This window comes from Mya arenaria, chromosome 1, assembly GCF_026914265.1.
Source record: "Mya arenaria isolate MELC-2E11 chromosome 1, ASM2691426v1".
Classification (NCBI taxonomy): domain Eukaryota; kingdom Metazoa; phylum Mollusca; class Bivalvia; order Myida; family Myidae; genus Mya; species Mya arenaria.
The window spans coordinates 32,380,817-32,452,905 of NC_069122.1; the positions used below are offsets into that span (position 1 = coordinate 32,380,817).

Below are 72,089 nucleotides of genomic sequence, written 5' to 3' on the forward strand. Positions count from 1 at the left end.
TAAGTCACATAATCAATTATTGCCCATTTTGGGAGCAAACGATCGACTTCAGCCAACACTCTAGCTTCTCTTAAAACTTAGTGTGTACCCTAGTCTACATGTTGTTTGCAAGTACATGTATCACGTTTTCTCACACATGAGACTTAAATCCAAAGTGAACAGGAGGAAAGTCTTCGATGATTGAATTTATAAAAAATAGTAGCAAAAATGAGCCCGTTGTAAAAATAGTGCGAAATTGTGAATGTTTTATTGATGAACAAAGCCATTCACACAATAGATAACTCATCAATGCATCTGTATGATCTCACTGAAAGAAATTTAGTCCCCTGTTTTAATCTTAAAACTAAAAACGCATTGTTTATCGTATTTTGTTAACTAAATCCTAAGAAATGTAACATACTTAATACCTCAAACAATTTGTCAGATAAAAAGGATTCTATAAAAGAAAAAGAAGAATAGTTGCGTGCTGACAAAATGTTTAAGTGTTTGTCAAGCATTAAAAGTGGATCAATTTAACGAATGACGAATTATGTGTACACATCACATCTTGGTCCTATATCTAAAGGACAGTTCAAGAAATATAATTTACACACTATAATACCGTGTTACTACTAATGTCATCAAACTAATGGAAATATTTCTGAAATGGTATACGGTAGTCCAACTAAAACATTACGTATCATGCAAGTTTCATGGGAGTGCATCAACCATTATGTAATAAATCGTACGTCATTATGTCGGCAGTTTTGTTTTCTTAATTCGTTTACACCTCTGAGATCAGAAGTCCTAAGATCAGAGTTAGCATTGACGTGCATCTAAATTATAACGATATTTCAATTTAAGCAGGCTACTTATTACACGGTGACATTGCATATCAAGCTTCGCTTCCTTGATGTCATTCTGGTATGAGAATTAATGTTGAAAATTTATATGGGTCATAACCCATCATACGCATACCTAACAGCTGTTTTATACCTGACCACATAAATCTACGGTATACAATAAGAAGTTAAAAATATTGTTTTCATATAATTTAATTGGTAAGAATCGAGGGTATACACACAATGTATTTTTTCTTCTTTTTCGAATAAAGAAAATCCAGTAGGTTCATGAATAAAATTTCAAACTGTACATGTTTGCCTCGTTATTCTTATTATACGAGTTTTGCACAATCGAATTGTATCTAACAATCAGAAAATATTAGTTTTTGTCCAGTAACATTCATGATGTTTTTTGACGAATACAGATCTAAATGAATTAAAACTCGTCAAAATGTTTAAGTATATAAATAAGAATCAATTTCTATACAAATCTTTGTACAGATCAGAATAAAGAATCTGAATATTATATTCGCATTGCAAGTACTAATCAAATATCGCTTATTTTGGATCATCCTTACCCCTTGTTGTTAACATCTTATAAATGCAAAGTAACAATACGAAGAATATAGGGTCAACATAATTCATAGTGTATTGCTTTTAAATGCAATTATTCTTCCAAACCGGGCAATTATCAATTTAAAGCCATGGTAAAACATGTATGATTCTATATATAAACGCTTATTGTTAACAGCAAAATCACCATCAGATAAATATTCATTTATGTTAGGTATTCATCCCCTTAGTTGTTATTGTAATGTTAAACTAATGCATATTATTTCGAGAGGTATATGATACGCCATGACAAGACAAGAAAATCACATTGATTCAATTGATAACATTGTAAAATAAAGAAGGATTTACATAGGGGGTTCGTAATCTGATATGACCGCCATATCAATTCATATGGAAATGGCCTGCATGTTTAGAAACCTAATTACTTGAACTGGAAGTCAGCTGGGAATACATATAACTATGTAAATCAACTCTCTTCAAATCATACCAGAAGGAATATAATAAGAGCGTGTTATGCATCAGTACATTAAACTATTAACACATTCCCTGATCTAAAAGATGACTTCGAATGTTTGAATACTAAAACGCTGAAGAGGTTGAATGGCTGTTGGTGCGATTTTGCTCTTCTTATAATTCTGTTCATCAGCAACAACGATCGAATCAAAACATATTTGCAGTGCCCCAAGACTGTAACCGATAAGTACCCTTTAATGCCTGTGCGAAAGGATGTCTAAGATGATGAATTTTGAACACAATTTGCTAATTTCATAACACTAGCTGATAAACCAATACTGTACTAGGATAAATGTACGCAGCTTTCATCTTGCATGTTTAATGCTAGAGTAAATTACATTATTATGAATTAAATGAAACCCAATATGGCTGAGGACGTTCGGACTATTTGATGAAGATAACGAAAGGCAGAGCTCAACACATTTTTGTTTTCTGCGTAATAATCTATTCCTCTTGCGTTCTAACCAACACTTATTGAAGAGTATTTAGCTTGCTTTCAAATTCATGACTACGATGCAATCTTAAGAAAATATTGAAATAAAGTGATCTTTCGATTTGCACTATTTAAAATCGCATAACACCATGCGTCCCATTTTGTAACCATGGCGCGATAATAACTTAACATTCCATGTCAAATAATAATTCAGAGAATGCCTGAATTCGGTTTATGATACTAAAAGCATGAGAACATATAGAGAGAGTGAATAAATCATATGGAAGGTCCATAGGACACACTTGAAATGCGGATTTTGTAAGCGACAATCCTCAACCAAATCTCTACAAAGTACCAACATACATTACGTTAAATAGTATGACGTTCGTGCAATTCTATAAAGAGACATCGGAATGTGTCCCAATATATTTCATTACAGCCAAATAGCACAAACACGCATGTAAGTACCAACTTACTTTAAAGTTATTATATAATATGACCGATGACATACTTTACTTAGGAATGATTTAAAATAATTCATAAATACCAGACCAATAATTTGAGAATATAGCGTTGAAGTTGGTAAGCCGAGCACAGAAATTAATTCATGGCACACGAACAAAAGCCACCGTAAATCTATTGACACTAATTTTAGCAAAGGGGTGACTGATTTCATCCATAATCAAAGCTACACATAACAACCATGACCTATTGCTTCTTTGGGCGTGATAAACACTTGATTAAATCACGGATTATAGTTCGAGATGACAAATATAATGATACTCAATTGTTTATACACAGATGCCTGTATAGTACTTAACATCAATTAAAACTATGGTAGCTTTCGAAGAAACATATGTTGAATATCAACTTGGCACGTCGTCTTGCTTTGATAAGCATGTGTACGAAGTACAATGTAAAATCGAAGTTCATCAATCCGTCAAGTATACGGAATAAGATATGTTTGGAAACAAATTGTATTAATGTCTAATAAATCATAACACTTTTACAACAGGGTGACGTCATATGCAAATGTGGACACAAAATTTCATAATCGGTACATTTACTATACACTTGTTTGTTAGAGTAGGAAATAAAATAGAAGGCGTTTTAAACTTGATCGATATTATGTTATAAGTGTTTGCATGATAGCTTGCACTTCCCAAATATATTTTAACTGCTGCCCTATGACAAAAGATTCTAGACGCAAATCATGGTCTGAATTACTAATACTGCGAATGAATAATTTCTCTCCGACAAGCTTCAAATACATCGGTTGACGTGAAATGTTGCTCCGACGTTTTAAAAACCCCAAACAGTACCCTCCTCTATACTTACTTTTTAAATGTACGAGTAAAACGCGATTTATATGCATCCCTATATAATGTAATAAGGTCAGTTGTCTAATTTGAGGTCAGTATACACGCTATGAAGGCATTTACTAGTACATCTTTTAGTTTGCTCTTCTTTGTTCGCCCATATAATCGATGTATTGCGTTTGAAAATTATTTCTCATAAAATGCCCAGATATATTCAATGAAATTAAAAATATGAACGATAACTAGCACATATCCAATCTAACTTCTAGTAATAATAAACGTCATTTTAATGTAAAGTGGTAGAAGGTGTCTTACTGCACCAACTAAATTCCTCGAATTTCTGACCATTTGTTAAAATGAGAGAATACTGGATTTTAACTGTACTGCATCTTTTTGTAACGCAAACGCAACTGGTAACTTGAAAAAGTGGCTGTTAGGCGATAAACTTGTGCATTTGAACAGGGTCGTCGCTGTTTTTGATCGACAGGGCATGTTGTGTTTTTTTCCATATCGTATTATTAAACAAACGAGACTCTATTGTTACTATACAATGTGTATTAACATAAGAGTAGTAGTAGGAGTAGTAGCAGAGGTAGTAGTAGTACTAGTAGCTGTAGAAGTAGCAGTAGTAGTAATAGTAGTAGTTGAAGTTGTAGTAGAAGTAGCATTACCAGTATCAGCAGAAGTAGCAGTAGCAGAAGCAGCAGAAGCAGCAGTAGCAGTAGCGGTAGTAGTAGTAGCAGCAGAAGATTCAGTTGTAGTAGTAGCAGCAACAGCTGCAACAGCAATAGTTGTAGTAGCAGTAGCAGCAGAGCAGTAGCATCAGCAGTAGTACTAGTAGAAGTAACAGTAGTATTAGTGGTAAGTAGTAGTAGTAGTAGTAGTAGTAGTAGTAGTAGTAGTAGTAGTAGTAGTAGTAGTAGTAGTAGTAGTAGTAGTAGTAGTAGTAGTAGTAGTAGTAGTAGTAGTAGTAGTAGTAGTAGTAGTAGTAGTAGTAGTAGTAGTAGTATTAGTAGTAGTAGTAGTAGTAGTAGTAGTAGTAGTAGTAGTAGTAGTAGTAGTAGTAGTAGTAGTAGTAGTAGTAGTAGTAGTAGTAGTAGTAGTAGTAGTAGTAGTAGTAGTAGTAGTAGTAGTAGTAGTAGTAGTAGTAGTAGTAGTAGTAGTAGTAGTAGTAGTAGTAGTAGTAGTAGTAGTAGTAGTAGTAGTAGTAGTAGTAGTAGTAGTAGTAGTAGTAGTAGTAGTAGTAGTAGTAGTAGTAGTAGTAGTAGTAGTAGTAGTAGTAGTAGTAGTAGTAGTAGTAGTAGTAGTAGTAGTAGTAGTAGTAGTAGTAGTAGTAGTAGTAGTAGTAGTAGTAGTAGTAGTAGTAGTAGTAGTAGTAGTAGTAGTAGTAGTAGTAGTAGTAGTAGTAGTAGTAGTAGTAGTAGTAGTAGTAGTAGTAGTAGTAGTAGTAGTAGTAGTAGTAGTAGTAGTAGTAGTAGTAGTAGTAGTAGTAGTAGTAGTAGTAGTAGTAGTAGTAGTAGTAGTAGTAGTAGTAGTAGTAGTAGTAGTAGTAGTAGTAGTAGTAGTAGTAGTAGTAGTAGTAGTAGTAGTAGTAGTAGTAGTAGTAGTAGTAGTAGTAGTAGTAGTAGTAGTAGTAGTAGTAGTAGTAGTAGTAGTAGTAGTAGTAGTAGTAGTAGTAGTAGTAGTAGTAGTAGTAGTAGTAGTAGTAGTAGTAGTAGTAGTAGTAGTAGTAGTAGTAGTAGTAGTAGTAGTAGTAGTAGTAGTAGTAGTAGTAGTAGTAGTAGTAGTAGTAGTAGTAGTAGTAGTAGTAGTAGTAGTAGTAGTAGTAGTAGTAGTAGTAGTAGTAGTAGTAGTAGTAGTAGTAGTAGTAGTAGTAGTAGTAGTAGTAGTAGTAGTAGTCAGTAGTAGTAGTAGTAGTAGTAGTAGTAGTAGTAGTAGTAGTAGTAGTAGTAGTAGTAGTAGTAGTAGTAGTAGTAGTAGTAGTAGTAGTAGTAGTAGTAGTAGTAGTAGTAGTAGTAGTAGTAGTAGTAGTAGTAGTAGTAGTAAGTAGTAGTAGTAGTAGTAGTAGTAGTAGTAGTAGTAGTAGTAGTAGTAGTAGTAGTAGTAGTAGTAGTAGTAGTAGTAGTAGTAGTAGTAGTAGTAGTAGTAGTAGTAGTAGTAGTAGTAGTAGTAGTAGTAGTAGTAGTAGTAGTAGTAGTAGTAGTAGTAGTAGTAGTAGTAGTAGTAGTAGTAGTAGTAGTAGTAGTAGTAGTAGTAGTAGTAGTAGTAGTAGTAGTAGTAGTAGTAGTAGTAGTAGTAGTAGTAGTAGTAGTAGTAGTAGTAGTAGTAGTAGTAGTAGTAGTAAAAGTAGAAGCCTTAGTAATAGCAATAGCAGCAGTATCAGCAGCGGCAGTAATAGTAGCAGTAACAGACGCAGTAGCAGTAGTAGCAGTAGTAGAAGTAGCAGTAGTTGTATTGATTCACCCACACCGTGTAAAAGTAATTGTATATTATTATAGAGGAATATTGAATCCGCCTCACAATATGTATGTTATCAGTAAACAGTCTTAAACGAAAATTAAGTAGGTTTTAAAAAACAACAATAATATATGCTAGATTAATTATGTGCTAGAAGCGTAAATTACTCAGATATCTTTTCGACTTTTTTTAAATTCATCGCAAACTAAAATAGGTTCTATTGTTACACAATTGTTTCATATGTTTGCGATTTTTACAACGACTTAGGATGAAATCAGATCATGTTATTGTTGCAACTGTATTTTAACATTCCTATGTTGATTCAAAGTTTATAAACACTTCAAAACATGATTAAATCCTTGATAATAAGTATGACTTATCTCACCTATGGATAATATAAAATTATAAATCCTACGTGTTGTGTAAGCAATATACTAAGTGTATTTATCAAGACATAATGGAATGCACTACTTCGTTCGGAATTCGTGGGAAGTGGTCCGCCCGTAATAAAGATTACATCAAAACAATAAAATACAGTTACACTATCAAGACGACGTTTCTTGATACTGCCAATAAAAGCAGACAGTGCACAGACATGATTCTTTACTGTTATGAAGTTAAACAATGAATGACAATCAAACGGTCCGGGAACTATCTATGGAAGAAACAGAAAACTTTATACGTCCATATGTTTGTCAATATTTTGCTAAGCAATGCCATTTGATGAAACATTGTTTGACGTGTTTGACATTGTGGATAATAAATAAAGCAGTATAAAAACACGGCCCATTTCCCCCGTTATCCTCTGTGAACCTCTGGACCTGCTGGCCGTGGTTATGACTGGTGCATTAGAATGTTGCGTAAGCTTGTTGAGGCCTCACACTCACCTACTCTGTCATCAGAATTTATTACTACTATAAATACCCATCTGGAATAGTGTCGTTTATTAAGCAATCTTGTTATAAAAAACCCGAAAACAAAGAAAAATCGTTGTGACTGTTTTACTCAGTGTATTGTATCATTCTATATCCAATATAGTGTTTGGTTATAACATAAAATGAAAACAGTTTGTTTAATCTAATTTCATCATAGAAATTATATTTGCCCAACTCTGATACAGAACATCGAATACGATTTGTAAATATTATCTATTAATTCGTATTTGATTATTTGTAATTCCAAGAACGTTTATAAAAAAATAAGTGAACGTACACACTTAAGCGGCAATGGATGAAGATTTCATGGACAACATTTAGTGTGAAACAAAGTTGCATAAAATCATGCTGAACGACATATACTTTAATTCCTCAAGGCCCATAAAGAAGATCACTGGCTGGCGGCATGAACTATCTGAAAGTCAGGCAAATTTCCATTGATTTTGTTTCTTAAGTTAATGGCCATTTTATTGTTATATTTTTAAAACAGAAATTCGCTTTTCACTTAAAATGTAATCAAATGGACATTTAGTACCTACCTAGACATGTTTTGTATTACAATGCACTGGTTTGTAGTGGCAGATACAGAGAAACATCTTTTTGTATCTAGATAATTATCAAGATCCTGCTTCACAAATAGAACGCCTTTATAACAAAAAGTACTGAATAAACGCATTTAGTTCAAGTACAGTTTATAAAACTAAGTACAAATAATGTTGTACAGAATGTTGCGATACAATTTTGAGAAGAATCGTGAGTTCGAAATCCTAAAATGGAAAATGTTCAAATTCGATAGGCCTTTAAATTTTAAAAGTATGTTATGAAATGTTTATTCACGTTTAATCAAACCCTGGTTTTCTTCTCTGCAGTTTTTAAAAACTGTATTCAGTACTTGAAGAAAAACAACACTCAGAGGAGTGCTCAATATAAGTATGACTTTTTATAACATTTTGAAGTTACAAATGGTCTGAAATCATATGATTAGTATTCGACCTTGAACTCAGCGAGTTCATGTGATATGATATGATATGACGTGTTTTGTATCAGATGTTGGCCTAGACTAAAACATGCTTATTCAGAGGTGAATGGATATATCAACTGATGTTTTCCTTCTTCGTTATGTCTCTCTTGGTGATCACGTGCGCCGAACAAGTTCCAACAATGCAAGGTAATTTAAATATAGCCTGTCTGAAGAAGACATAAAATAACTAATGATGCTACTTATAACCAATTTGCAATCATTGAGAAGTTGCATAACAACCGGGTCCCGTGAAACCTAGAATTAAAACGAGGTATACACAAAAGGGGAAATGCTTCGTTTTCTAAAGTAAGAAGAATTATTGCGAACAGAAAAAGTGCAAGACCGTTAACTTATTTATACTCCGGTCTTTCGAAATCACTACAAATTATATATAGGGATAACTAATCAGAACTCTAATGAAGTTAGCATTGTTGTTAACGTCATCGTGGTAACTCTGAAAAGTTCATGAACAAATTTGCGATACACAGTAAGTCTTCAAGATTTGAGACAGCTCTTTCCAATGTGCATGCATTATGTATGTAAAGGAAATCATAATGAAAGAGTCCTCTTTTAAGAGATGATAACCATGACGTTAACATCGTTACTGCCTTAAGCGAAGTTTTAAACAATTTGGCCGATCGATACGTAAGAAGCTGCAAACAGTGTTGTAGTCCTCATTACTATGAATTAACTTAACCTGTCATTGTTGACAACGACACAGTAACCATAAAAATAACAACAACATTTTGACAATGACATAATGGCTAATATGACAATGGCACCAAATGGTTTGAGAACGATAATGCAACTTTGACCATAGCACCAATACTATACTAATGACACCGATAATATAACAATGTCACCGATATTATAACACTGGCACAAAGGGCCGATTTCAGAACAACCACTCTCACTCACACTCAATGAGTTCATCCTCTGTAATCACATAACGGTCCAAATATTTTCGAGTGAAAAGTATATCCGTATTCACAGGTGTGAGTGAGACTCAAGTGTTTTGCGTGAGTGGGACATTTGTGAGTGCTCGGCTAGGCCACATGAACATGAACAGCCCTCGAGGATCTGTTGGGAATACGAATTGAATGAGTGTGAGTGATAAATGTACATGACAAGTAGAAAATGTGAAATTTATCAGATTGTGGAACAAATAAGGGACATCCTCGTTCCCAGAACATATTTATGAGACCGGGATAATCCATTAAAGTACGTGTGCTTCAAAAACGTTGCCTGCTATAAATATCAAATTTTCGAAAAGATGCCCCAATCATATATTTGTTTTGTTTCGTAATGATCTTGAACGCCCAGCAAACTTGAATGTTGCGTTTCACCGATGGTTGCAAGAACATGCAGCTAAATGTACGCGAAGTTAGCAGCCTAGCGCATGAAGTTAGCGGCCTAGCGGCGTGAACTTGGCGAACTAGCGGCCTAAATTTGATCTCTATTTCTATTTTAGTTATTGTTCATGCGTTTATTGGGGAAATTTGATAAATCAATGTTTTTTATTCGTACATAATCATAGCGGTCTTAAATTGTTTTCCACATCAAAGCATGTTTATATGAGTTTTCCACTAAAACAATGCTCAAATAAAATATTTTTCTATGCAAAATTCATCACGCTGGAGTGATTTCTTTTTCAAAAAGTCGATCAAGCATTCCAGCGACATACTGTGGCGTGTAGTTAGCGGCCTAGTGGCCTACAATTCCTAAAAACCCAATCCAGCAGCCCTCCAAAATGGGTAAATGCTGATATTCGCTAAAGGATGTGGATTTATGAATATAACATTTAATTTATCATTGTTTTGGAAAAGAACTCATATAAAATGCTTTGAGATATGCAACAATTTTAGGCCGCTAGGCACTTGAAGCAGCAAGGCCGCCAGGCCGCTAACTATACGCCGTTAGGCCGCAGGACATTATGTACACAGTGTTCATGATATTTCAGAGCGTGTTCAGAGAATTGATATGTATTTTCCAGCCTATTTTCAGTTGGATCATCATCATCATCATCACCATCACCATCACCACCACCACCACCACCACCATCACCACCAACATCATCATTATTATTATTATTATTATTATTATTATTATTATTATTATTATTATTATTATTATATTGTTATTATTATTATTATTATTATTATTATTATTATTATTATTATTATTATTATTATTATTATTATCGTCATATTCATCCAGTTTCCCCAACATTTCTGAAGTTGTTTTTCACTCCGAGGTGTAATTTTCCCCATAAGAGGTAGATTCATTCGCTAATTTTATCCATGTGCTATTTTTAATCATTAAAAAGTGTTTTCAACTTTCATATTTTTTTGAAAAGTCAAAGACCGCTTATTGCAGACTACAAAAGCAAGATTATATACCACTATATATTTAAATCATCTGATACAATGGAAAAAACGGCTACATATTTAAAACAACAACAACATCATAAACATTCATTTAAACGCATTTTGCAACAGTTATCTACAATTTTATTTTTATTAACCAAATGTTTTAATATGTTTAGTTTCAAAATAACAATTATTGTCATTTGTTTATCGCCATATCTACCAATAAGGTACAGAAATTGCAAATAAAGATATGTTTACTGTAAACATCACCATAGTCAAACAGATAATCCGCTATGATCATGAAAACATACATGTATATTTGTACTGTATTGGTCACTTGATGAAGTGGAGTGTAAGCGAGGCGTGTGAATACGAACAGATCACTTGAGTGTCACTCCCCTTATTCCACTCAAGTGGTGACTTGAGTGTCCCTTACGGGAATGTGGTTGGAGTGTGAGTGAGAGTGGATGTTCTGAATTCGGCCCAAAGACTATAACGCTGACACAAAGACTATAACAATGACACAAAAACTATGAAAATGATACCAGCACTACGACAATGACAATATTATGACCATGGCAAAAAGCATGATGACAAAGATATTGTATCTGTATCAATGACATTCACACTATGACAATGACACAAATGCTATGACAATATTATCAATAATGCCACACTAATATCAATATTTTGACAATGATAATAAGACTATGTTAATGACACAAATACTATGTTTATGATAAGAAGACTATAATAATGATATCCAACTTTAGATTATGCCTATCAAATTCCATTTCTAATCCAACAGTGAAAATACATAAAGCACGCAGTATCATGATACTGTCGTTCTCTGATTCCATATTATGCGAGTACCGTGTGTGATCTCGGAACTACTTTTGCGTTGCAAAAAATAGCGAGACCAAATAAAACTTGTAAAACCTGTCAACTTTTAAAACATTAGTATCTAACTGTACTCACGCTCCAGAAGCATGTAAATATTCAGGAACATGGTTCTCATGTTCTTCAAAGAACCATGAGGATAAGCATGAATCAAAGAACACTTTAAATATATTTAGACAGCTACTTCAGTGAACTAGTTGTTTGCCATTTCGAAGTCCATAAATTGTTGCATTATCCATGTATATTATCATAAATATGAGAAGCTCGCCAATACAAAGAAGAAAGCGAATTCGCGTCATCGATAGAAATAGCGATTGACTCACGAACTTCCCTCAATTCTGCATATTATGATGGACAAAAAATCACACAAAAAAATTGTTGTTAAAAAGGCCGCGTTACGTCTACAGGAAATTACGATTAGTGTATGATCGTAAAATAAGTACCGATTTTTTTGTTGTTGTTCTTTTGTGCCGTGACATTAACTAATTGTTCACGTATAAGCAATTTGTCAATTTTGCTAAAACACAAACTAGTTTGTTCTTATTTTGCTCAATAAAGTGAATTCTGTAACTTCTGACTTCGTTTCGCCGTAGTAGCCTCCCTTGACTTCATTACACAAAACTACATAACACATTCTAATTCATACGCGCATTTGACAGATGGCGATAAATTTAAATCAAATTGATACCGAAAAATAAAAGGAATAATTAAATAGGCAAGTATATAATAAATGGAATATTACGATATAATGTTTTTTTCTGGTGACCTTTATCACGTCTCGACGGATAAGTGTTTACACACCGAGCTCGACGTGATACAAGTCACCAGAAAAACGTCCTATCATAATATCCCTTATATGTCAACGACACTAAGACTATGACCAGGATACCAAGACTATGACAATGACACCAAATGTTTGACAATGACATCAAGATTATCACATTCGTCAACATTCGTTGACACCTAGATATTGAAAATGACCCCTATATGTTGCCAATGACAGCAGAATTCTTACAATGACAGATGAACTATGGCAATGCCATCGAAATAATGACAAGGCACCAAAGTTAAGGCATTGATACAATTACAACGACTATAACACTTATACTAATAATATAACCAATACTATGACACCCAGACCAGGAAAACGACGACAAAATCACATTATTTTTCAAATGTAATTTTAAGTGCGTTGCCTGTCAACGTGTCTAAGGTTTCTAAAGTTTCAGTTGTACCAATTATGTTATTTTAAGGCTTTGGTAATATTCCGATAATCCAATTGTATGTTTATAAAAGTACTTCCAGCAAAAGGAATGCCAAGTGCGTTTTCTAAATTTATTTGATACAAGCAAAACGTTCTTTCGAAAAATGGGAAATAGTTTTAGTAACACGTGACATTTGCAGGTTAACAGTTGCTTCGTGTATAAATGCGTTTCACTTATTATATAAATACCAATACACCTTTACATAGCATAAAATAACATTTGATAAACGCTTAAGTAACACAATTCTTAACAGCAAATAAATACAATTGATACTCTTGAATATACGTGAAGGTTGTGCTAAGATAATAACATGTCAGTGTAATAACTGGAACACACCTAAAAATGAGCTTATGAGTGGCAATTTTATAAAAAGATGGTTTTATATCATCATTTAATAGTATAGCATAATAGCAGATACGTATGGTATTACAATTTTGCATTGAAAGGTATATGACACTGTCTGAATACATTTGGAGAAACTGAATATATTAGTTTCATTTTCATGTCTATGTTAGAATTTAAAAAAACGGGCAAAATCAAAAAGCGTATTTAAAGTATTTATTTGGAAGGTTTTTTTTAAAACGGAAATTTGATGCAGCAATATATGCATCATATGGCAAATGCAATAATCAAACACGTTTCCTTTAACATCCAATTAAAAAGACTTAAAATATTTTTTTATAGAGACCTTATCTAACATGAGGTTTGAGGTTTGGGCTTTAAATACTAGTTTTAGCTCCAAGTAAACTCGTGTTAAACTGACATTTTCAAGGCAGAAATAACATCAATTAACCAACATGCAAGTAAAACTCAAAAGATCGTGTATCTGTTTCTTATGACAATATCTTGGTTTATTGGAATACAATATTTTATAGAATATATCCCTTGGCTTCAAAGTGTGCATTTGTGTCTTTTTTGTTCGTCGATTTGTCTTTTCGACGTAAACTCAAATTTTAAAACAGCCTACACACATCTTGGAATAGTCAGTGGCTTTTTAATCAGGTTGACAGGAACCATTTAGAACGATTACAGTATATATTAAAAAAAAACATCCAAGTAGCTTTGTTAGCTTCAAGTTGCACTATCCTTATATCTATATTTAGACAAACTCGAAACTTTTGTCATTATCTCACATAAGTTTGAGAAATGTTCCGATTCAAATTATTAAAAGTATGTTAAGGCATGCGCGTTTTGTGCCATTGTGGTATAATAAAATATGAAGAGACAATTGTCGAATTTTTTTAGTAACCATTCACAAACGTCATACAATTTGAAGTAGTTTTTGCTAGTTTTTTCTCGAAGTTTGGCTGAGTACTGTTGTTTACAAATCCCGTATGTCGTGTGTATCAAAAGTCCTTTGTATGATTTATTCCCCATTTTAATAGGTCGTCATGTTTTCATTCAAACGATCAGTCATATTCATATACAAACGGTCTTTCAGATTGCAACTAAGATGGTGAATTCGATGATCTAAATAAAACAAAATGTCATTCATTGTTTCCATCCCTCTAAAAGATTCACATGTAACACACGGGGGAATGACCTCACAGGGCGTGTGATGTACTTATGCTGACCTACCTTTAAGAAATTTATAAATATAAACAACCCTTTCGCTTGTTCAGTAAAACAGTGCCAAATAAACTTAACTCGGCAGCTAGGAAAGCTAGTAAAGATAACAACATTATTATCAATTATACTTTCATGTACATGTTTTTTCGCGAGGTTTACTTTTGGCGGGCTGTTACCTGATTGTTTGTATTCATTTAAGTTCAAATCAAAACTAGTCATTTTTTTCTACGTTCTTTTGTCAAAATCTAGCTAATCTTTTTAGAATGATGTTTCATTTTACGAGTTCATTTTATACTCTTTCAGTTTTCGAATATTGTGCCATTCATAGCATGAACTGAAGGGTGATTTACTGCCCATAAATCAACGATTTTCGACATAAAAGTGATAAGATAGTGAACCTCTACTTTGACAGATGTTTACGCATTTACCAATGAAATATGTTTTGTACGGAATTTTAACTTAATAGCACCAGAACTCTCCAAGATATTTCTAAAAATAATGTTCGAATTTGGGCCATCATTCAGTATAATTCAGATTCATTTTTACTTTTGCTGGAAAATGAGTCATTTTTGTCCGCTTTCTAGATATAATTAAAACGTGCAGAAATCGTAAAATAATGGATAATGTGGCCAAATTTCAATTTTATTTTGGTTCAAGAAACAACCTGTGTTTGTGTCTTTCCTCGCAAAATATTAAACATTACGTTGTATTTTGAACTTCCATTCTTACCATTTTAAAACGAACTTGTGAACTACATAATGTATAATTTAGTAATCAGTTTATTACACAGCTGAGTTTGGAGTACATATAATATCTCATGACTAATGTCACTGTTAATAATTATGTATCCTATCAGAATAACCACCAGTAAGCAACGTTAGATATGCATGCTCACCATATGAGAAGTATCTAAAATGTTGTTGTAAGTTATACATATGCCGATTTTTATTTCGGATCTGATATGGTCAAATATTTTTTGAAACAAATGCCAACACTATTACGAATTCAGTAGGACATAGTTGTTAACGTACTTCCATGTGTAATTCACAAGTAGGGCATATCATTTAAGTCGAATGGTTCCAAAGGCTCGCTTATTAACATATTTCGTCAACTCGTTGAACGAATTTTTGTTTATTATATGACGGCTCGTGACATATCCATTATGTCTTGAACTTTCCTATCAATATAGGACCAAGATGTCATATTACGTCAAATTGATCCACATTTTATTCTTGACAAAAGCGTTCAAAAGCAAACACTTTATCGAAACGCAAATATTTCCTTCTTCAAAAGAGACGCTTTTTAACTGACAAAGAGTTTTAATCATCAGTCTCCCACATGTTCTAAGGATTGGTAAATCTAAGCTGATAGAACGTGATTAGTGTTTAGTTTCCAAAAAAGGCTTTTACAGAGAATTATATTTTAAAGACTTAATGTCATGATAATAGTATTATGTTAACTTTCACAAACTTCACACAATGATAACATGATAAATGTACTTGCATACATTGTATTAAAACATGTTTTGTTTTACAATAGAAACATGTTATCAAATTACAAATTGCGTATGTTACCTATGCTTTTGTTAAAGGTAACTTTTCCCATCACTTTCAAATACAACATGGTTTTTCTTTCAAAACAGGAAAATTCATGAAATTGGAAAATAAACATTTCAACAGTATCGAATTGCAATGCTCAGCAATAAGATGTTTAAACGAACAATGGTAGTGGAAATAAAAGCTTAGTTTAATTTTTCAACGAACGACATAGAAAGTATTTTCAGTGAAACATTAATGTTAAGGAAGTGTATTTAGGTCAAACTTCTTCCTATTACTTTTAAAATGCCATTTTGATTGATATAACATTCGATTAGCCGCTCACTTGTCAGTAGTATTTCTGCTATCCATAATGAATACGTGTTTTCTTTTTTTAAGACCTGTACAAAGGTAAACGATTGTTTGAGTGTCAATTTGTTTAATTTGATTTGTTTGATCTTCGATTTTTTGGAAATTGTTTTTTTGTCTTAAGTATTGAAATATTGAAACGGAAATCATAGCCGCCTGCTCTGAAAACAGAGGTCAGAAAGTCATACCGGAATAAATGGTTCATCTTCTTCGTGAATATTCGTTGTGTGCTGCTCGTAAATGCAGTAGCCGTTAACAGTATTTGATACACTTTGTGACGTGTGACGTAATTGAATTTCAGTGCCGTGCTATATAAAGTGCATTTGGTACCACATTGTAGCGCTTTGTTATCACTGTTGGTTTCTTGTATCAACTGAGTAAATGTAATATTGCGTTTTATGTGAAACAATATCTTAATTTTGCCAACAATTAACACAATGTCTTCGTACTTTTTGAAAGGCCTCATGTATTTGTTTTATCTTATGTCATAGTCAAATGACGTAAACAAACTATGACTGCTAAGAGTTAACTTACTTTTCAATTACTTTCGATTGACATTAAACGAATCTGTGCATCAATGTTGATCATGTTATATATGGTTGAATACAAATATTCAAATTCCTGGTAAGGGTTTTTGAAATCATTACCCGTTACGATTTCCTTATAGATACAAACTATATTTCTTCTGCGTCGCCATGATATTTTTTTGGAAAACATCCAAGCAATATTCCCTTTGACCGAATAATTTGAAGCTTGTCGGAGAGAAATCGAATACAAGTCATGAGCTTTGTCATTAAAAGAGACCCTGGTCTGTTTCTATAACCTTTTGTCAAAGGACAACCTAAAACTGGTCTTCAATTTATTGGGAAATGGAAGCGATCAGACCAACTATTAACATAGCACCCATCAAAGCGTAAAGCGTCTTGTGAGTATTTTTACTGTTGCATGCAAGTGTTTATTAAGTGCGCTAGTTAGGATATTAGTTAAGTTATGTTTTCTCCGACACATTTTCATTGAAAAATACTGCACAAGGCCGCCTTGTTTTTACATTATATAACAATTGTAATGCTTAGTAGATTCTATGACCTAGAGCATCCAAACAAACCTTATTTCTTGTCCGCTCCTAACGCATAACTGTTAAACCATTTGATTGTTTTCGGTATATTTTGGTGCTTGTTTTTGGTATATTTTGGTGCACATGCTCATTATGTCAAGACGGCGTGCAGAGTAGATAGTCAAAAAGACACGTCGCTTCGAAGGCAAAGACAACTTTATGTGTCAATGGCGTATAGGGTATATGTCTTACACTTGATTTCATTTTTAATTTGCCAAACCGCTAACCACATCGAAATGATGGTCATATCGTATTTCCTGCCGAAGCTCTTTAGAGTCGATTTCACAAACGAAACACTAGTTCATTAACCTTAAACCGATGGATGAATTCCTAACAAATGTTAATTCTATTTTAGAGCCGGTCTTGACCTTTCTTCATTTACTTATAGCTACATACATGTCATAAATGTGTTCTTTTTAAAGAATTTATCAGAGATCATATTATTTTTTCTCATTAATGACGACAAAGCCGTGTCTGAGTTATCAATAATAAAATAGACGCATATTTCCTTATTATCCATGAGAAGATAGAACAATAAATAATTTTACTCCGATTTACCATTTGCATTTAAGACGATGCATTCATGCAATAAATTAACCTGGGAAGAAACTGATATATCCCATATTAGAATGGCATTCTAGTCTTCAGATAACTTTTTCTGATGCAATTTATATTGGAATCTCAGTTTGTGCAAAATCACAGGTTATAATAATTATGGGTCATACTTGTGTTTGAATATAAATTGTCAGAATCTGTTTAATAACAGATGTCAAGTGATGTTTGTTATGAAGTTATGGCCCATTTTCAAAGACAGAGTTTACACTTCCTGTGTATAGGCGTCGTATAGAGTGTGTGTCTCGTTTATAATAGCTCTGGCTCTGTCATATGTTGTGCAACTCGGAGGTTTGCTTCATATCATTCACCATTTGTCTTGGACTAAAATAAATAATTAAAAGAGTAACCAAATTGTTTTTTTTTCTTTTATTGAACATTTATGACAGCTCGAGGAATTCCACAGATAATGTTTTAAAGACAAGTAAAATAGTAACAAATTTAACATTCATCTTACATCTTTCGAAGTATAGATCCAAATGCATAATTGACACTTGATGAGAAATACACAAAATAAACATGATCTGAAATTAACTGTTTACAGTTTATAATAATGCACTTCTTACACATAAAAGAACTCAAGTCTGTATTGAACAATCCTTCGGCTTTAATTATTCTGACATCATAGAGAAACTGTCACGTGACCATTTATCGGTGTAGTGAATTCTTGCGTGGTACTACTAACACTGAGTGGCATGTAACTCTTGTTAGAATGTTCATCACATTTTGTACTTCGTCTCGCAGCAGATGTGTATGACGTAATTTGCGTTGCAGAAAACATGCTGTTTTTACAATGACGATGTTTTGATGACGTACCCCGGTTTATGTGAGATGAAATGCATTTCGTCAAGTGCGTATATACCTCGCCGTTGAAAAAGCAGAAAATTAACGCCACAGTCGCTCCCTGTAATTATGATATAATCATATTTGTGTTTCGTTCGTTCAAAAACTATTACAAATCAAAACAGTACATTTGTTGAATTTAGGCTTATTATCTGAATTCATTTTAGTACAATATTTAACTATAATTACAAATGGCTCAGCCACGAGTAAACATTAAATCTTCTTTGATCACAAATGAAATGAACAGTAATTTCAATTAACAGTGATCTGACACCAGATGCAAGAATTTATATGATGTTTTATACTAAATTTAGTTAAAAAGGTCAAGTCAATTTGGTGTTAATAAGACAATGATAATTAACATAGGGACGTTGAGTTACGTCTTGTAAAATCAAATAAAACCTGCACGGTAACCATTTTTTTTGTTATAAAAAATGTTAAACTTCGATACAATAGGGATATTATCAATTTGATATGTTCACTGCAGTAAAAATGACAGCAGCGACAAAAACACGATATTTCAACGAAAAACATTTAGAAATGCACACAATTATGATTGTGTATATTATCAATGAAGTCTAATCAATATTGGAATGTAATCAAAATAAATACTACCTTTTGAAGATATACGCTATCATTCATGTCAATAATTTCATCCTTGACCTTACAGACATGTTTCATAAAATTGGCCAGATACATCAACAGAAGTGATCGAGATAGTTTGCCAATTGTAAAAATATCTGGATGTTGATTGTTTACTTGTACTTCATTGTTTGATTTTGAAATTTTAACTCTAATGTACATACAATATCACAATTTTGTAACAAATTACGCATTAATGTATAAAAGTTATCTTCCATGACTGTAACGTCTCGAAATAAAGTTAATTCTGTACAAGTACCTGTGTATTTTGAATAACCTTCTGCAGTATCTCATATGCAAACGACATCGTGGTTCCCGGCTGGGGTCTGTATATCACGAGGAACTGTTGGAGACCAAACAAAGGCACTAATACAAACGTCGCTTTTAACGCTTTCCTGTAAGTATAATGCATTTATAAGTATATGTAAATGCATATGTTTTTATACGTTAAAACAGTCTAATAACAGTTTTTTTATTTATTGTTGTCCGTTTGTGTGGTACGTTTATCTCAAGTTTACACCAGGCGAAGAGTTTAGCCAGTCACAAGGAGCTGTTTTATTGATTTTTTTTTATTATTTCAGCGAAATGTCTAGGGTCCTTCAAGCATATATTCTAATGAGACAGTCATAGGCGTACGCGATCTTACTTGTGCTTGAATATTGAAATGAAGGTCAAAACAAAAAAAAAATATTTGAAAAATTGAACTGTTGACGTTTTATTATAAAAATATTATGATAAATGCTATTTTAATGTCCATTCAGCATAATTTAATGGAACTTGAGTTAATGTCATTTTCATCCAAATTTATTTTACACACATTTTCACTTTTTTCGATTTCCTGCTTGCATATAAAATCCTGTATTGTTCCAAACTGTATGGATTCTTTTCATTATATTCAATGCATTTACTAGGACCTGATCAAATGACAAACATACATAATACTTAATTGTTGAACTGGCTTTTGGTTGATAATTGTCCCAGTAGAATATAATTATACTCGGGATAAGACACTCGAGCAATCATTTTTCTCACTGGAGCAATGAACCGAATGTTATGGTCTTAATTAGTTAATTTGATAAATGAAGACAGCAATGCACTTCCCATTTGTATAACACCCATGTAACATGCAAATAGAGTATATATAAGATAAGTAAAAATGCATTATATAATAATACGCAAATGTACCATAAGGACTCACTGGAATTACCTGTAATTACTCGGCTCATTTGGATGAATTTGCAATTTCGAGCATAATATTTTCAATATATTCGCCAGGAAGAGGACATTTGCCTGAAACGATATAGAGAATCATTAAATGATAATGAACTATGGCAGGTTTATTCAGTTTAAGGCTTCTGTTTAGTTTAGGCAAAAAGGCGTACCGTTGTAACCGTCTATAAATAAAAGTTATCTGTATATTTTTTTTTCAAATGTTACTTACCCCGATACAAAGAAGATTGGGTGTGTAGAGTAACCATTCATATGGGCCTATGTTGTGTACCCAGCAACTGAACGAAATATAATAATATAATGTCGATACAATACAACAGGGACAAACTGAGTCCCTCAACCTACTGTTGTACTGCTTAGGGTCACACAAACTTAATGAAATCGGATGGAAGTTTTATTTTGTTTTTATGTTATTAAAAAGCAGTTTTCCATAAACACAACTTTTAGATTCAGAAAATGTTACTTGATTGAACTTGAATATATTCTTAATTTATTTAATCAAGTAAGAAGTACAGCGGAAAAAGGCAATACAACTGCATGTTCCTGGAATAATTATTGTTTTAAAACATTACCTCGAATTATATTCCTGTTTTGTAGCTCTGACAATAGAGTAGACCAGCGATGGAATCCAGGCACCAACTAAGACGAAAAAGATGTGCTATTATAATACATCTAAAACTTTGCTTATCAATGACAAGTTTTAATCCTTTAGTTTATAATAATTTGAGTTTTAATACATAATTGAAAACAATTGTTCTTCGTTTTTTTTGTAATATTACGAAATTTGTTGTTTTGTTCGCTGAACAAAATGATCCACATATTATTAGGTAGCATTTTTGTAAACGTTACGTTAAAAACATTTAAAAGCCACGCATGCTTGTTGTCTTCCGCTTACCCCAACCAAACACATAGTATGGTATGAGCGTCTTTGGTGGAGAGAAGGCGTGGACGATTAGCCGATTGAGATAGAGACCCTCAGAAAACATCCAAAAGAAGTTTGCCGTGCTTACGTACCGTGTCAGTACGTACAGTAGCTTACAGCTCGCCTGAAATAGAGGACAAACCCTTTTTTCAATGTATGATTTACCACATAATGTGATTATACATGGCAGTTACAAAGAAGCAAATCCAAGTTGTATAGATCTACAGTCGATTATTAGTTTTGTATTGCTTGCATTGATATATTCTTTAAGAACAAAACATTCCGTAATTGCCTTATCATTTTATTTCATTCATTGGCCTTACACAATGCAGGTTTTAAGTTTAAATTTGGATGATAATTGTATAGTTTTCATTTTTCCTGTTCGAAAAATGTATGTTTATTTCATAGTTCGTGAATCGTTTCGTATGTGAACTGTACAAGTAGTCTAGCCTGCAAAAATAATTGAAAGGATACAATCGAAACGAAAGTTTCTCTATGGTGACAAAGATGTATGTGTTTTGTGGCCGTTAGTATTGTATTAGTTGTATCGCTCCTCAATATGATATAAGGCTGAATCATTGAACATTTATAGTAACCCATTAAAATTAAAACGACAAGCTGACTGACATTCTTGTAACAACTATTAAAAATAGGCGGCTGTTATTTTTATGGATTGGTTAAGGAATATATTATACATGTCATTCTTAAGTTTTACGAAGTACACATACCTGGCTTACGAAGTGTACAAAAAATAGAAAAACGTCCACGCACTAACCCAAGTATTGTATCTAAGTATCTCTGTTGTCTGGTGACACCATACAATTTTGGTATCACCTTCTTAATGATTACGGATTAATAAAAGGTAAAACTAATGTCGGTAAATAAATTAAAAATAAACATTTAGCATGGTGTGTATTTTTTCTTTAATGTACTTGAAATCGGGCGTGAACTGGTTTGCTTAGCAATCTTTTAACGCCCAAAAGCATTTTTTCTTTCTGTATCGTTTTATATGCTAAATACATTAAACACGTATAATCGCGTCAAAGTGTATATGATCATTCAAACAATATTTCCGCAATAGAACCCTATCTTGATTTTTACAATATAGAAAATTAGCTTCTAGTTTGCAAAAAGCAACAACACCTCTTGCTCTTTGCATTCTGATTGTTTTATATATAATAAATATCACAAGTTCATATTAAAATTGACATGATTGGATAACTTTTTATTTATGAATATTAAGAAAGCAAGGACATGCGTTGGAAGGTAACAGCAATTGCAGAGAATGGTTTTAACGAATGAGTATGTACGTTTGCTGATTAATTGGCAAGTTGAAGTGAATTTGATCGAATGATATAGCTCAGTGTTTGATGTTACTTTGCATACTTAACTACAGTAACTAACTTAACAGGATGTAATATATCTATAGAATGAATGTTACTTTAACAAATACACTTGGATTTGGTTTATTGCTTTATAAATAATAAATGTGTTTTTTTAAATGTGCTGACCGTATGTTCTTGCTCTAACCATTTAACCCTTTCATAGGATAGAGAAAAATATACGGTCACCTGGCATTCATGCGTCATACAACTGTTTATTTGATAATGTAGAATTCTTGTGTGACATCCAAAACATGTGTTGTCTACCGTTAGGGGTTTGCTATAAAAACATAATAATCGCAGAGTTGCATCAATTCAATGTTAAATGTAAACCATAAAGGAGACGTTTTAAAAGTATCCCAGCTTAATTAAATTGCTCACAGAATTTCGGTGCATCACCGTGCTTGTCCGTTCGTTCTGCAGACGGTCCAGGTAAACAGCGCCGTCCCATGTGACCGTTATTACAGAAGAGAATATGAAGGAGAGAAAGAGGCAGAGATGTAGCTTTATCCTCTTCTGAACCCGCAGCTGCCTGCAAATTAGATAAACTAAGCTTGATTAATTCATCGGAAAAAGGGAAATGTTATCGAATTAATTCTTTTTTTTATCATCGAACTGTTGGTTTTAACAAACTCTTCGAACCAATGCTTACTAAAATATCAACATTCACTGGCATAAGAATACATGATAGGCTTGAAACACGTTATAAGATAGTTGGTGGAAAAATTACATCTCTTACAACTGGACAGTCAATTGTTATTTTTAAGTTCATTTGAAACGTTTACCATTTTCTCAGTTAAAATTATGTCAAAATATGATTGTGCATGCCCTGTCGTATAATAGGACACGTTGATAGATATATTATGTTTTTGTTCTATGTCAATATGATTTATGAACGTCTTTTCATTATCGAAATATAACCTTGGTTCATGATTTGTCGCTGACAAAACAAGCTGCAGGCAAGCGATTAGAACTCTTTTACACATTCATTTTGCAAAAACGCAATCCAAATAGCGAATGTGACATTTTGAAAGTGAAATGGAACAATACATCAGTGAATTTCATTATTATGTAAGAATCGATAGTTTTATTTAGTTTTCAATCGGTCAAAAGCTCTATTATATATCTTGATGCCGAGGAAAGTGGCCCGTCTTGGTATAAGAAGAAGCAGACTGAGTAGGTTACACATCAGCGCATCATACACCGATGTCTGAAAGGTAGATAACATACCTGATGCCGAGGAAGATGGCGCAGGCTGGTATTAAGAGAAGCAGACTGAGGATGTTACACGCCAGGGCAACATATACAACCGTGTGGTAGTCCTTTGAATAAAACAAACATATAGTACAGCCGTTTTACACTGGTCAGATTGCAAATTGCAAAACAACTGTTTCCGTATGTGTCGGTATACTACTTTGCCGACGTCAATTCGAAATGTAATATCACATGTTTTAATGTAATGTGACCATAGAAAGAACTTTTTTTCTTGTTTGCTTACACCCCAAATATAATTATATTAGTCAATCATTTTGCCATAACTATGAAGTCTAGAACTTAATACACACATGTCATGTGTCTTTCCGTCGCTAACTAATGGTATATAGTTTGCTTATGAACTATTGAATAGCAATAACTTGTCGAAAATGTGTTATAAAGAAAACGGATTTTTAAGTAGGAAAGCATTTTGTGACTTAGAGTACGAACGGTCTAGCGGGTCAGGAGTACGCCTTTAACCAAGAGTCGAAGGTTCGAACACCAGGGGTACTGTTCCATAGCCTACCAAAATGCTCTTCAGTACCGGCCTACATCCAGTAAACATACACGAGCTTGTTTCTATAAGCTATCTGCTTTAGTCTCATTTTAGCTAAGACAATAAACTAAACTAATGCAATACCTGTTTCGTTACACAGGTTGTGTAGTTTGTCCATTCCGAGCCTGTCAGCGGGTTCACCCACCATGTACCATTCTCTGTACAGTCTTTGTATGCGTACGCTGTAAATATAGACACTTCATTTGTTGTTTTTTATAAAACACTGCACTTGCTTAAGAATATTTTAGTAAAAAGGAAGGATAAAAATGACGCGTAAAAATGAAGCACTGGTGTTAATAAATGTGCATTAAATTGTTACGTGGCTTATTATAAACAACATTGTAACGGTAAAAAAATGCAATTGTCTAAATCCTAAAAAACAACATGTTTATATTTTAACGCTTATTCCATTTTATCTAAAGAATGGAAACAATAAAATTGCTATATGCAATGTCCAGAATTAAATGACAAGTGAGAAATAGCAATGCTCCGATAAAATATCAAATATTTTCCAATTATACAATTTGAATTACAAGAATGACATTATTTACGATTTTGTTGTGTTTTGTAATTTGGAACAGTTAAATACTTCCAGATCAAATAAAAGCACAAAGACAATGAAAATATGTACTGCTTATGACTGTTTTGTCATCGAAATGATAGTTTGTTTTTGGGTCGCCAAACTCCAAAATGTGGTAGTTGTCCAGGTCTTCCGATTACACCTCACATAATTTTAAAGTTTGAAATGAAACTATGTTAATAACGCTGTTATCCATAAATAGTTCAAACGGGATCTGATGTATTTGCTGACAAGGGAAGATTTCTCTATCGTGAATATAAACAAGCCTTATTGACGGCACGTAGATCAGGAAAGCCTGAACCCTAGCAAATCACCGACGATTACGTTTCAGAGTTAAGTGGCAGTTTATTGTTATTGCTCTTTAAAACAGACTGGCTAAATGGTTTGAACTGTAAACTGATGGACAGTAATTACTGCCTTAAACTTGTTGTTTTTGTTAAAACATACGTTCATGTGTACTGACCTTTTACTGAAGATGTATACACCGACCGTTCCGAGGGAGTATTCTTAACACTCATTGATATGTGTTTAGCTGCCTATGTATTCTGTTTTTACTGTTTTGAGAGTATGCGTGTCTCTCTTGTAGTGTCGACTAAGCCTTAACAATGTGCGTCTTAAGAGTTTTTTTGTATTTTGGATGCTTGGCTTGACTATGTATTTGCCATTTTTCAATTGAACAATTATTGTTGAATCTTATTCACTCTGCATAGTCTTCGAAGTATAATCTTGTTTATGATTGGGTGTTTAAGTGTATTTTCTAAGTCAATTTTGAATTTTAGACGGTCTTTAGCAATTTCTGTTTGTTAAACATAAACTTGTTTTAATTTAATATTAATTGCGAACACTTATTATATATAGGTGTACCTACTTTTTTTTTAGCAGATCGTAACCGATGTGCTATTCAAAATTTATAACGGGGCCTAGCCTATAACAATTATGCTATGTTAACCTGAAAAATAAATCTAGTGGCCAAAATCCGAACACGATTCTGTATAAATGCTCAAGGTTAAGGCCTAAACATACACTAAACGAGATAGACACATTGTCATAACACAACCTACAGCAGATAGTCTCTATTTTTATTTCTTTTGTTATTAAGTTTCCTTAAGTTAATGCATACTTTGATAGGATTTACCTTTTACGTTTTTTTATTCAGAATTGTTAGGAAAAAAGTGAGGTTTGTTTACGTAAACTGGTTTAAACCCCCAGTAAATTTACATTTTACTGACCGTTCCAAGGCGGTACCTAACAATCCTTGATAAACATACCTAGTTCTTTTTATATAGTATATATGCACTGCGCTGTTTGTGGAGTTTTGTGCTGTTGTACCATGTTTCTTGTTTTTGATTTTTATGTTTTTGTGTTCTATGTCTTTGGAGTTTACCCTGTGTAATTAAACGGGCTTTATGTTTAAACTTTTTGCTACTAAGCTTGTTTCTGTAGTTTTTCACATATTATGTCATCTATAGACAGACTAAACAGGTATTAAAATGAATTTATAGCAATAAAGCTGATGTTGCAAAGCCAAATATTATATAAATTCCTCATCAAATTTAGAAAATTAGCGTAAAACCGCAAACCGAAAAAGTATCTGAAGGCGGAGTTATTCGAGACTGACATGTTTTAGCTGCATTTATTTAGATGCATTTTTTATGTTACCAAACCTTTTATCATCAAATAGACGAATATTCTTCCATGAAAATATAAAAACTGATAACATGTTTTTCAGTGTTTCAATCTTACACTATTCCCCGAGATTTAAATGCAGTTTATTTATTATTTATGTATTAAGCTGGCTGGTAATAAATATAACTGCTGTGCAGTAACGTATTGTATTGCACATGGGTGATGTAATACATTGAACTGCTGTAGGTAAGATCTTGTATTGAAAACTGCTGATGTTATTAATTTAACTGCTGTTAAGTAATGTACTGTACGAAATATCCTTATTTTACACAAGTAATTATATATCAAGAGATAAAAATAAAAGCCAAACTTTTTTGTCTTATCTTAAAATAAAGAATTGTATTTAAACTTTTATAATTTATTTCAGATTGTATTCAAAATACTGATATTTGATTGGGATTTTTACGTTATGGATTGATAGTTTTTTAAAATATAATTTAGATAAGGCCAATGACATTGAAAACGAACACTTGTAGCGAACATAATTTCTTTATAAGCTTCTAAGTGTCTTCTCACCTTTGTTTATGTATTAAACGGATTGCACTAGATGTTTTACTGATTACATCACCGTCACCACCAAGATATATTAGTTTTGATACATATCTTTAACTTTTGTTAAAACCCCTGGATGATTTCTGATATCAATGCAACTTGACGATGTTATTTAGGTTCAGAATGAACCAAAAAGGATTTACATATCCGTTAATTTCATACGAAAACAAAAATGCTTTGGAACTACATGCAACTTTTCTGTTTATCTTAAAGATTTTGCCAAAGGGGCCGTCCTTGCAATGCACTTTATTATTTTGGAATCATTTTAAGGTAAAACAATTCTTCCTCAAGTTTGTTAAAATGTCTAACTATAGCTGTATATAGAGAATACTATTCTACTGTTGTTGATTGAGTAAGTTTGGGCCGAATTCAGAACATCCACTCTCACTCACACTCTAACCACATTCCCGTAAGGGACACTCAAGTGATCACTTGAGTGAAATAAGGGGAGTGACACTCAAGTGATCTGTTCGTATTCACACGCCTCGCTAACACTCTACTTCATCAAGTGACCAATACAGTACAAATACATGTATGTTTTCATGATCATAGCGGATTATCTGTTTGACTATAATGATTTTTACAGTAAACATATGTTTATTTGCGATTTGAGTACCTTTTTGGTTGATATGGCGACAAACAAATGACAATAATTGTTATTCTGAAACTTAACATTTTAAAACATTTGGTTGATAAAAATAAAATTGTAAATAACTGTTGCAAAATGCGTTTAAATGCGTGTTTTTGTTGTTGTTGTTTTAAATATGTAGCCGTTTTACAATGTATCACATGATTTAAATATGTATTGGTATATAATCTTTCTTTTGTAGGCTGCATAAAGTTGTCTTTGACGTTTGAAAAAACGTATGAAAGTTGAAAACACTTAATTAAAAATAGCACATTGATAAAATTAACGAATGAACCTACCTCATATGGGGAAATTACACCTCGGAGTGAAAAACAACTTAAGAAATGTAGGGGAAATTGGATGAAGATGACGGTAATAATAATAATAATGATGATGATGATGATGATGATGATGATGATGATGATGATGATCTAGGCTGGACAATACATATCAATTCTCTGACCACGCTTTGAAATGAACATGAACATTGCGTAAAACCGTGAACATAAAGTCTAGCGGCCTAGAGGCGTATAGTTAGCGGCCTAGCGGCCTAGCTGCTTCAAGTGCCTAGCGGCCTAAAATTGTTGCATATCTCAAAACATTTTATATGAGTTTTTTCAAAAACAATGATTAATTAAATATATTCATAAATCCACATCCTTTAGCGAATATCAGTATTTCCTCCTTTTAGGGCAGCTGCTGGATTGAGTTTTTGGGAATTGTAGGCCACTTGGCCGCTTACTACACGCCACTAGGCCGATGGAATGCTTGATCGACTCAAGTGTGATGAATTTTGCATAGAAGAACATTATTTTAGCATTGTTTTAGAGGAAAACTCATATAAGCATGCTTTGATGTGGAAAACAATTTAAGACCGCTATGATTATGTACGAATAAAAAAGATTGATTTATCATATTTCCCAATTAAACACATGAACAATAACAATAACTTTGAAATAGAGAACAAATTTAGGCCGCTAGTCCGCCAAGTTAACACCGCTAGGCCGCTAACTTCATGCCGCTAGGCTGCTAACTTCGCGTATATTTAGCTGCATGTTCTTGCAGCAATCAATGAAACGCAACAATCAAGTTCAAAATAATTTCGAAACAAAACAAATATATGATTGGCGCATCTTTTTGAAAAATTGATTTTATAGAAGGCAACGTTTTTGAAGCACATGTACTTCAATGGATTCTCCCGGTCTCTTGAATATGTTCTGGGAATGAGAAATCCCTTATTTGTTCCACAATCTGATAAATTTCACCTTTTCTACTTGTCATGTACATTTATCCCTCACACTCATTTAATCCCTATTCACAACCAATCCTCGAGGGCTGTTCAAGTGGCCTAGCAGAGCACTCACAAATGTCCCACTCACGCAAAACACTTGAGTCTCACTCACACCTGTGAATACGGATATACTTTTCACTCGAAAATATCTGGACCGTTTTGTGATTACAGAGGATTAACTCTTTGAGTGTGAGTGAGAGTGGTTGTTCTGAATTCGGCCCTTTATCTGGCAAGGCGGAGGAATTTATCGGGTGAGCCGAAGGCGAACCCGATAACATCCGCAGCCGAGCCAGATAAACTTTCTCCATCCACGGCACTAACCTAGTATTTTATTTATCCTATTACTTTGTTTAATTAAACACTATAAATACCCTTACAGTTATTAAGTATCTTAAAAAGTAAGGGGGACAACTGTTTTTTCTCTGTTAACGTCAGTACACTCGGTATCTTTGTTTAAATCGCCCACAAAATAGTTATCAACACTGTTCAACTTTTTTCAATACGTTTATATTCAAAGTCATTGCATTTGAATACGTCAATATCAATAAACATAAAAAAGCTTTTAAAAGTGCATAAACATGGATCAGTCTCTAAACATTATCTGATGAAGTAACAATTATTCCAGTACACAGGTCATGATTCAAGATCACAAATGTTTACCAACAATCGCCAAATGTTAAATGGATTTAATTCATGTTGATAGTGCTGGATGTTCAGAATGAATGAATGAGATTTTGTCATTCACCACAGTAATTAACTATAGCTGAATGCTGCACAGTTTTCAGCATTTGCGGGTGGGGTAAGATTTTCACATCACATGTAGATTTTCTGGTCGATTGTTTTGCCAGTGTCAATATTATGCAGAGTGATGGGACTTTATAGGCGAGTGATAGTTGAGGTCGGTTGTTAGCGGTCTATTGATAAGATACTGAAACAGGTTTGTGCTTTTCCTCTGACACTACAGAATATAGAAAAGATGTTCGTTTTCGTGGTCACATGACCACCTGACTGTAGATAAACATCACGTGGTCTACTATCCTAATAAACTAAAATTTACACGGCACCTTGTTATTGGACCGATTTGTATGCAAGTGACAGGATAAATAGTAAATACGAGCCTTGTGGATGAATTCAATAATGAACTAGGAGAGAACTTTATTTCAGGAGTTGACCTGCTCGTTTTAATTCGCCTGTAAAATTAATGTGCCACTGGAATAAATTAAATCACTCAGGCATGACTAACAATTCAATGTGCCACTAAAATGAATGAAATCAATCAGGCATGACTAACAATAATATATAACATCATTATATTGAATACGACCACTGGATGATATTTAATGTTGAAAAAGAAGAAGAAATACTTGGCTTTCCTGATGATTATGCTTTTATGATATTATTAGATTAGCACTTATGTCTTCTTAAGTAGTTTTAACAATATAATGTATATTAAATAGGGACATTTAGTAATGGATAATTAATAACGTAAAGTAAATATAGTACAAAATACAAAAGCTTAAAGCAAAAATAGTTTTTTTCTAAAATATTCAAACCATAATTCGGTTATGAATAAGTTGACATTGGTTTATGGTTTATACTAATATTACATATTCTGATTAACACTAAAAGCCTTCAGTAGCATACATTAATACTCCTTCAGGTCCTGCCATATTATACAATTGTCTGAGAGTCATCGAACCCACAACATTTAATTAGTTTATAATGTGATATTAAGTCGATGTTTAAGAATGATATAAGGGAAATAATACTACATGTATTTACCACACATAAGAGCATTCGTTTTGAAAGAATCACCCGCTATAATAGGGAATAACTCTAGTTAAAGAGGACAAGCACTAGCTCTCCAGTAACATTTTGCGTACATGTAAGTCCTCTGAAATCTTTATTTTAGACAGATCTCATATGCTTCCCCTTAATTTACTTTAATAAGTTAATGTGTATAATACTGCAGCATGCAGAAACCTCAGTGTTCCCTTAACCATATGTTTTATTGAAGAAATATTATTGTTTATTAAACCGTGATCTCATCAGAATCAGATCGGCTCAATGTTTATGATGTGTCGATGGGTAGAGGTACGTCGGTGTGTGTACAGTATGTTTATAATGTAAACGATTCTTCAACCAACTTTTTATCATTTTTTAAAGATATGATTATTTAACGAGATGCTTATTTTATTAGAATACAATTCCGGGCGTTAAAGTCTTTAAACTTCCGAGTAGAGGTGGTTTGATAAATATTAAATAAATAGTGGTTCTTAGCTCCGATATATATATAATATATATGTGTCCTTGTCCCTGATACTAAATGTTAGGAATCAAGTTGAATTACTTGATAAATCTTGACTAAACAGATCATGTACCTAATTTATTTCTATCCATGAGTAAATGGCGGTATAACGAAGACAGACATAATTAACCCGGCTATCAAGCCAATAATTTATGACCGAAGATTGATTTACATTTCATTAATTCAGTTAACAATTCATATTGACATTTTTATAGTTGATTGAAGTCATTTTGAATAAATGATAAAAAGGATTATAATTAGAATAAACTCTTGTAGCAAAAATGCTAATAGCTTAAGATATTGTAACCAAATATGGAATGCTAATAAGAGATAACGTATGGATTAATACGAATATGCTAGGTTCAACTAATACTATCATGATGTTTATGCACACATAAGCATGTCCGCCGAGTGTGTTTTTTTTTCAAAAAGCCCGAACAATACGCATCCCCACCACGAACGAGACATAACAAACAACATAGGTATAAGTACTGTATTGGTTTCATTCAATATATTAATATGCGACGACGCCTGTTAAAAGAGCACCATAGGTGGAAAAGTCGCACGTTTTGTTTTTAACGGAATCCGAATCAGTACTATCTTGGGGGCATTTTAGTAGAAAAGAAAATCAGAATATTTCAACTGTGTGCGTTGCTTTAGCAATTTTCGCTTAACCAGGGTACATGAAAAATAACATGAAATTGCTTGAAAAATTAAGAAACTTATCAACCTTAATATCAAATGATGTTTCGCATTAATTTTACAACTAATCTTTTAAAAACAAACTCAAATATTTGAAGAAAAAATATCTAAAAATGCCATGACAACAAAAAACCACATTCATCAACGAAAAAATGTTGCTCTGGAAACTGATTTCTAAAACCATTATAAACTAAACAACTAAAAGTGTTCTGGTTGCAAAACTTGCAGATAAAATAGTGTTATTTTAGTATAATATGTCATGGAATGGTACAACAACGTCTACGATATAAGTTACGAAAAACTTTATCAAAAAGATGTTTTGTATTACTTTAACTTATAACTTTTACATCAACATCACTATACAAACTCGAATGATTTTATTACAGAAATAATTAAAACTAGCTTGTTATAACAAAATAATATGAGCATAAACAATGCATAAATTATAACTGATATTCAAAACAAGTACTTTAAAATCAAATTGATTAATTGCAGGTCCATATTCAAATTGCTATAAAATGTTCAAGATGTTCGAAAAGGTTGCAATGGTTTATAATTTTGAGTAAATGTTGAATTTCGCAACGTTGCAATGCTTTAGCATTCAGATACTATTTAATCATATAGCATGGTTTTATGAGAATTTATATTTTAGAAGATATATGTGTTTGGAAACACTCTTTATTTACTTTTTATCAAAGTGTTCTTTTATGCCATAGTAACAATATTAAAAAGTAGTATTTCACTTATGCGCTAATTAGGGTTTAAGCCAGGATTTGAAAGAGCAGAGTGCTGCAGAAGAGGGTGAAATTGCAAGTTGTATCGGTCAATGAAGAACTTTACCATTATGCATATGACAAAAAATGTAAGACATGGTGTAATTAAACTTATATTAAGTAACAATTTCCAAAACTATAAGACAAATATATATATTTAAAGTTATAGTATAAGTTTTAATCGGAACTAATCGGATACATCTCATTATCTAAAGCGAATTCTCTATGAAGGCAGAAGGGTGCACTTGCTGCTTTCCATGAGGGCAGAATGATGCTACCAAAAATGGACAGAGTGCAGCACTTTTCAATAACATTGTAGTTAAAGCTTTACCTTGTTGCGGTTGCTAATTGTAGATGCATTATAACCACAACATAGGGTGATAAAACAGTTAACTTCATTTACTGTAATAAACTTTCATCATTAATATTTAATTTCAGCAAAATTGATTTCATCAATCAAGTTGAATTAAGTAATATCTTAAAACAATAAAGGACAGAATTGTTCTAAGATTACCACTAAAAGATAAAACAAACCACATACAAACATACACATTTACTCCCCTAATGACCAAACAATGGGTTAAACGGATTCAACTTTACTATTGTATAGTTAAAATCATGGTAAAATTTTGTTTTGTTTAATTATCAACCTTTAATATATCAAATCATAATAGAAGTGACATTATTGTGTATTTCAAAATTATGATACATGCAATAAAAATAATATTGGCTAATCAATATAAATTAAACATGGCAATAATCTCGATTTTTATATATTAATTGCACTAACACATATTTGCATCCTAATGATAAATGACTTGCAATTGCCTGATATATTAAACAGAATTGGTCACTGAAGACATCGGTCAAGGTGGACCGCCGAGTGTTATCAGTAGTTGGTGTTCACCAGGTCAGGGCAATATAAGGTTAAGAAAATTAATATTTAACAACTCATTAAAGCTCCATTGTATTATTTAGCTTAAAATATTAATGAAGGAGACTTTAACAAATTATATTTAAATATGTTTCATTATTTAGGCTAATTTCGTTGATAAAGAAAAAAAGGTAATTCAAAACATGACTCGAACAGTCATGAAATGATTTGAATAAAAATAAAAGAACTATATTGTATTGCTCTATTGCATGCGTTTATGTGTGAGGTGGAAATTAAAGTCTGTTAACCCTAATGCAGTGGGACATAGAACAATGAAGTAACAGTAAGATGGCATGAAGTAAATTCTTAATGATTAAACATGGGTAGAGTGAGCGTAGCGAACGAGCCTTTTTAAATCATTAAACTATTATTTCACGTCATCGTACTTAGAATAAAACCTAATTGTCTGATCAACTATCAAAACAAAATCTGATGCATGGAGTTTCTATCGGATGATTTGCAGTAGGTGGACCTTAAAAAACACGCGAAAGACTAATAAGGCTAGTTCTTAATACAAATCTACACACTCATTGTAGTCTAAGAAAACGTATTTGACACTCACTGGTAAAACACATCTGTTCTCATGGTGCAAGATTAAAACGTATAATTGTCATTTACGCAAATATATTTCAAAGGTATACAAAATAGCCTTGTCTGATTGAGTAATGTAAAGTACTTGTAGAACAAATTCCAAATGTGTACTATTACGTAAATCATTGTTTAAAGAATGTTATGCACCAGTCAATTGTAACCACGCCCCTCCCCCAGGTCCGGGGAATAGCCGGGACTTTGAATTTCAGTCCAGCCAACCCCGGGTAAAATCCCCGCCCTGCGGGGACGAACTGATGGTTAAACCCCGGCCAAATGCCCCCGCACCCCAGAGACTCTATATGGACCCAATCTCCGCTAAATTTGGCGCTATGACAAAACCACCGCTGTCACCCGGCCCTGCGGGGGCACCTGGAAAGTAGAAACACGGCCCTTTTCCCCGGCTAACCCCGGTATACCCCCGAACCTGGGGGGCCGTGGTTACAATTGACTGGTGCATTACCAAAAACATGTCTTTGTGAGTTTCAGGGTAAGGAGTTTTAACATGTTTATATTTAGCAAAAGAAACATACATCAATTAGAACTTACCAGATGTAGATCCATGTTCTATGTAGCTGGGACAGGACAGCTGTACTTGAGTAGAGGGTAGGACGTCGTCAAAGCAACTGAACCCGTCCCAAGTGCGTGGACAGAACACACCGGAAGTGACGTTACTCAGCGGGGTGCTTAACTGGTTTTGACAGCATCTTACTGCTGCCTGGCAGCAGTCCACCCATCGCGTGCAATCGTCATGGTCAAGAGAACTGCAGATGACATCACGATAATTTTCGTCTTTGACGTCAGCTAATACGGAAAAGTTCGCTGAGTAGTGTGTCCGCGCATTTACCGTAGGAACAAGCATCCACGGTTTCTCAGTTAAAGGTGTTAATTTATTTCCCGTGTGAAAAAGATATTTATAACACATAGAACATGAGAACACATTAAATATGTTCACTGGTAGCTCAAAAAACCTGTCCCTACAAATTCCTTCTGTATATTCCATTTCGATCAACACAATATAACAGCAACGTTTTTAAATATCAATCACTACATAAGCGTAAGGCCAGATCAATACTGGTCCATGACACACAATACATCCAATAGGTATTAATTTGTTCTTTAAGAATATTAAAGTTTGTTAAACCAGCATTTTGTTTTCATTTGAACTAGCGATGAAACGCGTAAAGGGGTACTTATTTGTTTAACCGATACATGTTTGTTGATTTAGATACATTTATTTAAAGCTTCATTATCGAAAAGGTATAATCCAAAGGTAAAAAGATGCTTCACCTTACATCGACCGCTTGCCTGTGAACAATTATGCATAGGTGATTAACATGTCTACCTTCTTAAATTAACATATTCATTCCACGTCCTCAATTACTTAAACAAGTTTGCAAAATGATCATTCAATAGCAAACAACTTCATGTATGCATCAAGGAATTATTCCTAGTTTTAAACCCTTCAGCATAAATGCGCTATGCCACAAAATCGCGTGTTTATTAGCTTATCGGCATTCATCACTTATACATTTAAGATAACACGTCCAAACTCGGATGCTGTTTATTCATTCGATAGTTGTGCACAGTAAGTTTTAGCGTAACACTTGTAATTATACAGCGGTCATACCTGAACAGATGCTCTTAAATTGAATAGGAATAACAGTGTCTCGCCACTAACAATATATGTGAAACAAATGTTATCTATGATCAGTCACGACCCGTGGTTCAACTAGCAAATTTAAGAGCTAGTTTCGTTATAGTTATTTCAATTATATGAATGTTAGTATCAGCGTAATGTTCCACCTAATTACATCCTATAACATCATATTACGCACCATTGATTATATAACTGATTTTAGAAATTTAAAAAAAAAGAAGTTTTGTTTTCATCAAGCAAATAGGCGAATAAATCAGGGAATAGTACTGAATTGTATTAAATATGACGGTTTAAAATGGCTAAATGTAAATCAGCAGTGTAAATACCATCTGATCTCATATTAAGTAAATAAAATTGTCATCATTAATATGGAAACTAGATAATCGATGTTGATTTTATTGATATATGTCAATTTACTTTTCAATTATCCGAGAGACATGCATTCTGCACGTGCGTGAACATCCACAAATTCATAAATGATTGTCACAACGTGCTCATTTCAGTCTATAAATGATTTAATAATCCATTACCGTATCGTCACATTTTCGTTCAGTTGTCCCCTTGCCTTGTGCTTTAATAATTCTATGTTGCTACCTCAAGCAGATGACAATCCGACTGGTTCACAGAACCGATTAAGCATGCAGGAGAAATGAGAAAATATTTGGCCAATACATTTCTCTCTCTGAAATCGCCAATAATAGTTGTTGGCTAGCAAGATGCAGCAGACGATCACCCTCACTTACATCGTGTTCGTAACGAGAGCAAAACGAGATTGCCTGAGCATTTCTAATGTCTCTGAAAAAAGAGAAGTTTGATTTGCTCATTGAAAAAAATGATAGAAAACTCGAGTTTAAATTCAATTAGCGATTTTGTTTTGTTGGTAGTGTACAAAGTCATTGTATACATAAAGTATATATGTATGTTGGAAAATATCTGTGACTCAACCTCAGAAAAGTTAAATTGTGATGTCGTTGTTGTACTGCTTTTGTAGGAGGAATTATTGTAGAAGCTGATGAATGTATTACAAATAATAATTTCTACAATCAAGCAAAATCAGTCATATAATATACATTTTAAAGCAGTTATGAATTCAACTTTATAAGCCTGAGCATGAAAGTCATATTTAAGACGTTAATGAGTACGACACAGGCTAATTTAAACTACCAGACTCTTACATGTCATTTTGTATCGAGTTTCCATAAGTACGATGCAATATATTCTTTGTGATGACTTAACACACAGTTCAAGTAAACGTGCTCAAAACAAATCTCAACTAATCATAGCCACTCACATATTCTATCAACTTAGATGGTTCCTGGACGAGTAGAAAACTTGTTTTCGTGAATTAAAGCCCTCAAAATTATATCAAATTGTAATGAAAGTAAATAACCTTTTTATTTAAAGAGAACTAACCGAATAATTTCAACGACATTTCAGTTTGCCTGCGCATGCAGAAAATAACTCAAACATTTATAGTTCAATGCGCATTTCTTCTCATTTATGTTTAAAACATTGATAAAAAGTACGCTATGGATTGATGTTATATTTATTGACGATAAGCTTGGTAATACAACATAGATTATTCACCTAAACTTGCCTGTTAAAATGTCATATCTTGCAGATAAGTTCCTTTCATGTAGCCCTTTTAGATAAGATAATTACTATTTATAAGACTTGTTAAATATTTATATCATTTATATCTTTGCTACTTATTTATTAATTGTAATAAATTTACCTAACAGTCGGCATGGAACATGTTAATACACAAATATTATCAAAATGAAATGAGATTATGATGTGTGAATAATAATGATGGGCATGTTGCCTGCATTTCCAAATAAATAATTTACTATTTAGTACCTGATTTTACATCATTAGAGGACGTACAATTCAATTATCGAAATATAGTTTTTAATAAGTATTGTTAACTCTCGTTTAAAAAGTCCTGAAACTTTGGCGGTACCTTGATAAACAGACCTAGCATACCCTTTTATATATAGTATGTATGCACTGTGCTATTTGCGGACTTTTGTGCTGTTCTTCCATGTTTCTTGTTTGTGATTTTTGTTTTTGTGTTCTATATCTTTGGCGTTTACCCTGTGCCATTAAACCGGGTCTATTTTTAAACTTTTTGCTACTGAGCTTGTTACTGTAGTTTTTCACATAGATATTTGTCAACCCACAGGAGGCCAATGGGAGCCTATTTATCAAAGGTTGTCATAGGTGGGTAAAGTAATCCATAGGATAATACATGCATGGTTTTTGCAAAGGATACAGTCATACAAACTAGTTTAAGCCCCCAGTAGACTAGTGTGAAAGCGATCATTTGATTCAGTGACCGTTCAGATGGGGTCGTGCCATCATTTATCGGTCAATTTATTTTGATGAATGTACTGTCTTACCGTTCTTTGGGAAACATCAACTGTTATTGAATACAGACGAATAATTAGCCTTTTGCACAGCAATTAATTTTCCAACATGATACTTTCCGTTTAATAATTTTAGTTAAATTTAATAAAATGTGTAACATCAATTGAACAAATGAATAGGTACGCAAAAACGATAAATTATTACCAGTTACAAGACAAAACTAAGTTTTAGTATTTTACCGCTTTACATCCTGTAATCTGATTTAACAGCAATACAAACGAACTCCTGGTGCTTATAAAACGCGGTGTTTGATTTCAAATATATCAATACACGAGTGGATAATTATAGAAACATCTTGTGTTGGATATCGAGCGTCTACATATAGAGTTGTTACATTCATATCTGTGTCATGTAATAAAATATTTGGGATGTTCTTACGATAACATGCATTAAGTCATATAACATGTAACATCAACATGCTTATAATGCTAATACGTACTAGCATCTTTGCTTAATAACATGTTTTATAACAACAACTCATCATCTGAAGAGTCCGAACCGCTGGAAATTTCGTCTGATATACGTGATCTACCACAACGAACATTCACAAAGTCCGACAACATTTTGAGGCATTCATAATTTACTAACGAGTCTACAATATAAATAAAATCAAGAGTTAGTATATTTTTTGAATAAAATGAGTTGCCGTTTTTTGTCCGATGTTTGCTGTTATGAAATAGCCAATTACCCTTCCAGAGTAATAAACCGCAAACAAATCGCCATCTGAGGCACATAAAGGGACGCTTGTTGGAAGATGTTTTAAAAGTGAGTGTCAACTTGATATTGCAAGAGATGGGGAACGAAATATGGCAACATTTGAAAATTTGAAAGTGTTTACATAAGGTAACAAAGCATCCCAAAGCGTCTCTTCAAACATGATTGTTTTGAATAAATACGACATGATACAAACTCTTGAGACTACTTTAAACAAGAGCTGAAGAGTCTTTATCGATACAATATTAACCATGGGAAAAATCATGATTCATTACGTCAATTGCATTTGAAGAACACTTGATTTGATACTAAAAACATTTTTCTTGATGATGAATTTACACTTCATGATATTCAGTTGTTCCAATAACATTTCATATGGATTTATTTCATTTAAAGGTTGTTGGCTCGCTTTTACAAACCGTATGTGTGGTTTGTGCGTTAAGTTTGTCTTGTTATGTGTCTTCTAGGCCTAAGTGTATCGCTTTTAAACAGGGTCTTTGTTAAGTGTTTGTCTACTGAATCTGTCTCTGCAGTTTTCAGTATGCTACTGACACATGTGTTGATATTTAAGTACATATGTGTTTTGTGTCTTGTTGATTGTCGAACTTTTGGTCAATTAATCATCACACAAAAACTCTCTATATTGTTTTGGATCCTTAGCTAGACCCTATATACCCTGCAATTTATTGCCAAATAACTTGCAACTAACATTAAACGTTCATTTTGAGCGCAGAAAAAAATAAACACATTTTACTATTAATCTTTCCTACTGTGTATAACCTGTATCAACATAATTATGATATATCATTTTACTTTGAATTTTAAAATAACATCAATTAAACAAAACAAAAAACAAAATAATTATTGTTTAACATTTATGCATTTTTTCTTCCCGCTTCAAATGCCAACACTAATTTGTATGCTCTTTTTATATATTTTAGCTTGTTTTATTAATAAATAGTTCAAACCTTTATACTGACTTTAATGCGATAACCTTGTTTTGGCCAATATGCAGATGTTTTTCTCGTAAAATGTGCATCTTTACTTCAACAATTCCGACATTCACGCAAAATTTCAAAATGAACGCAAGATATACATTCCAGTTGTGTTGAACAGTCAGTGCAATGCGATTAACTTGTTATGGACATTTTGTAGAAGTTATACTCGTAAGATGTGCATTTTTATTACAAAAAATAGACATACATGTAAAATTTGAAAATGAACGCGAAATACATATTCTAGTTGTGATGAACATTAAAACGATGACATTGTTGTTCTTGTTATTTAATCAAGTATATATTTTCAAATCATGCGCATGCATACAAGAACACCCCCATACATGCGGAATCATTGAATTACTTTTTTCTTTTATACTCTTTATCATAATGGACATATAATGTACCTATCCTTTTATACTCAATAACTCAGAGATTTGAGTGTTCTGACTGTTTCCCACCGATATCTGGTTTTCAGGTGGTACCTAATAATCCTTGATAAACATACCTAGTTTTTTTTTATATATAGTATGTATGCACTGTGCTGTTTGTGGAGTTTTGTGCTGTTCTTCCATGTTTCTTGTTTGTGATTTTTTGTTTTTATGTTATATGTCTTTGGCGTGTACCCAGAGCCATTAAACAGGGTTTATGTTTGACAACGAAATGTAGTCGTCGTGTCATAACATATCAATCCACCATTCAAGAGAACACATTAAAGCATAACAACATCGCCTACTCGAAGATATAAAGAGAATATTGTTTGAAATGTTTTGAAGATAATTGCCAGGGATTGGAATTGAGATATGGCAATATTTGCACTTAACTTGAAAGGACTTGCAGAAAGATAATTAAACGTTTCAATGCGTCTCTTCAAACGCAATTGTATTGAATCAAAACGACATGACATAAACTATCGACACTACTTTTAGCAATTAGCAAGAGGGATACTAATTCCATCTGTAAACAATGCTAGTCTAAACGATAATCAATTATTGCTTCATTTGGCTTTGATAAACACGTGTTTCAATCACAAATATAGATCTATATGATGAATTAAATAATACGCACATGTTGATAAGTAGATTAGTGGATATGACTTAACATCAAATACAGTTATATTACAATCCAGAGGGCTTTTTGTGCATTTTTCCACAATGGTTTTGTTGATAACTAGTGTGTAGGGGAATGACCATCACAACTTGAATTATGGCAGCTGTCCACCATCGCTGAAATAAACTTCAGACATCCCTCGACATAAATATGCCAACAAACGATCTCAGACTGGTCAAGTGTACACAAAAAAATGTTAGGGATTAGACTGTTTTGTTTTCTGGCTGAAAGGGTACCTTAAATGCACAGGAGCTTTTTAATTGATCCTTGTGAAAGCTATTACCGTTTCTCCGGCTAGATTCATTCATTCGTTTGTATCCGGTCGTTTAGTACTTGAAATCACTTTATGGCGTATACATTACTTATTTTCTTAGTTTTATTTGTTATAAGTTCATTGTAAAAATGTATTTCAATGTTGTATTAAATGGAAAATGATGGAACAAGTGTGAGGTTATATCCATACAAAATAATCTAAGCCCACGGTTGACTCGTGTTTCAGTTTCACTTATCATTCACGGTTATCTCATTTTGTATCGGTAAATATATTTGAATACGTCTGTGGTCTATTTGTGGTGTTTGTAATTGTGTATGTGGTGTTTAAACGTTTGTGTCTCTGTGTGTCTTAGTATTCACTGTCGTTTGGGCACGTGTTTCGTGCCTTTATTTTCGGCTACTGGGATGTTTTCCCTGTATATTTCTATTGTTTTGTCATAATACACATGCGGCATCACTGCACTATGTGTTATGTTTATTTTATTATTTTGATCAGGGCAACTTAACACACCTATAAATTTATAAATATGTGCTTGTATGTGAGTATGATGAACCAATTCTAAATCGTTGCAAGAATTCATTTAACCTAAAGGAAACTTATCTAAAGTCAAGAAAATACAAATCAAGTTCAATAAGTAATTGCAGTTATTTGTTGATAATTATTGTTATTCTAAATTTCGCTCGTTAATTATTAATATATCGCTTGGTCGTTGATTATATTTAGTACAATAAATTGACTGAAAATAAAATATGTTTGGTCGATATATGAAATTATTTGATGACCTAAACTTCAAACTGTTGGCAATTTTGTGGATAGCCAATGTTTTTAACTCAAAAACTGTATTCCATTGACTTTGAAATACAATTATCCGTAGTAAGCCATTTATCAAGGAAATTCAACAATCGCCAACGAATATCAGTTTGTTTAGTTCTTCAAAATTGTAAAAAGCTATACTCCAAGGGGGTGTAAAGGAAAAAGGCTCTAGTACGAATGCAATATATTTGTTATAAAAAATGAAATGCTTGCGTGCATTGAAAGTGTTTGCTCTCGCTGGTCTTTGTCGAGAAAATAATGTGGATTCATGTTTTGTATGTCTAGAACACTATAATGTTTTAGTCCAATATTTATAGAAAGTTTCAAGAAATGAACAGTTTAACACGGTTACTGCTCTTTCTATAAAAAATACATAATTTTGATACAAGAACCAAAAGTGTCAGAAAAAATGCCCGAACAATTATTTACAAAATCGAGATTTTTCAGAGAAAGCAGAAGAAATCGCTTTTTTTCAATAACAGTCACAATATTTTACCCACATATATACTAAGGGAAAATCAAAAAGAATATTTTTAAGAGTGCCTCCTTGACTACTATACGGACTTTAATGTTTACCCTTATGCCATTTACTCATTAATTACTGAGTGGGTTATTTTATAACATCGCGCATGCGCGCTTGCAACAATTAAATCTTTCGTGCTATAACTAATATAACTTTTGAATTTCCCACAGTTTCAGTTACAATTTCACAAAAATGTAGAATATAAAGAGGGTCGACACAATTAACATATAATTTAATTCATTGCAAGCATAATTACATGGCTGTTATAAGAGGATTGATAACAAATCGCTCGAACAAACAATACAATGAATACGTGTCATTATATGATATACAATGTATATATAAATCATTAAACCATTTTTTATCAAAATTGAAAATAATGTCGTCTATGAAATGGACTGGAAACATTTCAGAGGAAACCATATAAAACATCAAGACTGTAAGAACATTATAATCACATTAATAAAAATGTAAGTTAAACAATGGTACTATTGTTACGCATTAGAAGTTTCGTGTGAAAAGGCTACTGTTCAAAATGGACTTCATATACAAACAATCCTTAGCCTATTTGTAGAAAGTGCTCATGAAAATACTCTAAACGGTATGTCGTTTATACAAAATACTTCAGGACTGGCAAATGCTGTATTATATTTCAATGCAGCACAATAAATTCATCAAAGACGCATGATATTAACTGCGAGACCAAATAAAACATTTCTCCATATCTGATGCGAGTGATACAATTACGACGCCTTCGAGTTTGTCTAAATAAAGACTTTTCTAAGAAAACTTATGTAATTCCTAGCTGTGCTTGAAGTGTCAGTGACTGTCAGTACGAGCTATATTCTATGACATTTGATGATACGGTTCCATGAATTTGGAGTATTTTGCATGCCTGAGTTGCGGACTGTCCCCGTGGCAAACTGAAATACATTAAAAATGATACCAGCATCATCTTGTCTGTTTGTATATCACTATGTTTCTCAACACAAATGATAACTGGATTGACAGTAAATTGTGATGACTTGTAACTCAAGTTGGTACCGGCAGACCTTAAAAACACTCTTAGAAACAATGCTGCAAAGGACACACCTTTTTGGAAATCTGATGATCATTTATGGTATTGTTTCGTAACCAATTCTGACAAAACAATGCCGAATGAATATATTATAAGAATCTTTTAGTAATATTCTTTACACTTTACAAATTATAGAAAGGAAATAAATAGTATTGTTTTGTAACAAACATATACTTTTGCGGTGTTTAAATTGCTACCGAATTCCTATATTTTGTATATTCCTCATTTCAACCGATCTGACAGCTGACATCGAAGAAGTATAATTTCTACCAAATATAAAAGTATATTTCATCATGAAATTTATAAAAGACGAAAACCAAAGAATGCCACTTACGATGGAATATGATGTAGTTAGAGATTTCAGACCGACATAACACTGTATCCTTCATTAAACCAACTTGTTTGTTTTTACCACTCTACTTCTGCTAGACTTAACTAAATGTCTCCAGATAAGCAATATGTAAGATCAATCTGTTAAAGTTATTATTATGATACCTTATTTCAATGTTTTTCCTTGCTTCAAATTGGTGTAATGTATACAATAGGCAAATGAGACAAAGGTGCTACGCCAAGTAGCAAATTTGCTACATGAAATGTCTTAAGGGTAACGATCTTTACTTGGAAAAGAGCTTGATCTTTCATAGATTTGACCACATGACTTACCGATTAAACAGCGATATTTATACCAGGACTTAGATTTCAAGAAGACAACCATTCTTACCAAGATGTAAGAAAAATCAAAGAAAAATGTAATCCAATATTGCAAATGTAACCACAGTTCTCACTTGCATTTTAATTTGCATAATAACAAATATGTTCAAATAATTAACTAGGGTTGGTAAAATTTAACCTGCGAAGGAGATGTGATGCATACAATATTAAAAAAACTCCGTCATTGGTCATTTTCTGTCTAATGTGTACATGGAACGGTATGACTGGTTAGTATTAATTACTGGGTAAATATTGGAAACATATTGACAAACCCATATACATTTGGACTAACTTTTACCAAATTAAAACATTAACCAGCAGCTATTTTGTATAAACCTGCTGAAGCTTTGGGTTTGTTCGACGTTATCCAAGATATTTATTGTTTGGCCAGTCTAATCGTCTTAATGAATCAATTAGCCAAAATATAACCTGTGGACAAATTATCAAAATGGTTGCAGCTTTGTATCATTTCTTTACTTCACTACATTTGTTCTTTATATGCTCAAATCTTGAGCGGCTCGGTTGTCTTGAATGTAAATGCAAAATCTGAATGGTAGTGATATCATTTGACAAAGTCATTTTAGAAGACATATGTAGAAAATGGAACTTGTATTTGTCATATTGAAAGAGATACACACTTCATATATATGAATTACCTTGATTACCCTGTATCGTGTCTATGTCAATATATTTGATTAGGATTCGCTTATGCATACATAACAGAACGATAAAAGGTAAGCAGAGGCCTTAGCTTATTATGTTAGTTTAACTGGCCTGTAAGGGGAAACGAATGGAAGGTAAAGCATTGATTGCTGCTCATAGTATTCAAATAAAGAAACATTAATTTGCCTCAGCGACAATTTTATTTGGCTTCAAGGAAATATGTTTCGGACCGATCTCAAATAATGCAGCGGAAAATTGCACAACATCTCTTCGATGAGTCTATATGTAGACAAATTGTATCACTTATATTTGATTTCGAAAATATTCCATAAGTTAAATGCAGTCACTTTCAAGTTGGTAATTCCATGCGTGTTTGGTGCCATTTTGTGCTTTCATGAAATAGATAGAGACCATTTTCCTTTTCCATCAACTAAAGTTCTTAGACGAACGACTTACCATTTGCAATAATTTGTGTGGACACGTTCTGGAAATTTGAATAATGGCTGCTCGAATTCCTCTTTTAAAGAGTAGCCTTCTTTCATAAAATTTCCATTCCGTATCCCGTATCATGGTTATTACATTTAATGGAAGTTGTATGACATACATTTTCATACAAGATAGTATTGGTCTGGAACGAAGAAAATAGTGATAAATATATATCTAATGACGTATAGTTATTCGTGATGATTTCTAGACAAGAGATAACATCTTCCGGTCAATATGGTGAAGTAGACGCGTTTATATCTCCGGACACAATTTTCAATTTTCTTATGTAATTTCACGTCAAAAGTGTTCCAATTTTGGATGAAAGTGTGATATATGGACTTGTTTAAGGATACTTGTTCAAAGTAGATGCACACTAAACCATGTAGTTTGATTTTGACTCATATAAACTTTGTATACCTGAGAATTTTACATACGTCGCGCTTGAAATGTCACAAGTATAAATAAAGCATTGGTCAATACAAAAGATTACCACACACGCACGGTGTTTAAAAACTTCACGACAAAATAAAGGTAAACCATGAGTGTGAACTCTACACCGATTAGTGCTGGTACTGACAAAAAGAGAACCGCAGCATCGCTATTAGATCAAGAAGACTTTAAAAAGACTCGTATTTTATCTAATGATACTGAATGCACTGTATCTAACGATGAGTCTAAAGTTGTCCAGTTAAGCGAAAACCAACTAACATCTTTGGTTAACAGCATCGTTAGTGGTGTATTATCAGTATATTATCAGGTCTCCAGCAAAAGGTCGTTTCCCTAGAGCAAGAAAATGTCGAACTTCGTAGAAAAGTCAGTACTCCCGAAACCAAAATGTCAGATTTAGAGGAAAAAGACTAGACTAAACAACGAGCTAAACTTTTCTCCAGAACCCGTCGTTTGTTCAAGGACAAACTTGTCGATAGTGTGTGGACCTTCGACGGAGTCATTTACATTAAAGACAAAACTCAAAATGTCCATAGGATTAAAACACCTGATGCCTTCGGGTCTTTCAAGACAACGAAAGGACTTAATTAAATTACTTTGCTTTGCCGCGCAGTATACTACGTAGTACTACAGTGCAGATTATAGATCAATTTATAAACATTTCATTGAGATGATATTACAAGGTCGAGCGCTCCGAATTTATACCCCCCGATGTAACCTAATCCCATAGCTAACTAAGTATATATTGAACAACGACTTGTTGGGCAATGCAGTTTACTGAATGGTATATTGACATAAAAACTTATCATTGATATCATTTTTATTGTTAACATATATGACTTCTTAAACGTGACTTAATGACATGTGTTCTATATATTGACTATGAGATTATTTCTTACCGTTTTTACTTAATTATTAATTTGAAAAGCAGTATGCACTTTTTTGAGCATCATTTTTATTTTTATTAGTTGTCCGGAGTTTATTCTTTATCATACCAGTTTTCGGTGAAAATCAATACATCATATGGTTGGGCTTCTACTCAAGAACGTCAATTTTAGGTTTAAGACTTTGGATATTTAAATGCATAATGCTTAACCCATTATTAAGAATATGAGCATATGATGAAGAAGATGTGTTTGCAGATACTTTACTTTCGGATGAGCGGGGTTTGGGTGAATATCGCCTGAAATGAGGACTAACCTTGCTAACAGAAACCAAGACGAATACATACATTGTGGCAAAGAGAGTACATGTATCAAACGAGAATACCGAAACACTAAGGCCTTCTGACTAACTAATTCGTATTTAAGGTGGATGATATATATCCATAATGAATAAAAAGGCCATGTGTGTAACGGTTTGACTGATGCTGGATGGAGACATACACGGAAGCATAATGCACGAACAGGGGCAGTAAATCAAGCATGGAAACAAAACAATACTGTTACAGCCAATGCATGAAAACTAAACAATACAGCTAACCAGATCGTACATGGATACCTGATCTTACAAGATATAATTGTCCTGTTGTTTGTGTTTTTAAAATTTGACACACCTTAAGTGACCTGTTATAAACGTCGTGTTTGGTTATATGATAACGGTAATTATGATGACTACAGAGACAACTTGGCGATGAAGGACTGGAGTTTTATAAACAATGGTGATTTTGACTATGTTGCCGATGAAATTGCTAAAACCATTGTATCGTGTGCTTCAGAGACTATCCCAAACAAAATAGCAACAATTAGGCCACACGATATTCCATGGATGAACACTGATATCAGAAAGCTTATAAGAAAACGTACCAAACTACACAAACATGCAAAACGCCTTAATACCAATGAAGCCTGGAGTAATTTCAAAAAAAGCAAGAAATGATTCGACCAAAATTGTTCGAAAATCAAAAGCAGACCACAATACCAAATTAGTAGATAAATTAAATTCAGCAAACGTTTCAACAAAGGTATGGTTTAAAACTGCCAAGCAAATCACAAATAGAAACACGTCAAACCACATTCCCACCTTTTCTGATAACAACATTGTAGCTTCAACAGATGTCGAAAAAGCAACTTTGTTAAATAACTTCTTTTGTTCACAATCCTGTCTTGACGATTAACAGATTCCACTTCTTGATACTATTACTGTGACTGGAAGCTCTCTTGAGAACATTATTGTTTCTGAACAGGATGTGAAGGATGCTATTAGTTGTATGGATCCTTCAAAGGCTAGTGGCCCAGATCTCATAAATCCTAGACTCATTTGTGAGGGAGCATGTGTTCTGGCGGCTCCATTGTCTAATTTTTTCTCCAAACTCATTGATTCCTCCACATTTCCAGTGCCTTGGAAACTTGCAAATGTTACTCCTATATTCAAAAAGTCTGATCCTTCCAAGCCCTCAAACTATCGTCCTGTTTCTCTCCTTAGCTGTCTAGGCAAGCTTATGGAACGCTGTATTCACCAAAAGCTTTACAATTACGTTGTAAGCAACAATCTCATTACTCCGCATCAATCTGGCTTTATCAAAGGGGATTCTACAGTAAATCAATACTTTCCTTTATAAAGAAATATGGCAAGCTCTTGATGAGGGGAAGGAGTCGAGGGCGTTTTTTATATATCGGATATATCTAAGGCTTTTGATCGAGTCTGGCATAGAGGCCTAATTCACAAACTGTCTTCTTTTGGCATCAGAGGGAATCTTCTCAACTAGTTAACATCATATCTTTCCGGTAGGAAACAAAGAGTCGTTGTCTCAAATTATTCCTCATCTTGGTCAGACGTGCTTGCAGGAGTGCCTCAAGGCTCTATGCTCGGTCCTCCTCTTTTTCTCATTTATATAAACGACATTGTTGATGATATTGAATCTAACGTTCGTTTATTTGCAGATGATACTAGCCTGTACATTGTGGTCGAGACACCTGAAGCTTCAGCTGCTGTAATCAATGCTGATCTTCAGAAACTATCTATTTGGTCAACTTAATGGCTTGTCTCTTTCAATCCTTCCAAAACTGAATCAGTTATTTTTTCTAGGAATCGTGAGTGAGGGAATCACCCCCCCCCTTTGTTTATGCACAATATTCCAACAATTCAAAGTGTTTGTTCTCACAAACATCTTTGTCTCTACCTTTCTGATGATGCTAAATGGAAAGATCATATCACTTCCGTTCTCGACAAAACTTGGAAGAGATTGGGTATCAAGCGTTCCGTTAAATTCATGCTTTCTCGTACCTGTCTTGAAAAAATGAATATAAGCTTTATAAGACCCCTTTTGGAGTATGGGGACGTTGTCTGGGACAACTGTAGTGCTAGCTTACAGAGTAAACTCGAGGCAATTCAGACCGAAGCAGCGAGGATAGTTACCGGTGCCACTAAACTGTGTAACATACAGGGTCTTATGGCTGATTTGCAGTGGGACACCCATGCAATTAGAAGAAAAAATACATAGGCTTGTTTTTTTATGAGATGAGTAATGGTATAACACATGAATATCTATCGTCGTTGATACCCACCCTGTCTCACCCAGATATCCACTTAGAAACTCTGAAAACGTTCCCCTACCAGTTTGTCGCACCCAGTCATATGCGTCATCATTTCTTCCTGCTACAGTCCGAGATTGGAACTCCCTTCCAATAGCAACAAGACACTCAGAAACAGTCCAATCGTTTTAAAAACAAACTCCACAAAACCATATCCACTGTACAATGTCGGTTCGCGCCGCAACCTTATCATGCATTGTCATCTAAGACTTGGGTGTAGTTCGCTTAACCATGATCTTCACAGAAAAAATATCATTGACTCCCCTTTATGTACGTGCATCGCAATTGAGGATGCGTCCCATTTCCTCATGATATGCCCTTTATACTCCACCGAGAGACAGCGATGTTTCAATAACCTTCCTTGTGCACCAACTATTCATAATTTACTCTTCGGTGACGATCGCTTAACTTTTGAACAAAACAAGGATATATTTCTGTGTGTGCAGAGGTTTAAGGAGATTCGATGCTTAATCGGGTCTGTTCGGATGGTGTTCGATGTCGGGGGCAGTGTGTCATGCATGAGATGATAAACCTACTATATAGCTACATGTGTTAGAAATGATAACAGTATATAAGCAAATATATCACACATCTATTTAAGCATCTTGATCGGATTTGAATATTATATGTTTATTGAACTAAATAAGTATTAGGAAAGGAATTTACATAAGTTTTTAGTAAATTGTTTTCCAATTCTTATTATTTGTATTGTTGTTTAATACCTTGTATATGTAAACTTGAAATAAATACTGTTTAAACTAAGAGTAAAATGTCCGGTCATGACCGGCCAAGTTACTGGTCATCTGTTCACGGAGGTCATTTTCTTATAAATTGCTTATGTATGTGACGACCTTTTGTTCTACATTATTTATTGTACTTAAAAAGAAAACACAATTTGGTTAAGAGGAATGTTAACAGTCTGATATATTAGCTGTATTCCATGAATCATCTATACTAAGTTTATTTATCCAGATAATTGTTTATCAATTAATTGTCGCAGCTTATTGCCAAGTAAGTCAACAATACATTTTCGTTCAGGGTCTCACGGCGGGGGCCCTCATAATGATCACGGGCTTAGTGCATCCAACATGAAATCAATTTACTGGGTAGCGCTTTAATCAGAAGCCTTTTTCAATATATAAATCAGGATACGTTCTGTAATCCAATTTGCAGAGAAATGAACGTCAACACCTGACATCGAGTAGTTACTGTTGCACATGTAAATATATTTGATGGGACTTTCACTTCGGATCTGAAGGGGTTGACTGTTATTGAATCGGACTTATTTTGTTCGCTCTAAAGAAAAACTAGTAAATAAATGTAATTGTATGTAAAAGTATATAAAACGGCTATAAGTACTGTGTGTTGATTCTGGAGGTTGTACCAGACTCTTGCAGATTCGAATTTCATGCGGCACTAGTAATCGTGTTATATTCCGTACGATGAATTACTTAAACTTGCCAACGGATACAAGACCAAGAATTTATCTTACACTATTGATATGACAGGTTCATCTACCTTTTATCATTGACAAAGACGTTCAAAAGCAAATATTTATTGGATCGCAAACAGTTTCTTCCTCAAAGCAAACCTTTTTGCACTTGCACAAGAGCTCTGATATCTGACGATCTGTTTAAGTGTCCGCTTAGACAATTATTAAGGACTAAACATACAGATATCAGTTTACAATTCCGGAATAAAGCAGGAGGCTTTACTCAGAAGTATTGCATAGCCTAGCGCTATACATATACGATTGATTGTGGTAATGTCGCATACAAACTACAAATTTACAAACAGTAGTATGTTCCAATCATCAAATATGATAAGTCTTAAGTAAGAGATTTTCACATGATATTTCGTAAATATAGTGAACGAGATACACTACTCAAGTGTTTAATAAATTGTATTCTTAACGTTAAAACATGTACTATCGCGTTTTGTGGATGTATTTTTTATCACTTTTAATCACATTTATGTGTTACAGCACGTTTCTGGGCCATCAGACGTCAGATTTTAGTGGTCAACAGTACATGTTGTCCAATCAGAAGGCAGTATTTCTCATGTATACATTAGTAAATCAGCAGTCAACTAATATTAATGTTATTTAGGTGAAGCGGTAGATATAAAACAGTGGCTGGCCCAGGCATTGGGAAGTTTACGCATTATGTTGTAAACAACTTAAAGAGATTAAGATTATAAGTAAGTACCTACACATCGCATGTAATCATTATATATATATATATATATATATATATATATATATATATATATATATATATATATATATATATATATATATATATATATGTATATATATATATATATATATATATATATATATATATATATATATATATATATATATATATATATATATATATATATATATATATATATATCTGGTAAGTAAATCCTAACAATCTTTAACCATTACATAAGCAAACGATTCATTTTTGGTTTATATTATCCTCGATAACACAGCTGTAAAAATGTTTTTTTTAGTTGTTCCCAGTTTAAGTGCAATGATGCTTTATATTATGAAACTCTATGATCACATAGTCTTAAACCTTTTATTTTCTAAGGCAGACTGTGTGTGGTGCGCACAGTTTCAAACAATAGCTGCATCGTATCTTTGAAAAGTTTTTGCATCAGGTACTCTGAATTGTATTCCATCGTCTGCAGATAGAGTTGGGATCCCTAATCATTGATGTACTTGGTGTTTACCTATTAGTTTATTAGTATTTGTTTTATTATTTAGTTTCCTCAAGTTAATGCATACGTTGATACGATTTTTACTTTATTTAGGATTGATAGGATAAGAGTGAGGTTTGTGCACGTAAACTGGTTCCAAACCCCAGTAATTTTATATTTTACTGACCGTTCCTAGGCGGTACCTAACAATCATTAATAAACATACCTAGTATATATGCACTGTGTTGTTCGTAGAGTTGTGTGCTATTGTTCCATCTTTCTTGTTTGTGATTTTTTGATTTTGTGTTTTATGTCTTTGGCGTTTACCATGTGCAGTTAACCAGGGTGTATGTTTAAACTTTTGGCCACTAAGCTTGTTTCTGTATTATGTTCACATAAATATTGAAGCGACAGTAATACAAGTTATATCATAACATGTTTGACTCTCGACAAATCCTGTAGTTCGCAACAAACGTTCTAATGTATATAAACAGTCGACGTTTAGAATTGTTCTCAATTTTCATTTGTCACAAAAAAATGGATTTATTAATTTATTAATTTAACTTGTACTGTTTCTTCTTAGCTTCAGACAACTAATTGGATTAATTAAACGTTTACTGTGCCTTTTTGTTTGAGATAAAGCTAGGCTTAAGCTAGCGTTACCGAAAGCTTTTGCAACGATTTAAAATTGTTTCTTTACAATTTAATTGTATTATGTACTGTCGAGAACATTGCGTGTAAACCGAAAGGTTCATTGTGTGACGTTCTCGAGTAATTCCGCATGTATGTGTTGTGTATATAACGTATCAAAATAGTCAGACAACTTTACGTACTTTAGATTGATTGAAGTCTAAGTTTTCAACAAATGTATATTCATCAATAAATATAAGATGTGACTGAAGCAAGTGTTATTCAAATGCAAATGGGGTTATGATTTATAATCGTTATGTCCCTGGCTGTTTTTTATCGATAGTGTCTGTTCACCTCTCGGAAAAAAGTAGTGTCAAGAGCATATATCATGTCGTATTGATTCAAGACAATTATGTTTGAAGGGACGCTTTGAGACGAGTTATGATCTATCTGTAAACACGTTCAAAGCGTGTTCAAATGATGCCATATTTCTTTTCCCATCTCTAGCAATTTCAAGTTGAAACTTATCTTATCTTTAAAACATCTTAACGATTTTTACCCTTTATGGGTTTCGAAGTGTGATGTTTGTATTCAGTTTAATAATATGATTAGGTGGTTTACAATTTGCCAGCACCAGGCGCTCGTTTTAAGAATACAGGATTTTAGGCGATAAACCAGTTTGTCTTAATACTGGTTGTGAAACAGACATATTAGTCTAAAATTTAATGTTTTTAACAAATATAATTATTTTAAATCAACGTATGACTAAAGCAGTTCTTTCAAACTAAACTCATTTTCATTATGACGAGATAAATGGGTATGCATGTTAACATGAAGTGTGCCAACGAAGATTTATTATTTTTATGCGACATAAATCATCGAATTTAAGCAAAAATATAAACAGTGGTTATGTCTTATAAAGAATAAATATCGTATTTAATAGCAATTAGGGGCAAGGCACGTTAGTCCGTCATAAGTCGATTGTAAATGGGACATTATAATTGTTTGAGATTATCCAAGTTAATCGAATTAACGTTTTGAAAATCTTTCTTTTTTCAATATTAAGAGTCTACTTCTTAAGCCTGATATTTTATCAGAAAGGCTATGTTTGTGGTACATTATACAGCAACCGTAAAAACGACGTCAGTGGTTTAACACAGTAATACATATACCACCATCTCTATTACAATTAAAATTTCAACATAATGTTAGCTCACGAAGAGGTGACGGACAAAAAGTAAATTCGTCCAATTTTACGGGAGAAAATATGTGGAGAACTTTCTTCTTTACTCTCGATTATTCTAAATATGGGTATGCATAAATCGATGATTAAGTATTGTCGAAAATTGATCGCTTACTACCAAAGTCGACAGCAATCGATTGTATATTTAATTGATGGTAATATCTAACACTTCGGGTTTAATAAATAGTAATTTTAACGGGTATTTACTTACAACAGAAACCTTAGAACTGTTTTGTTCTTTTTTCAAAATAAATGTAACACAACGTTTGATATTGCATAACACATTTGGGTGCAGGTCCCACTAACATCCCCTGGTATCATTTTAGCAATATAACGGATAGGGAGTTTAATTTAGCCGGGTTCCAAAAGGGATTCTGATTTAATAGGGGATCTTACTTACATGATTGACAGTATTAATAATGAATTTCCTTCTCCGAATAAATCGTTATCCTTTTTAAACGTGCATACAAACATTTTTCGAAACCACCGTAGCATATTTAGTCCAATCATTGTTTGGTTAATGGGAAGGGGCTTGTTGCAAATGTTCATACAACTCGACTGCAAATGTCAGCTATAAAACCGCCACTGGTAGTCTCCCCAATACAATATTCAAACGAAATCGGATAATATAAGGATAGGATATTAAATACGGAAAAGTGTTACAATCATAAAAGGAAAGCAATTTGGCAAATAAATAGATCAACATATTACGTCATGATATACACACTAAATGTCATAGGTATTAAAATTATCGAAAAGCAATCTCTTTGGCAACGTCTGTCAAAATAATAGGGCTCATGGCGTCAATTCAATTAATATTCTGAACTCATATAACTGTTCGAAGCCATTTTGAATCGTTCTGACTGATGATGAATATTAAGCGGAGATCAGCCGAAAACAGCGATACATAAGTGGAATACAATTATCCAAGATGGACAGCAGAGTGCAAGTGACGAACAATGGCCGACCGCAGTCAATGACGTCAGATCACGTCGAGCATATCGAGGAACGGCATGATAAAAGTCGACGCCTCACAAAAAGCAAAATTTAGGAAAGAGTGAACTTCATCCACGGAACTGTGTATAAAATTAGTTATACTGTCCTATATAGCAGCGATTGGGTACCACAACATTAAGGAAAGCAAAATTCAACATGGTACATGGTGGAGCAGGGTATTATTCATTTTACTGGAGAGGATATGAAGTTCTAAATTTACCTAAAAATTAGGATATGAAGTCATTAAACCAAATAATAATTTTTCCTGAATTAGTTCAATATCAATACGTCAAAAGATCGAAATAAAGTAAATTTTCATTTCTTTCCGACATGCTCCATGTACTCTTTTATTTTCATTTTTGTTTCAAAGTAAGACCGTTATTTAATTGTATAATAAAACAGACATGTATAACTTCGTAGAAATAAGATAAATAGCATATTAATAATTCATTTTCACATACAACGCATTCAAAAGTAAAAATAAAAGATATATTTGTTAACCACCTCGTACGTTAGGGTGTGATATTATATAAATATCATATGGCAGCATGTGTAACATTGATATTGTCAACCCGAGAGCAGAATGTCACCAGAGGCGTTAGCCGAGGGTGACATTCTGTTTCGAGGGTTGACAATGTCAATGTCACACATGCTGCCATATGATATTTATTTTATTATACCGAACAAAATTAAGTGCATAAAAAGTTTTAAAATGTTTTTAATTCATTTAATTAAGTTTAACAAGGTAAACAAAATATAACATAATAAAATAATTGTATGTAGAACAAAATTCCACCGTCAATTATGCTAAAAATCCTTCAAAAACTGACAGTTCCTGTCGTCTGATGTTTTTGTGTACACATTGAATAGTGACGTCACTGATGTATGTAAATAAGAGAGGCAATCACGTCATGATTTAGCTAAAATATTGAGGCAGTTATTTGCCCTTATATGACATTCAAAATGTCACTGCGGTCATATGACCTGACAGTGAATTTTCGCTTGGTCACGTGTCAAAAAGGTTGAAAATGTTTTTGACAGTCAAAATATAGACAAAAGTGAGGTATAATAAAAACAAACGTTCGATCAGCATCTACATTTGCTATCCATTTATTCTACGCTCGGTTTGATCGCTTGTCATTTCTTTAACATAAGCGTTTTATATAAAATATTTGTTGTTAAAGTATATGGCAGACAACATTGTTTGCTGCTCTAGATTATATATCAACACGGGCATTTAAGACCAGTGTATTGTTCAGCTCTTTAAAAGATGTTTGTACACGTCACGTTTGAATATGTTGCCGGACCGCCTCCATGCTCGCCTTATTCGTTTACTTTCGTGTGTTATAATGATTTATGTAAGAAATTACTAGATAAACCAGGGTCTTTAACAAAATTAAGCAGTTATGACACGTTAATTCACTATTTATACTAAATGGTACTTCTGATTATAGTTAAAAAATATGCGGTATTCTGGATTGCAGTTTAAAATAAACACTATTCAGGATTTAAAGCGAAAGGGTGACACTCTCACAAATGATATTTTTTTTGTGCAGTAGAGTTTACACGTCAATGCAGTTAGTACTTATTATAATAAAAAGCTTTTTTTAATTTAGAGTACATAAACGATCATCAGTCGAAATTTATTATTAGAATTTAGCGAATTGATAAAAAGAAGTTTCCAACTCGTCAAGAAAACATATTAATTATTAATGCATGTGAGTGCATGTGAGAAATGCTATAGATTTTTCGGTTTTTGAGTCTTTTGAAACGTAGTAACAAAAAACATTTAAGAAAATATATACAAACATGACCTGGGTATGTTAAATTATCCTGACATTGTTGAACAAACAAATTGATAACTAAAGTCAACAATGGCGTTGCACACAATCAAGGCGTTTCATCAATAAAACAAATATGTTTAAGCGCTGATGCTACATCAATTAAGTTTCCATCTCTCATTTAACCATTCCTCCATTAGGCAATTTAAACAACAATTTATTTCAGAATCAGAAAATAGAAAAGCTCTTATTTTTCTCTTTTAGAAAACGAAATAGTTCAGATAGACTTTCTGCTGCATCTTGGTATCTAACAGGCTAGTCAATGACAATTTCAGACAGCGAAATGTATTGGCAAAATATTTCCTCATTTATTCTGAAAGCTGTGAATCGTCTATGGACCAGTCAGATTGTCGTCTGCTTTCAAACGCAATGGTGACTTAGCGACTTATGTTTCCATAAGAACGAGAATGCGGCGGGAATAAACCGGTAAAAGTGTTTTAAAAACAAGCGAACAAATCAAAAACAACTAACAACGATGCTATTTAGCGAACAATTTAGATGGAATAGTTTGTATATCTTTGTTTTATGCATATGCATTAATTCACTGACTTATGTTATAAAGGTATGTAAACTTTCGTGATTTACACGCACTAGAAAATGTGTACCTTTTGTCTGAAAGTATTTTGTTATCAAAATTTTGGAAATCAGTGATTCGTGCGAGGGGACGTTATGCAGAAACAGAATGTAATTATGTGGATAAAATATGAAAACGCTGATAATAACTGATGAAAGTGTTCAAATATTCCGTTCAGTCCTGACCACTGTTTTGATACGAGTGTTTAACTTCAACTTGGTGTGCACAGGTATCGCGTTTTAACCAGCATCCGGTTTTGGACGAACATTTTTGGACGAACATGTTTATCTTTTTTTTTATTGTTACACATTTTGATAAACTAGTAAACTCGGGTGTTTGGGACATGGTGCAGTTATGCTTCGGGATTTAAAATTATGAATAGTTCCTTAGTGCATACTTTAAGTTGTTTGCTTTTAATTTACTAATTTGTTTACTGGTTTTAGAAACTGAGGACGTGTAATTGATACGCTAGTAAATGGAGGTAGACCTGTACGTTATCTGTGCAGAGTTGACAGGCAAACTGTCGCTGTATGGTGGAACATTTATTTAACATTGGATTATAATTTTCTGATATATTATTTCTATATCAACATGCATGAATTGTTTTAAACAAACTAATGTACATGTATCAATGTTTCATCGCTTGTTAAAAAAATATAGGCTCATTAAATCAGATTTTTCTTTAAGAACATTCGATAAAAATATTGCATGTTTTTCTATGTCATTGATCGACATTTACCTGTCGGATAAGGCCTTAAGCGCAATCAGTGCACTTTCAATCAATAAAAACAAAAGTCGTAGTTAGAATAGGGTGATTACAATGGAGTATGCAGACGGAATATGCAGGGACAGGCTATTCGAGCTACCAGTTAATATATTTAATTTATTTTCATGTTCCATGTGTTATAAATATCTTTTTCACACGGAAAATAAATTAAGTCCTCAAATCGAAAAACCGTGGATGCTTGTTGCTACGAAATATTGGCCTACGCACTACGCCGAAAACTTTTCCGTCCTAGCTGATGTCAAGGAGGCCAAATATCGCGACGTCATATGCAGTTCCCTTAATCGTGACGACTGCACGCGCTGGATGGACTGCTGCCAGGCAGCAATAAGATGCTGTCAAAAACAGTTAAGCACCCCACTGAGTAACTTCACTTCCAATGTGTTCTGTCCACGCACGTGGGACGGATATAGTTGCTTTGACGACGCCCTGCCATCTACCACAGTAGAAGTGGCCTGCCCAAGCTACGTTGAATATGGATCCACATCAGGTAAGTTCTAGGTTATTTATGTTTTTGCTTTAAATATCTAGTTGTTAAAATGTTTTTATTCTGAGACCTACGTACATGTGATCTTCTTAAATGCGTAACAATGATTTAATTAACTATACCTTTGAGAAGTTTCTTCAGGAATATTAAGATATTAAAGTTAAAAACATATTATGAACATCTTTCAAGCTCAATACGCGATCTTGCGTTTTTACGTCCTATAGTTTAAAAGCTGACGACACCGGAAAAAATACTACTTGAAGGCGATAACATATTGTAGGTTCTATTTAATATGCAATGCTTGACAACTGCAGTATGTCTAGCTTATGTATCTTTTGGTTAGACGATAAGGGTTCGGCATTTGATTAAGTAATGATCTGGCCCCAATTATATTTACTTCCTCAATAATTTTTAAAAATTATGTAGGAATAAATAATATGTATGATTTTCAGAATAAACCATTGTTCATGTTTCAAAATCCATTTCCAGAATTGAAATAAACGACTTAAGCCTGTTAAGTTTAAGAAGTTTCGTGGAATTGGGGCCTGTTTTATCTGTAAATGTAAAAAAAACGTCCTCGAAATTGTTTAAGGTCTTATTACAGTTTTTGAAACTTATTAAAATATTTTACTACATTAACAAACACTTTGATTCAATGAGGAATCAGAATGTAATACAGATTTAAACAAAAATCATTCTCCTGACAAACATTCATAGAATGAAATACTTAAATATTTCTTTTAATTTGCTTTAAATTTATAATATGACTATACATACGTACACACTTGACATATGTGCCAGTCGAAACCTAGTATTTTTTCAATAAAGCACGCATAGTAGCGTATAATGTTTTTATCAAATTCATAATTTTAAAGCTATGAAATAGTGTGCCATGTTTTCCATTTAGCACCCTATCCTTCTTGCAATACACTGTCAATTTCAAAAACGGACTATAACCCTAACATCTGATTCAAACATATTTTATTGCCTTTTTTCTTTCAACATGATCGGTATTTACAACAATGATATAGAGTTTACAAAAAGCAAATGGGTTGGACACAAGTTCTAACAACATTAGTAACTTCTTCACCCTAACATCTGAACATCAATTATTAAAATTTCGATTGAGATTAAATGTCAGTTTCTTTTAACATGACCTAGTAATCACCAACTTCTGATAATTATTGGGCTATCCACTTTCGCCGCTTAAAAGTGTTCGTATTTTCTGATAATTGATACATTTTATTGATATATTGTAAGAAGCAAATACACAACAAACACCAATACAAAAAAGAATCTATTCTTTGAAGCGATATAGTGTGTTGGGGTTAAAGCAAGATATTGTTTCGGTTATTTGGCAAAAATACCAATACACATAACTGTTAACATTGTGTATTAGACCGGCGATCATCAGCAAAAGTAACGTAACAATCTATTAATGTTCATTAAGGAGAAACTATCTATAAAATAAACTCTTTTGAAATAAAGGCATGGCTTTTTAATTCAGTTTTGGCATTTAATATATCAAAATAATTGTACTGTAACTTTCATCAGATTTGCAGTTGATATCTTTAGGTCATAGCACTAACACATTCCTCAAACAAATTAGTTCAAGGGAAAAGTTTATCAAAATTGGTCCCGTCCCGAGTTAAATTCTAGATGAAATCAATTGATGATTGATGATTTTTATCTTGAAACTATAATTCTTTTGCGATCCTTTGAACATCAAACCACTGTGAAGTTTGAAAACATGTTTATGTTTTAATCAATTATGCATTTTAATAATGGATTTTAAGGATAAGAAATGTTAATTGTGAACATTTATTTGCGAAAAAAAAAATGAAAAAATTAAAGCAATCGCAACACTAAGTTGGTCTAACTGTATCAGAAGGACTCTGTTATATGTTCCAGAAATAATGTGAAGCATACAAAAAAGTGACCTATCATTTACACGTTCAACTAAGGTTCAAAATTGACTATAAGAATGAACTTAAACATTTCAACAAAGAAATTAACAGTTCAATTGCTAACTAGGCCAAATAGGATTCTTATAAACAATGCACAACTGAAATGGCGGGGATCAGCCAAAATACGAACGAAAGCCCTCATTAGAGGCACAGTATAATGCCTGCCGAAATTACACCAAAGGCACACATAGCGGAAAAGCAGACTACACAGGCATCTTGACACATACCAATGAATGCTTAGAATACCACTTTCTGAATGAAAAGAAAAAAAATGCACGTAAATTAAGGGGAAATATTAAATTTCCATCAGTGTATAGTTCAAGCAAATAAGCAATGTTCTGCTTGATTGCATTGGCAATAAAATGGCACTTAGCTCTGAAACAAATTCCATGGGGATTTGATTGAACATTCCCACTGCTTTGAACCTACGTGCAATTTTAGCGTTAGCAACAATGATTCAATTCGAGCAACTCAACATTGTGATTCGTAAACTGAGTTTTAAGCTAAGGTGAACTAAGCCCAAAATCCCCGACATTTAAGAAATGAAATGCGCGATTGATGTCAGACGTACAACACGCGTACTTAAACCAGCCCAACTGCGTTCATATCCACGATAAAAACATTAATCACTCAACACATTACGTTTATTTACACCTTTCAACATGTTGCTTCAGACAATAACTAGGTTAACATTTTAATGAAAATTTTAATTGTCGTTTAAAAAAAAATCATGAAACAATTTCATTATAGTTATGCCTATTTTTTCAGCTTACGCATACAAACACTGTACAGATAATGGTACATGGTGGGTAAACCCAGTCACAGGCTCGGAATGGACAAACTACACCACATGTGTACCGAAACAGGTATTGTCTCAGTTAATACTATTTTTCTAGCTAAAATGTGACGGAAATTGATAGCTTTATGAAACAAGCTAACATTTGTCACATAGACGGAATACAATGTTGGAGACCTTTTGAAAAAGCCATGAGTCAGTACCCATGTTGGGGATAGAACCCACAACGTCTTTGGTGAGCCGGTGGCATCTGAACCATTTTAGTAAGCTAAGTAATCAAACGTGTTTTCTTACCTAATTAGTTACATTCTATATACAATCAACATTGTAACAGTTTAGTTTATGCAATAGTACATTTGACATAAGATCGTTTAAGCAATGCATTGAAATAATAAGTTTTATTTTGTAAACTTTATTGTAACATGTTGTAACATTTGATTAACTAATATTTTAGAGAATGAAAAATGAGACTACATTGACCCTTCTTGCTTTTTGAGTGTTTCAAACAACGTTAAAAGGCGAGTTATATAACACTTCAATATTACGTACACAGAGTAGAATACGGACGTTTTGTACTTCAGTAAGTTGAATACAAAAACACATTTACGCAATGTGTATAGAAGGCGTATTATTTATGTGTTTATAATATATTCAGAAACCGTATACAGTAGAAAGAGCAAATCGTTTATTTAACAGGACTTCCAGACGGTGGTATATGTGGCGCTGGCTTGCAATATACTCAGTCTGCTTCTCCTTATACCAGCATGCATCATCTTCCTCAGTATCAGGTATGTTATCAACAAGACATTGGTGTATTAAGAGTTCGCGTGTGATATGTGCAGAGTACTTCTCTTTATACCAACATACGTCATTTCCTCGGTATCAGGGGTGTTATCCCCATTATCATTCTGAAGATGGTGTATGCGGTATTGTCATGATGCATTCACATCCTGCTTTTTCATACCTTTACCAGAACGCGCCATCTTTCTCGGTCTATTGTTCCCGATTTAATGTGTTGCAATCACCTACTTGAAAAGTAGTTTTGGCTAGCGAGTAATACCCTCTGTCTGTATGCACTTTTCAATCATGCACCAGCTTTTTGTCACCAGGTAATTATCACCTAGATATTGGTGTATGTGGCGCTGGTTAGTAAACTGTCACGTCCTCAGTCTACTTCTTCTTTTTCAAGCATGCACTGTTTTCATTGGCATCAGCAAGTTTTTACCTAAATATTGGTGTATATGGCTCTGGCGTGTATATTATTCTCAGGTACTTGGCATTATACAAGCATGTGGCTTTTAAGCAACATAATTTTTTTCAGCTAGATCTTGGTGTATATGACACGGGCTCTTTGAACATCTTCAGCCGCCCTCTTCTTATACCAGAATGCGCTATCTTCCTAGAACCCTTGATTAGTCCACATATACAGTGTCGCATTGGTTAATTCGCCGTCAATGAGTTCAATGGCATCCTGTGTTTTGTTTACTTCACTTCGAAAGTTCTCTCCCAATGAAATGTTTAACTGTTTATTTCAAGTTGATAACACAACATTTTTCAACATTGATTATTGTTATGTTTGTATGTTTGTCAGCGTTTGTTTAAAGTTTGAGTGATTGCATTCGGTGTGCCATATATACAGTACCAGCCCTGCGGTTGGTAAAGATTGCATCGTATGCGCTGCGATGCAATATGGATAAACAAACGGTAGCTTACGTTGTCATAAACAATCCGCTAAAAGCACAACAGACACAGTGTTATAATATATATACATTTATAATGAAATAGCAATTAACTGTTTATGTGTAGGCCTTCTAAGATCCATCAAACTTGATCAAAAGCCTGCCAAACAATTTCGTTTACACAAATCGTGATAATTGCGAAGCATGTCAACACCGAATAACATATATTATTTACGTTGTTGGCCTTTGAATAATGCTCCTCCTATTCGAATGTGTACAATGCTTCAATCATGATTTGTTAATATGATTGCTAAAGTGAAAATATTTCTAAACAAAGCTGTGTCAGATATATGTCAATTTAAGCTTGTATCGTAACTCAGAGGAATTGAAGACCGTTTCTCCGGTGTGTTTCATTAATGTACAGTTGACAATGTATCTATTTGATGAAAACTTAAGATCATTTATAAGGATATATGATTGTTGAACTGTGATGCAAACCAGTCAATGGGAATTTCTGGAAATTTAGAACCTGAAATATTTATGTCATGCTTAAGAACTGCTTGTCGCATTGCAGGGTCTGACTATGTTTAATAAGTATGCTTTGCATTGATCACTTAACAGATAAGGACGACATAAAGAGCAAAAAACATCGTCTAGAAAGAAAAGTTTAAAAAACATTCATATGATGACTATAGAAAAACATGACGACACAAAGAAACTGTACAAGAATTTATTAACAATGTTATATTGTTATTTCTATGTTTACCATGTTAGCTATTTAGTGTATTCGAAAGCTAATTGAAAAGCGTTACTGTCTCAACAAAATAATTCTCTATACGTCGCGCCATAACGGGTTAATGCCCTTGTGCAAAAAAGTACAACAGGCAATGGGGACATAAATACAGACACAACAGCTAAACCTGGCATGCATGATAAGCATAAAACATAACAAATTGGATTAAGCCCTAGGGAAACTCAGTTGAACCTGACTTCTGTTATGTTATTTCTGTTTATGCCAAGGATTGTTCTTCTGTTCTATTTTAGAAAATATGAAGCACGTATAGAAGAAGTGTTATACCTGTAATAGGTATAAAACAGTGTACAATTTATTAGTTTTTTGATCTATAACTAACAAACATATATTATAATTGATTGCTCTTATATTGAATAACCTGCGATTTATTTCTTGGTTTTATTGTATTCTGTAAAAATGAAATAACAAAACCCTCTTTGCAATACAAATAACAAGTAGTACCTATAAGCACTGTGTCATGTCCCCGAGGATAAGAATGCCATTTAAAATGATGTTAACATATTTCTACGGAGACAATTATTAACTCTTTAACTGTATAAACCAATGCATCAATCCAATTTGTGTTCATATATTATTCACATTACCTATTTGTAAAAAAATGCCAGTGAATGTTAAAAGACAATCATGTTTGGACCTGAGAATATGATAAACCTGAGAGCATGACATAAAAATAACAGAATGTTTTCAATGGCATGTGCCTATGTCTAATGTTCAAATTAATCAATAAAAGCATATCTCTTTCAATTTGCAGACAGCTGAGAGTGCAGAAAAGAATTAAGCTACATCTCTGTCTCTTTCTGTCCTATATATTCGCTTCCGTCGTTACGATCACGTGGGATGTTACTGTTTACCTGGACCGACTGCAAAACGAACGGATACACAGTGTTATGCACAGAAATTCCGTGAGTGATTTTGATATTTGAGATATTTAGAACATATTAAACATATACACTATGTTTGATGTTAAATACGAAATGCTGATTTTATAATGAGTAAAAGGTTTGTAGTCAAATTATAAAATTTAGTCAATGAAAAAATGTATGACCTATTGAAGCCTGGTGTTAACTATTAAATTAAATGGGCGGATTCTGGGAGAAAGAGTTATTAGTCGCATTTTTAAACGCACATATTCATAAACAGTATATAGATTCATATGACAAATGTATTTGATCAGGATGTAGAGATCTGACATCATGTTGAATTTGAACATATAGTTATGTCTGCGAAGTTTCATTATAAACTTGGCAATATATTTGGATTATATTATCTTCATTTATAAATCGGAACGTGATTTTTGAATATTAACAACAATACTAACTAATTTAACAAATAAAAGTATCGAAGTCTTGTGAAAGTTTTGAGTTTTTAAAGTATTTAACTGATGTCGTCTTATATTTAAAAATCATCTCACTAACACATGTTAAGCATGTTTAAAAATGAAACATTTCCTTGCATTACCAAGAAATTATCCAAAAAAACCAACCTTTTTTTAAATATATATTTTACTGACAATAACAAAAAAATGTACTCTTAATGAAAAATATTTTCAAAATACATAGAGTTAAGAGGCGTGTCTGTATTTTTCTCCCTAGACACGGACTTTTGTATACAATATTAGTTGCTGTTTTGGAACAGCCAAGTGAAAACCCTTTGATAATTATATAAATCATACCTTTAGGAATAGGTTATTACTTTATTACTTTATATGTTTTCATTTTCAGGCAGGCTGTAAGCTATTGTACATGCTTACACGATACGTTAGCACAGCCAATTATTTTTGGATGTTTTCTGAGGGTTTGTATCTCCGTCGGCTAATCGTTCACGCCTTCTCGCCGCCAAAGACGCTCATACCGTACTATTTGTTCGGTTGGGGTAAGCAAAAGACATAAAAAGTTCATGACATTTAAAAACAGTTCAACTAACGTAAGCACAAATTATTGGCATTACCGAAACATGTGTAAGCCATATTGACAAAAGAAACAACGACATACATTGCATACCCTAGGAGTAGCTTAATACGTATCAACGTTAAATTCTAGTGTTCCTCGGTCTATGACTGTTGTAGTAACATAACAACGAAAAACAATGTTTAGAAATACGTATTAAAATTAAACGAAACCAGACCATAACTACTTATCATAAATAACACAAAGAAGTTCTATACGTTATTAAATGGCACCGTATTTGTTCCTCAGTTGGTGCCTGGATACCATCTCTGATCTACTCTGTAGTCCGAGCTACAACACAGGAATTCAATTCGAGGTAGTGTTTTGATAACAATAACTTTTCCAGATCAGATATTCTTGCTGTCCTTTTGCGTCTATAATTAGAAGATTGATCGTTGAACGAGTATTAAGCATTCTTTATTGTGGTAGTGGCTACATATTCTATCTTCTTTCTAACTGCAATAAATTGAGAATATATATATTATTTAAACGAGCGTGTAAGTCTGCGTGTGTGCGTGAGTGTACTGCATGTGCGTGTGTGCGTGTGTCTTGTTTCTCAGAATATTGTATGTCCCTTAAAGTGTGCCCTTATCCATATAACAGCAACTTGGTTTGTCCCTGTAGTTTTGTAGTTACATTGTAACATTTTCTTTTCCCAGATGCTGGGTTCACAGCATAGGCCCATATGAATGGTTACTCTACACACCCAATCTCTTTTGCATTTTGGTAAGATTAAATAAGAATGCACTTAATAAGAAAACATGAATAATCTCTTTTTGTTGACAGTTTGCCTTTTTGATAATAGCAATCTATTAAGGTGCAGTCTTCAAATGTACAGCCATCTTGTCATTTAGTTACATGCCACATTTAATATACACTGCAATTGTAAATAAAGAAGTACAACCTAATAAGGCTATGAATTATGCACTATTCCCTTTTCATCTACCATCTAAGTATTCACTTTTCATCGTTTTAGGCAAACGTCCTTTTCCTGGGGAACATATTGAAGATATTATGCTCGAAATTGCAAATCCATCCAAATGAGCCGAATAATTACAGGTAAGTATAGTGATTATATTTTGTATAAGTGTAATAAAGGAAATATGTGTTCATATGTTCATTTAATGATACTCATATATGTATCTTATTTGCATGTTCAATTTGGCTCACTCTTTGTCGTTTTATGAATATGGTTTAAACAGAAAGAACAAAGTAATTATATGTCAATCACTCGAAACTCATTCCACATCTATGCTTGTTGATTGGCTTTCCTTATAAACAGTGTTTGATAACCTGAGATACATGACAGTATTAGTATTGGCACGCGATATTACATGCTCTTAATTCATTAGTATGTACAATCATATGGATCAAATATATGGGACGTAAGAGTTGAACAGATGTACTAATTGCTCAATAATTATAATCAGATAAAGCATAATAATTGTTATATTAAAACAACCGACATTATAACATGAAAATAATACCAAATATTTAAACTGTTACACTGTGCTTAAGGTATGCAAACACATACATTAACTTATTTTTTTACATAAACTATTCTTGCAGGAAAGCGTTGAAAGCGACGTTTGTGCTAGTGCCTTTGCTTGGTCTCCAGCAGTTCCTTGTTATTTACAGACCCCCGCCGGGAACCAAGTTCTCGTTTGCATATGAGATACTACAGAATGTCATTCAAAATACACAGGTACACTAACTTGTAACAAATTGCAAATTATTGTAAGAAATGTACATGATATTTAACTGTTATATAATGATGAAATACCTGTTATACCATTGAAATAGTTAATACATTGGTACAAAGATGATTTACTCATGGTGTTGCATTACGTTAAAATGCATGTAAATAATATTCCATACGAAATTGTCAAAGTGAATTCTTGTATTGTGGTTATAAATCGAATACGCGACGTTATTAATATTATCAAAGTTCTTTTTAGTTGGATCTGTATTGCAATAAAATAAGATAAATTTAAGCTAAAATTATCTTAATTACAGGGGGCGACCGTGGCGTTAATATTCTGCTTTTTCAACGGAGAGGTATATACATCCATGAGGAATTGCATAGGATCCCACATAAGTATAGGCATGCCATCAAAACACGGTAATAGTAGAAACAGCATGTCTTCTGCATCACAATCTACGTCATACACATCTGCGAGACGAAGCACGAAATGTACTGAACTTTCTGATAAAAGTTACATACCACTCAGTGCTAGCAGTACCACGTAAGTTTTGACCACACAGACAAATGGTCACGTGACATTTTCTGTATGACACCGATGCCGACGAATTGTTTAATACAGACAATGGTTCGATAAATTTGGTCAGGAAAAAGCTTGTGTGATTGAGTATTGTTCCGTGTCAACAACTTTGTAGTGCAAAAAGGGCATCCATATAACATGTCAAGAGTTATTCTCTTGTCGTCATGATCGTCATATATGTGTTCTTTTTTCAAAGTGTCACTCAGGCCCATTGATTTATTCCTCAAAGGTCAAAGATAAAAGTGTTATCTGCTACTAGATTTTTGGCCTCTCAAAGTGTTTGATCTTGCATCATTCAAACTGTCATGATCGTTCAATAAAAGCAACAGTGCAAATACTAGCTTTGTATTATATTATAATTGCAATTAAACAATATTGACAAGGAAAATTCAAGACAAACTCAGAGATACCGTCTTTGCAAACACTACCAAACTGCAAAAAAAGGTTGTCAAAACTGTCAATCTGTGAGAGTGCAACTTTAAATTACTATAAACACTATTTTAAATTATACCATTAGAGGACACTTTCTTGCCTTTTTGCAATGTTTAAGATTGCAAGTAATATTAGATAATTTAAAATTTACGAAGAAAAAAATCTAAAATCTCATTGTCTCAAGTTGAAATTATTCACTTTACCTTTTATACCACACTCACGATATCTATTTTTTTATGTTCTTGAAATCTCCCACTTAATTGTTATGGTTCACAGTGGCAGATCCCGTAATTCATAACTGGGGGACACCAGTGGGTTGGAGGGCTGTTCTTCCATCCACATGGATATTTTGTTTCAATGATGTATTAAAAATACACCTTTACACCATACATCTTATTAAGATAGTAAATGTATAACATCTGTCCAAACTAGGTGGATATCATTATGATGTCCATTAAAAGTTTCGTGGGTTTGCTGTAGCAGGTTTTGAACAGGGACTTGCGTTAGAGGGGCGTTACTTAGGGGCACAGCTTTTTTGGACATGATCCCTCGAGTGGACATGACATTAATATGTTTAATATGTGGGAAGTGGGGTTTAGGGGTACTCCCCCTAGAATATTTTAAATATGTTTTAGTCTAAATTGGTGCATTATGGCGTAATTAAATACTTTTTTCTGAGAGATATTGACAAAAAAATTAACCTTTAAGTTTACTTGCGGGACAACTGGGGGACACAGGCCCTACAGCTCACCCCCCCCCCCACTGAACGACCCGCCCGCGGTCTACTTGTAAATAAAATAAATGAACAATTTTTACTTGCTTGGGTATATAAGTAAAAAAAACTGACAATGGCAGTATAAATCTGGGTCCGTGAGCCCAGCTCAAACACACCCAACTGCAATTGACTAGATAATATGGTGATTTATAACCCATTTAGAAACATTGATCATCAAAAAAAAAGAAAAGATGAAGTTAATTTTAGTTATTATTGTGAAAGAAAGAGAGAGTACTCGGACTTACAACCGAGAATTTACAGGAAGAAGGCGAAGATGTTATCTCCTTTGCTTGATTCGACGGAAATAAACAAAAGCAAATCTAATTCGTTAGCTCCGCCCATTTACCTTCGTTTCTTTCGATGACATCTACCATATAAGGTATAGGCGAAATCGTCTATCCTTGTAATTCTGAACTTGTCAGTTCACTTTTGTAAACCTGGACTTGCTTGACTGCAAATGTTCATTTTACGAAAGCGAGTGTCGACTGTAGGATTGCAGTTTTACATATGCATGATTCGGCTTTCTACATTACATCATCATATTGTTAAAGGCAAGTTATACGATCTATGTTTTATTGAGCTTATACAAGGTAGATCTGACACATTTACATTTTGACTACTATAATGACAAATGACAAATCAATACGGAAAAACTGACGAATAGAAACAACAAATAGCACGTATACATTGACAAATGTAAGCGATATTTAGTACGATTAAGAAGCACATTGTGGGAATTTCACGTCTGGACTTTTGGCAACGAATGGCCTCCATAAAACTCAGGTATGACAAATGATATTTTGTATTAAAACTTTCTTTATATATTATTCATGTTAGCTACATGTTAGTCTGAATGAGATTGAGTTTTCTTGAGTTTCGACTTATCATTTTTGAAAATTTTAGATCTTATCTTAGAATCAATATTGACATCATTTCTAGCATGTATATTTTGACAAACAAAACATTTTTTACTGTTATAAGAATGGCAAATACACCTGCACTTTAAAAACAACACGACATAATGACGTTAACACAGAGTGTTTAGCCTGACATGTTTTGAAAAATAACTTCACCAAGCAATATAAATGTACCTGTACGAAGTTTTGCACATTACGATATTTTTTTGACGATTTGTATGATATGTTTAAACATAATTATGAACTCTATTAAATGAACCATGTACAAAGTTAGCGTTCTTTTTGGAATGGCCCTGGAGAGTATTATATCGCCCAGCCTTCAATTTTGCAAAATGGATATTCCTACACAAATTGCATCAGACAAAATTAGATAAAAACTAGAATGCCATTTTTATCTTAGATATGTCATTACGTATCATTGCATTAGGCATCGTCTTCACAGCGAAATTGTCAATCGAAATGAAACTATTTATTTCTCTTCCTCAAAATATTATGGAAATATGCGTTCATACTATAATTGATTACTTTGACACGGCTTTGTTATCATTAATGAGAAACAGATTCATGCTCACTGGTGAATTCTTAAAACAAGAAAGACTTTGTGACAAGACCGCTGCTTTCAGTTACTGACAAAAACACATTTAAAGACAGGTTCAAAAAAGCACATTGCACTTGTTCGTAGTCCATCAAGCACTTAACGGCTTATGAACTTTTCTACTGAAAGTGACCTGAATTTTAAAGGTGCTGTGGCTCGAAAGTACGGTATGCCCATCATCTCTAGGCGGTTAGCAAGTTTGGCAAGTTGTATAATAAAATCCAGTAAAATACTTTTATCAAGAATATACCCATTGACCCATGTATGTGAACTTGCTTGTAAAGCGACGTGTGTTGACCATCCACTTTGCATGTCGTCTTGATATGTTAAGCTTGTGTACTAAGTTGTACTGAAATCCATAACGTGATTTAACAGTTGCGTATGAGGCGGGCACGAAATAAGGTACGTTTGGAATCTAAATATCTAATGAATTATAGCAATATTATATACTTTATTACACGGTCGCCTGATATCGAAACATGTCGGACAAAATAGGCTTGAACATCTAAATTGGTACACCAACTATA

The 72,089-nt window shown here is 33.3% G+C and overlaps 2 protein-coding genes across 2 annotated transcripts; one reads left to right on the forward strand and one right to left on the reverse strand.

Annotated features, from left to right (window-relative positions):
- Positions 1–18,100: 18,100 nt before the first annotated feature.
- On the reverse strand, positions 18,101–35,679 carry LOC128226484 (calcitonin gene-related peptide type 1 receptor-like). The gene is made up of 11 exons (XM_052936378.1): positions 35,226–35,679; positions 24,719–24,816; positions 24,055–24,146; positions 23,206–23,356; positions 21,416–21,566; positions 21,093–21,159; positions 20,732–20,798; positions 20,498–20,580; positions 19,550–19,685; positions 18,622–18,709; positions 18,101–18,129 (listed from the first exon to the last, which is right to left on the reverse strand). Exons 1-11 carry the CDS (start codon positions 35,677–35,679, stop codon positions 18,113–18,115), a joined length of 1,404 nt encoding a protein of 467 aa, XP_052792338.1. The 3' UTR covers positions 18,101–18,112.
- Positions 35,680–58,908: 23,229 nt separating this feature from the next.
- LOC128226493 (calcitonin gene-related peptide type 1 receptor-like) lies at positions 58,909–68,811 on the forward strand. The gene is made up of 10 exons (XM_052936390.1): positions 58,909–59,362; positions 62,095–62,192; positions 62,819–62,910; positions 65,367–65,517; positions 66,337–66,487; positions 66,811–66,877; positions 67,221–67,287; positions 67,538–67,620; positions 68,131–68,266; positions 68,578–68,811. The coding sequence occupies exons 1-10, from the start codon at positions 58,909–58,911 to the stop codon at positions 68,809–68,811; spliced, it is 1,533 nt and encodes a 510-aa protein (XP_052792350.1).
- The last annotated feature ends 3,278 nt before the right edge of the window (positions 68,812–72,089 follow it).

What these genes read in the sequence shown, in the direction of transcription:
- LOC128226484 (XM_052936378.1), bottom strand. Translation starts at nt 35,679, where the DNA reads ATGGAATATACAGAAGGAATTTGTAGGGACAGGTTTTTTGAGCTACCA. An exon ending in GCCATCTTCCTCGGCATCAG is followed by an intron (nt 23,357 to 24,054) that starts GTATGTTATCTA and finishes TCTAATTTGCAG; the next exon opens with GCAGCTGCGGGTTCAGAAGA. An exon ending in ATACTATGTGTTTGGTTGGG is followed by an intron (nt 21,160 to 21,415) that starts GTAAGCGGAAGA and finishes TTTTCGTCTTAG; the next exon opens with TTGGTGCCTGGATTCCATCG.
- LOC128226493 (XM_052936390.1), top strand. Translation starts at nt 58,909, where the DNA reads ATGGAGTATGCAGACGGAATATGCAGGGACAGGCTATTCGAGCTACCA. An exon ending in TGAATATGGATCCACATCAG is followed by an intron (nt 59,363 to 62,094) that starts GTAAGTTCTAGG and finishes CTATTTTTTCAG; the next exon opens with CTTACGCATACAAACACTGT. An exon ending in GTGTTATGCACAGAAATTCC is followed by an intron (nt 65,518 to 66,336) that starts GTGAGTGATTTT and finishes TTTCATTTTCAG; the next exon opens with GCAGGCTGTAAGCTATTGTA.